Source organism: Zea mays, chromosome 10 (genome assembly GCF_902167145.1).
Source record: "Zea mays cultivar B73 chromosome 10, Zm-B73-REFERENCE-NAM-5.0, whole genome shotgun sequence".
Taxonomy (NCBI): Eukaryota; Viridiplantae; Streptophyta; class Magnoliopsida; order Poales; family Poaceae; genus Zea; species Zea mays.
The window spans coordinates 69,182,827-69,254,915 of record NC_050105.1 but is presented as its reverse complement, the minus strand read 5'-3'; the positions used below and the strand labels follow the sequence as shown (position 1 = coordinate 69,254,915).

At 44.3% G+C, this 72,089-nt stretch overlaps 1 protein-coding gene across 1 annotated transcript; it reads right to left on the bottom strand.

Annotated features, from left to right (window-relative positions):
- Positions 1 to 11,839: 11,839 nt before the first annotated feature.
- Positions 11,840 to 41,177, bottom strand: LOC111590268 (uncharacterized). Its single transcript, XM_023301177.1, has 8 exons — positions 40,928 to 41,177; positions 40,704 to 40,847; positions 38,588 to 38,704; positions 37,944 to 38,030; positions 37,803 to 37,844; positions 14,783 to 15,495; positions 14,570 to 14,688; positions 11,840 to 11,877 (listed from the first exon to the last, which is right to left on the bottom strand). Exons 1-8 carry the CDS (start codon positions 41,175 to 41,177, stop codon positions 11,865 to 11,867), a joined length of 1,485 nt encoding a protein of 494 aa, XP_023156945.1. The 3' UTR covers positions 11,840 to 11,864.
- Between the last annotated feature and the right edge of the window lie 30,912 nt (positions 41,178 to 72,089).

Below are 72,089 nucleotides of genomic sequence, written 5' to 3'. Positions count from 1 at the left end.
AGGGGTCCCTTTTATAGCCCCAAGGCAGCTAGGAGCCGTTGAGAGCATTCTAGGAAGGCTGATCTTGCCTTCTGTCGACTGGCGCACCGGACAGTCTGGTGCACACCGGACACTGTCCGGTGCCCGATTTCCTTCCAAAAATGGCGCAGTCGACCGTTGGTAGCCTGAGAGCCGTTGGCGCACCGGACATGTCCGGTGCCCCCTTCTAGCCGTTGGCTCGGCCATGTGTCCCGCGCAGATTGCGCGGCCGACCGTTGGCCCGGCCGACCGTTGGCTCACCGGACAGTCCGGTGCTCACCGGACAGTCCGGTGCACACCGGACAGTCCGGTGAATTATAGCCGTACATCGCCGGTGAATTCCCGAGAGCGGCCACTTCGCTCGAGCCAGTCTGGCGCACCGGACACTGTCCGGTGCACCACCGGACAGTCCGGTGCTCCCAGACTCAGCAGAGTCTTGGCTGCTCGAGCCAAGACATTTTCAATTGGTTTTTTCCTGTTTCCAGCACTTAGACACAATACATTAGTCCATAAAACAATGTACTAAGTCTGAGAAACATACCTTTATCCTTGATTTGTACTTTGTCCACCTTTTTACACTTAGGCACTTGTTGGGCACTAAATCACCAAAATACTTAGAAATGGCCCAAGGGCACATTTCCCTTTCACTTTTTCCAATGGATCGACGGTCCTGATAAATTTGACCCTCAATATCTTCTTTGCGCTAATTGATTGTGTGGAAGGACTAGTTATGAGCGTTTTAAGCTTTGGGTACCTCCTCCCCCGAATCCTCCACCAATGACAGATGCGGAGAAGGAGGTAGCAACAGAAAGACGAATGGACTCGTCACCTCGATGCGATTACGAAGATCGTGCTGTCATCGACGAGGACACTGTGATGCTTAGAGCTCAGCTCTGTCTGGGCACAAGTGTGTGGACCTACAATTTTTGTGATCTTAAACTTTCTGGTTTCCTTCTGCCTTCGGGCACATACCCTCCAATTACATTCTGACACCTCGCGCACAACTGCGTAACGACACTGTGCATTCGAGTGTCTCACCTTGAATGGCGTCTTGTGGTTCACAGAATATTCATGTAGCCATCGTCTCAGTGTAGGCAGGTCCTTGAAAAGTAAGCCTACCTTAATCTCAATGCTGTCGACGTTATCCAGAGCCTCTAGCAGTTCATCATCACGTCCTTCTGCGTATGCACCGGTGGAATGACTTAGACTGCTAAATTCATGTACAACAGGGTCATGCTTGAGACACAAACGTCTGATTAGTTCAATCTCTTCCTCGATCATTTCTTGAACGGGGTGGTCATCATCAGAATCTAAGGCCCGTGTAGCCTCATATGGCTCCTCCTCATCCTCAATCTAAACATCAACACTATTTGAGGTCCTACATATGTGGTCCATATTGTATGATAGGGGCACATGAAGATAAGCACCATTATCTAGTTGGGGAGATCCTGCATCGCCTCGAAGGAGGAAATACTACATTAAAAAGTCTAATCAAACGAATTAACAATGGATATGAACAACGTGTTAAATACACTTACTAGGATGACCCTGGATTGGATCCTGGGTCAATGGGATCTCCTGTGGGGGTACCACCGGACTAGAAGCCCCACAAACACACCACGAACAGGACGAGAAATTTGAAACTCGTTCGAGGCCGATTGAGCATCTGGCACAACAACCACTTCTTCCGGAAGCTCAGGTAAAGGGGTGTCACTACGAGATGCATTTGGCATTTGTGGAGATAACCCGACCAGAGTAGCGGAATGACTAAACGAAAACTTTCGAACAACCACATCCAAACATGGTGGAACAATCGTCTTCACAATTCTGACATATTTCACCCAGTCATCTTTTGAGCCAATGGATATCAACCATCGGACAACTGTCTCAGATGTAACATGGGACAACAAACCCTGAATTAATATTCTAGGGTCATTTAAATTGGAACTAATCTCCTCACAAGCCCGAGTGAAAATTTGGCCAAAAGAGGGTCTTTCATCGAACATCACGGCACCTTCTTCATACCATGAAAACTAACATTTCCATAAACATCTTCCTCCATGCTTCCTCCATGGTATAGTGTCACTAGGGTGTCCATCTATTGCAAACATGGATTACTAACTTAATATCTATTGCAAACACGGATTACTAACCCCTAAACCCTAAACCCTAAAATGCTAAAAAATACTAACTAACACCTAAACACTAACTAAACACTAACTAAACACTAACTAACAAACACCTAAACACTAACTATATACTAAACAATATAACTGAAAAAACTGAAAAAAATACCTAAGGAGAAGTAGCGGGTCGGGCGACGACATCGCGTGGGGCCGGGACGCGATGGCGCAAGGCGACGACGACACGTGGGGCCGGGGCGCGGCGACGACCCAGGCCGCGGCAGAGCCTGGCGACAGCAGCGAGTCCGGGTTGCTGCGGACCCGTGGGGCTGGGCGACGCGTGTGGGCGGCGACGTGTGTGGGCGAGCGACGGTGGCGAGTGTTGGTAGGGATGAAAACGGTTTCGGAATTTTTCGGAATTCCGGAAACCGATTTCGAAATTTTTCGATCGGATTCATCGGTAATGGTATTTTTCGAAAACGGAATCGGTTTTCGGAATTTTCTATCGGAATCGGTATCGGAATCGGCGTGGTGTTTTACCGACCGTTTCCATCGGTTACCGGTTTTTGTCGGAAATTACCAGATTTATGTCTCGGAAATTTCCGGAATTGTGTCTCGGAATTTTTTCGGAATTTTCCAGCATGTGATTTTTTCGCATCGCCTGTACATCTCTGGATAAGGATTACTTATTTTTATATTTTTTGGACGCTTTAAGATTTTTTTGGGGGTTAGATGGTGTTGGAAGGCTGTTGAGATTAACGATTTGGTCTCTCGAACGAATCCACCATTTTCTATGCACATGTTATGTATTAGTAATATATAATGATAGAGAGCCGACCGTCTGTCTTTTCCACACACTAGATTTTAGGGTTTTCCTGTGAGGCTGTCAAAAAACCCTTTATGTGAGGAAAAAATATTTCATGAGTAAGCATGCCATGTCAACTAAATCGAGTGGATATTGTGAATTGTGAACTTGTGATCTTTATGAACTTGTTATACTGTGAACTTGTTATATTGTGAACTTGTGATCTTTGTAAACTTTTTATATTATAAATTTTTGGTCCTTGTGAACTTATTATATTGTGAACTTGTTATATTTGTGATGTTTTGTCAATTTTGTTTTATTGTGAAGTTTGATATGTTTACCGATCGTATTTTAGATTTCGATCGTTACCGGTGTATTTTCCGCACCGAACTTTCGTTTCCGATGTTTCCAAAATACCGATTTCGTTTCCGTTTCCGGAGTTACCGTTTTCGATTTTGTTTCCGATAAAAAAATATGAAAACGGTAATGGTTTTAGTGTTTACCAACCGTTTCCGACCGTTTTCATCCGTAAGTGTTGGCATGGAAAGAAAGGAGAGAATGGAGAAGGAAACGACGCCCGCGGCTAAATCCTAGCTCGGCGCCAAGATCTATGGCGCCTAGCTAAGGAGCCACGCTAGCCCGATGGCGCCAAGATGTGTTGCCTCGACGCCATAGGTTATGGCGCCGAGCTTCGGGTCCAAATCAGGAATTATGTTTTTCAGGGGGTCTAGATGTGATTTTTTTGTCACAAAAATGGCTAAAAAACAAAAAAAAATTGGACAAGCTAAGCCGAGCTCGGCTATATCCATTTCTAGCCCTAAAATTGACATACATATGTAGAAGTCGATTCTGATATTCCGATAAATATATAAGAACATATATTTAGATGGATACGGTACAATCAGAATTTATGAGTGTACAAATTAATTCATCAACTCTGGGGACAGTAGTACTGAAATCCATCGCGAGCATTCCTTCCTACTGTTGAGAACTACGTCACCACGGATCACCAGATCCGCTCCCTTCCTTACCGTCAGCAGTAGAGGCGCGAGAAGTTGTAGAGGACCCGTCTACCTTCACATATGCACGATAGAGGAACACACGAGACACAGGATATAGGGTTGGGCCTTTGGCCTCTTTCTCTTCCATCTATTATGAAGGGGTGTACATGTTCCTTATATAGAGATGTGAGACCCCTCAGGGGCAAAGTCGGTATTTTCCCACATAACCCTAACTAGGGTTACTTAAACACTCCCCCTTTGGCGAATACCGCGACCAGCACATGCCTCTTTAAAACTCCAAAAACCCAGTGGGAAAATATGGAGAAAGAGTACATGGTGACGCAAATTGCATTTGCACTTTGTTGCCTCATTAAAAACCTTATGTGAGAAACTTCAGAAAAACTTACCAAGGAAAAAGAGTACAACAAATGTCATCAGGACAAATTTCGATCTTCTGGATCAGGATTCCATCGAATCTTCTACAAGGGCAAAATTTAGCAATGTGCTCCCCCTGATCCTTGCAAAATCGTATCAATATGGCACAGCACCTTCTTCTGGAAGTATACGCACATAGAGATTTAGCAAACGGATTGCATACTATTGCAAGGATTATATCAGGAACTTCACCTCTACTCACTTCTAGGATATACGAGGTAAGTGCACGTATCAACATAAACAAGCCACTTTTACTGATGGTGTTCGATCGACTGGATCTTTATATTTGATAGAAACTTCCATAAAGGTTCACATATTGATCATCAAGCTGATGCCTTCAGGCATAGAATATGACATTTATTGTCTCACGATTGTGATCAATATAAGCATTTGCTCCCCCTGACGATGACATCCGTCAAAGTCGTTATCCCTCATAACTCAAGCATATTCTCCAAGATATATGTCTCATTGTTCATCTAGAATAACGAGAATGGATGAGGTTGGGTGCTATCATTTTCTATCTTACACCACGATTTATACATAGTTGTGCAAAGCAAATAACATGTCCTTCTATAGGACTTTAGGGGATAATATAGTTGCAATAGTACATATTCTTAATATGACACATCGCTCCAGGCGTTCATCCATTGCAACATCTATGTGAGAGCACCTAGAGGGGGGGTGAATAGGTGATCCTGTTAAACTTGAAAACTTGAGCCACAAAACTTGGTTAATCATTAGCACAATAATTGCCAAGTGGCTAGAGAGGAATTCTCAACAAAACACAATAACCAACAAGGATCAATCACAGAGATGGCACGGTGGTTATCCCGTGGTTCGGCCAAGACCAACGCTTGCCTACTCCACGTTGTGGCGTCCCAACGGACGAGGGTTGCAATCAACCCCTCTCAAGCGGTCCAAAGACCCACTTGAATACCACGGTGTTTTGCTTACTTTTTCTCAATCCTGTTTGCGAGGAATCTCCACAACTTGGAGCCTCTCGCCCTTACACTTGAAGATCACAAAGAAACACGGAGCAAGGGAGGGATTAGCAACGCACTCAAGACAAGAAATCACAGCGACACCACGCACACAAGTCGCAACGAGAGCTCACAACACAACTCAATGAGTTCACCACTCAACTAGAGCTCTAATTGCTATCGCAAAGAATCAAAGGCGCGGAATCGATGTCTTGGTGCTTAGGAATGCTTAGGAGATGCTTGGTGTACTCCTCCATGCGCCTAGGGGTCCCTTTTATAGCCCCAAGGCAGCTACGAGCCATTGAGAGCAATCTAGGAAGGCTGATCTTGCCTTCTGTCGACTGGCGCACCGGACAATCCGGGGCACACCAGACACTGTCCGGTGCCCGATTTCCTTCCAAAAATGGCGCAGTCGACCGTTGGCAGCCTGAGAGCCGTTGGCGCACCGGACATGTCCGGTGCACACCGGACAGTCCGGTGCCCCCTTCTAGCCGTTGGCTCGGCCACGTGTCCCGCGCAGATCGTGCGGCCGACCGTTGGCCCTGCCGACCGTTGGCTCACCGGACAGTCCGGTGCACACCGGACAGTCCGGTGAATTATAGCCGTACGTCGACGATGAATTCCCGAGAGCGACGAGTTCGCCTGTGAACGACCCACCGGACAGTCCGGTGCACCACCGGACAGTCCGGTGAATTATAGTCGTACACCGCCGTCGAAGTCCCGAGAGCAGCCACTTTGCAGAGCCAGCCGGGTGCACCGGACACTGTCCGGTGCACCACTGGACAGTCCGATGCTCCAGACCGAGCATAGTCTTGGCTGCTCGAGCCAAGGCATTTTCAATTGGATTTTTCCTGTTTCCAACACTTAGACACAATACATTAGTCTCTAAAACAATGTACTAAGTCTGAGAAACATACCTTTATCCTTGATTTGTACTTTGTCCACCTTTTTACACTTAGGCACTTGTGTTGGACACTAAACCACCAAAATACTTAGAAATGGCCCAAGGGCACATTTCCCTTTCAATCTCCCCCTTTTTGGTGATTTATGCCAACACAACATAAAGCTAGTGGAACAAATACAAAATCAATTCAAATAAGAACTCAAATTGTTTTGATTCAAATTTGACATATATGGATCACTCTTTGCCACCACTTGGTTTGTTTTTGAAATCAAACTCAAATTTCTATCTCTAAGTCAAACACACATGTTAAGACATAAAGAGAGTCATTCCAAGAGAAATTGATTCAAGATTTCAAAAACTCCCCTTTTTCCCATAATCAATACATCTCCCCACAAGAAGCCAACTTTTGATAAGAGAGACAATAAAAGAGTTTTGACAAACCAAAAGCTCTATTCTACTATTTTCAAAATCTCTCAAGTGGTAGCTGATCCATTTATCGCTTTGGCCTTTATTTTCTCCCCCTTTGGCATCAAACACCAAAACGGGATCAATCTTGGCCCCTTAACCCCATTGCCTCACCAAAATCTTCAAATAAGAACACATAGGCAATAAGAGTATAAAGATGAACTTGGAAAAGTTACTCTTTTCATCGGAGTGCAGTGGAAGTCTTGCATGGTCCAAGTCCACCTTTTCCCTTTCAATCATCTTTTGAGACTAAAACAACCAAACTCAAGTACATGGTTAGTCTCAAAGGGTCAAGTTGTAGCACAGCTCCCCCTAAATATGTGCATCACTTGCAAAAAGGACTTGTGAGGTCCAGGGAGTGTTTGTACAACTTGAGCACCACAAAAAGCAACAAAATGTAGAATGAACATGATCAAAGGCATAAACACATGTATGCTATAATTCAATCCAAGTTCCGCGAATCTAAGATATTGAGCTCACTACGCAGCCTGCAAAAGGTCTTCTCATCTAGAGGCTTGGTAAAGATATCGGCTAGCTGGTTCTCGGTGCTAACATGAAACACTTCGATATCCCCCTTTTGCTGGTGGTCTCTCAAAAAGTGATGCCTGATGTCAATGTGCTTGGTGCGGTTGTGCTCAACAGGATTTTCCGCTATTCGGATAGCACTCTCATTGTCACATAGGAGTGGGACTTTGCTCAGATTGTAGCCAAAGTCCCGGAGGGTTTGCCTCATCCAAAGTAGTTGCGCGCAACACTGTCCTGCGGCAACGTACTCAGCCTCAGCGGTGGATAGGGCAACGGAGGTTTGTTTCTTAGAGTTCCATGACACTAGAGACCTTCCTAAGAATTGGCACGTCCCCGATGTACTCTTCCTATCGACCTTACATCCAGCATAGTCGGAATCTGAGTACCCAATCAAGTCAAAGTTAGACCCCTTTGGATACCAGATCCCGAAGCAAGGCGTAGCGACTAAATATCGAAGAATTCGCTTCACAGCCACTAAGTGACACTCCTTAGGATCGGATTGAAATCTAGCACACATGCATACGCTAAGCATAATATCCGGTCTACTAGCACATAAATAAAGCAAAGAACCTATCATGGACCGGTATGCTTTTTGATCAACGGACTTACCTCCTTTGTTGAGGTCGGTGTGTCCGTCAGTTCCCATCGGCGTCTTTGCGGGCTTGGCTTCCTTCATCCCAAACCACTTTAGCAAGTCTTGCGTGTACTTCGTTTGGGAGATGAAAGTGCCGTCCTTGAGTTGCTTCACTTGGAACCCAAGGAAGTAGTTCAACTCGCCCATCATCGACATCTCGAATTTCTGCGTCATAACCCTGCTAAACTCTTCACAAGACTTTTGATGTAGTACTCAAATTTTGTACCAAGAATAATAGAGAGATCTCCTCAATTCTATGTGCCTCATTTGCATCTTACAAAGAGCATACTCAAAATTTAAGGGATTTACCTAAACAAATGATTCTAAAATAAAATAAAGTGCATCATGTTGGAGTTATATGTTTGTGCATTAAATAAAAATAAAAAGGATAATAACAATAAGATAATAAATATTAGAAGTGGAATTAGAACCCTAAATTTGAAGGTAAGGTTTTATAAATAAGAAAGAGAGAAAGGTGATATAAATAATATATATAATTATATTTTTAAATGGGATTTTAGAATTCACAATATCATTTGAAACTAAATTCGGCACTAATTTGGATTCAAAATTTGAATTGGATTTGAAAATGGAGAAAAAGAAATGGAAAAGAAAAGAATAAAACCAAACTAACCCTACATGGGCCGCGGACACTCATTTCGGCCCAACTCTAGCTTCCGCGCTACCCAGTTCTGCCCGCTCGCCTCGGCCTCACGCTGACGATCGGGGCCCACACCGTCAGCCTGAACACCACACTCCTCCACTCGTTCGGCCCAAGTGCACCCACAGCGCCCGCGCGGCAGCTCTGAACTTGGCGCCGACAAGCGGGCCCAGCTCGTCAGTCATTGGCGCGCGCCCAGCCCACTCCGTGCGGCTGCTTCGCGGGGCCCGCAGGTCATCCCTATCCCTGCAACGAATCACGCAGAACTCGCCGCCGTCGCCGGGATCGTGGGCGCGCTTTGCTTGCTCCGGATCGTTACTCCAGAGGATAAAGGGGGAACCCCTGCGTCTCTGCCTTCTCATCCACGACTCCCTCCCACGCGAGCTCGACCCATACGCCACCGCCGCCGCGCGCAGTTAGCTAAGTCGGTCCCGCCGCCGTTGCGGCACGCCGTGGGGTCATCCGAGGCCTGTGGATCGGGTCTAGGGTGATCGTTGGACCACGTGCGAGCCATACGCGCGCTCGGACCAGAAAACCACTACTCGGCGCAACCGGAATTCCTCGTCGTACCTCGCCACCGCTGTAACTCCGCCCCGTGCCGTGGACTGGGTACCGTCGCGGCCAAATCCCTGGTGAGCCATCCCCTAACGCACTCACGCTAGCTGCAATTTCATTTTTTGCACATCACCGTAGGATAGCTTCACCGGATCGACGGATTGGGTGGTTCTCCGGTGAGCGCGCCGCCGTGGGGGGGAATGTCGATCTGCCGTGACGAGTTCTCGGGTTAGGGAGAAGCAGAGTGCGCCGTCTGATCTTATCGGACGGTCTAGATTTGAACCAGCGTGAGCCGTTGATCTCAGGATGATCGGTAGAGATTAGATATGGTGTAACGTTTCGACCGGGACGATTTCAGCCGTAGATTTGTGATCCAGTGATGAACGTTAAACCCTCGACTCATTAAATCCTTACCATCGGATCTAGATCGGGCGGCTCTGGGCGGGTACCGGTTCGGCCGAGATCCGATCTAATCCGTGCCCTTGGCAAGTGATCCAACGGCCAGAAAACATTCGTACCCCTTCGCAGGTCAATTTTTATAAAGAGACCCTCACCTCTCTGGAAATCAACCCGCAGTCCAGACCAGTGGCGCGCTGTGTCTTGGAGATCTTGCGGGTTAGCCCCTGAACTTACCAGTAATTGAGGCCCAGTCCAGAGAAGATTAAAATAGAGAAATGATATTAGAAATTCATTTTTAATATGAAAACAAACCTAGAAACTTGTAAAATTCATAGAAATCCCATTTTTGATCCAAATTGAACCATTCCAATTTCTAAAATTTTGTAATAATATTCTCTATCATTTAGTATCACTGTTTTGACATGAACTCAGTTAGAAAATTAATTTATCATCTAATCCTATTTTAATCACATTAAACCTTAGAAAATTCATAACTTGAAATCTATAACCCCAAATTTAGTGATTCCAGTTCCTATGATTTCATTTTAATGTGTAGATTTTTACTGTATATTTTATTCATCTGTTTGGTGTGATGTTGATTTTGGCTATACTATGTATGTATTGTGTTGATGCGAATAGACGAGCAAGCCACTGTGGAAACTGAGGTTCAACAAGTAGAAGTAGCTGAGCAGGAGCTCATTGAAGGCAAGTTGTGCCCTTGATCACTTACTTTTCCCAGCCATGTTCTTATTAATTTTAATGATCTGCATAGGTTAATTGTGATGGGATCCTTTATGTTACCCCAGTTTTGATTACCTCTATACCTTGTTTGTGGCGGAACCGCCCGAATTATTCCGACTTAAGTGCCTAAGTCCCGCCTAAGAGGCTAGACCACACTTAAATAGGAATAACCTGTCAGTCCCTCGGATCTAGTCCGATAGAGCCACTTATCCAGGATCGAATACCACTAGCTCACTCGAAGGTGAGGCACAGAGAAATACAATAAAACATAATACCACAAATTTAATAAGTATCATTAGTGATTACATTATTGGAGTTTCAGAAATAATAACCATAAATTTTAATGCAGCGGAAATAACTAACGGAGAAGAACCGAGTAACATGGCGAAGCCTGGCCACGCTACTCCTCCTGGTCCTCTCCTGCGGAAGCAGTAACCCACTCGACCGTCTATCCCGGTGGCAGGGATGGAGGCCAAGTCACACCATCAACCAATCAACCTAAGAAGTACCTGCAAAAATTATGCCACAAGCAAGGCTGAGTATACTAATACTCAGCTAGACTTACCCGGTGTGAGGAGTCTACTCCTCTACCTCTAGGCATGCAGTTGTTTGGCTGAGGGGTTTGGTTTGCCAAAAGCACTAGCTGAGTCTAAAATCAAGTTTTAGCTTTTCAAGTTTTAGTATGATCCTTTTTACTAGATGTGTACCTAGCTATTCATCCATGGTATCAATCATTTATCAATCAACATCTTTTGCCAGTCACCTCATTTCCACTTATTACTCAATGCAGTACAATGGATCAAGCAGTCTCATTAGCTGCGAGAAGCAGACGATTCGAATCGAGTTTTTATCCTTGCAAGGTAAACCTAAACACACGACATGTAGGGGCACTCCGTCCCCACACATATCAACCGTCCCCATCGATTCCCTGGCAACAGATCAGGGCTCACTGCCTTGGCGTACAATGCCTCACTGACCCCGACTGCCGTCGTGCAGTGACCGCACTTGTACCCACCATAACCGGAATGGGAGACCACGTCTCAGGTCGCGTGAGGGGATATGTCTGCGGGCAGGTTCAATCAGGTACTAGGCTTACCGATTTACCATATTTCTCGGCATATGTTTAGTACATTCAAACGCTTGACACAGGTATCCGCACGTTAATCCTTATTCCAATTTCATCTCGTAGACCACGCATCCCCATGGATCCGTGTCCACAGACCAATCATCAATATGATATGAAAGTGGGTACAACCAATTCCTGACCTCGCGCGAGTGCTAGAAAAATCACTCGACCTCTACCGAGATCCCTAATTAGTAAAGCAGCTACTCGACCTAGCATACTAGTATTCATCTCAAAGGTATCCTGAGTTCATGCAACTAAGGTTTCAGTCAACTCCTACACTTAAGTGCACAGTACAAGCCTACAAACATTAAGTGTAGTAAAATAGCATATATAAACGGTTATGCATAAAACCGGGGCTTGCCTTTAATTTGACACTTATATAGTGTTTGCTGGGGGAGGTACTCACTTGGCGAGCATCCACTGGTTAAGTCCATTCTTCAGGTCGTCCACCAACTGCATCTGGTGGTTGGCACCACATCACTTGCTCGATCATCATCTCTCGGTCCTATATGAGGTGCAAGATGCATATGTATGAATATAATGGAATAGCACAAGATACTTTAAGTACACGCTAGCGAATTAAACACTAAGTAGCGAGACATCACAAGCAACCACACCCACTAGCGTTAGCTAACTACATATCGTCAAGCGCACAACATTACACCACTAAAAAGACGACAAACATTTTGGATATTTACGCAACACAATACTACATCACAATTAAATAGAGAAAACATGACACATATATTATCTCAAGCTTAGCCATGGCAATTCTATGTGAATTTAGTGCCAACCAATCATTTTTAGCCAAAAGGGTGAACTAACAATTAAATGAGTGCTTGCAGATTTTTGGGACAGCAACACAGCAGCTACTTGTTTTAATCATAACTTTTCAAATATTAACCCAAAAATAGCAAACTAAGATTTTCTGGAAAGCTTAGAAGGTGCTCTACAACTTTGGTATTGTCATCACCGCACGATTAAACACTTAGCAAGGTCAAAAGGTGTTAACACAACAGCGCTGTCCAGATTTGGACAGATTCAGACTTGTGACTTTAAAATTTCATAACTGAAGATTCAGACATCCAAAAAAAGTGATCTTAGACTTTCTGGAAAGCTAATTAAATGTTCTACAAATTATTTATAAACATCGCTGGCTGGTTTAACATGTATCAAGGGTGAAATACACTATGAAGGCTGTGTTGTCCAGAACTGGACAGATTCAGTCTTCAGACTTTAAACATCCATAACTTAATCTTCAGACCACCAAAAATAGTGATCCAAGACTTTTTGGAAATCTTGGCAATTGCACTACATAACTTTTATAATCACCAAGAAGTGATTCTGTGCTTAACTGAATCAAACAACGCAGTTTTCAAAATCTGTTCTGACGGTGGACAGAACACAACAACCAAGTTGTAAAATTCATAACTCCTAAACCGTCAGGCCTTCAGTTATGAAATTTTAACACAAGCAAGATAAGAAAAGCCTCTACAACTTTCTTATAATGACCATGAACAGATTGTAACATTAAATTGAACAAACAATACAGTTTCTGAAATCTGTACAGAATTTGGACAGATTCAGTTACTGAATTTGTGAACAGCATAACTCCTAAACTGTCAGACCTATGACTGTCAAATTTTAACACCAGCAAGATAATAAGGTTATCTACCACTTTTCTATAGCACATATATACAGAAAACACAATTTAGTTCATCAAACATACAGCACACAGAAAACAGTACGTGCAGTCCAAAAAAAGCAATTACTAAATTTCAGCTCCTATACAATTCAAAAATTGCCTTGCTCTAGATACTTGAATTATTCTAACACTTTACCATTTGTTAGAGTTAAAATAATCAAATGAGGACTAACAAGTAGACTCACTAATTTTCATCCATGTTATTTCGCGCGCTAGAACTAACATACACATTTAATCAACGTATTCACCACAATCATCAATTTCGGCATATATGCATATCAACGCGCTTTTCACCCACTAGTTCGTATTTTAATTTACACACCACATGAGCACTATAGATTTTTACCCGCGATCATAACCATGTGCATTTAGACTACAACAAGTAATTTAAAGTGACTACAAGCTTAACTAAAGTCATCTAACGAGTCGGCTAGCTAGAGCAACGACACAGCCCGCTAGACAGCATACACGCCGGCTTGCCTATTATTATCATAATTCGTGACACGACATATATAACAATCACTTAACACAATCAACTCCTACCTGACATGAGTTGGCTAATGTCGTGACTATTTCCCAATTACTATCACACACCACCTTTCGCCATTTTTGGATGACCGGCACGACACACAGCTATTGTAATACATCTCAAGTTCATTCAACCCATTTTAGTCATTGCGACTCAAAACATGGGTGGGAGCAAATTAATTAGCTTCTCTTAAACATTTCTCAACTTAAAATGGATAACACACAAGTCACCTAAAACACCACATTTTAGGAGACCTAACATGTCGAGCATCAATTTTATAACATAAGTGACTCAACCTCTATCACGCCTGTCCGAATCTATTGGCTAACATTTCCGAAACAACATATCTATCCTTCATCTTCCTAATCATATTGCACAACATAAAATATTTCAATACGCATTCACCCCATAAATAACATCATCACGCAGGACTCCGACTTAACCGTAGAGGAAGCGATGACTACTTCAGCATGTCACCACCTCTCTACAGGCCAATTCAATATTAACTACATCGATCGAGTCTCATATCACGCAACACTTATAACTTATTATCTCAATACAACCATATCACGACATGTACTTGGGACACTTCGGTTCAACTTACGCAATCACTACTACATCGCAATTCGGCACACATGTTTGATAACACACCTTTCTAAATTAACCTATCTCATCTTCCAAACACCAATTATATATCACGTAAATTACATTTTTCACCTAATTTACCCTACACCAACGATGAATACATAACAAAAATTACTATAGACTAACTCTTTAGCCGAGTGCGCAAGTCACCAAACATGCTTTAGGATTTATCAAATTTTTGCCGCACTAACACATTATTTTACAACGAAGCATTCTAGCAAACAATTTATACATCCGCGACCAATCCCTACGACGCACAAAATAACTATCGCAGCCACATATATATCCGATCTAACACAAAATAACACATCGGCTCACCATATCAAACCTAAACGGTGTTTGCAAGAATGACGGTGATTCCGATTTGTGCATCGCTCCAAACATCCGACGAGCGTTGAATGATTGGCCTTCTTCTCGCAAAACGCAGGGTTCCTCTCCTCCACAAAACAAAAACTAAACAGCACATACGCAATTAATCATAGGAAAAAAATAACCCGATGCGGAATCGAACATAAATCGTCGTGGTCTCACCGGGGGTGAACGACGACGACAAAGGGGCTGCGCAAAAACAGCAACCCACGGTGAGCGTCGGTGGCGTGCTGTCCACAGGGCTTCACGAAACAGCGAGCCGGCAGCGCGCGGCTTGCTGCGCATTTTGACGAACAGCCGGCGGGCACCACGACGAACAGCGAGGAAGGGGGCTCGCGCAGGGGTGCTGTGCAGGGCTGTTGCTGCGTTCCCGGCGCTGCAACAAGGAGAGGAGCAGGGGGAGGAAGGGGAAGATTTGTAGGGGCGCCATGGACAGGGAGCTGCTGCTCGCCTGCAGCAAGGGCGCCGAGTTGGGGAGGCTGAGCGCAGGGAGGAAGAAGCTACTGCTAGGAGCACCTTCGCTAGGGGAGCTCGGCCATGGCTGCCCTGCGCAAGGGAGGCCAGGGAGGAGGGCGAAAAATCTGGGCGTCCATAGCAGGCAAGCTGGAGCTCGCGCCCATGGAAGAAGAAGGGCAGGGGCGTCGGCTGCCCTGCACGCGACGGGGAAGAAACCAGCAGAGAGCTCTGCGGCGAGCAGCAGCTAAAGGAAATGGAGGTCCGAGTGGGGGGGATTGCTGGCGAGCTCCTAGCAATGGGGACTGCTGGCGGCCGCAGAGCAGAAGGGGGCGCTGGTTGTGCTCCCTGCTGGGCGCCATGGCTGAGGAACTTTAGCACGCCGAGGAAGGAGGGGCAGAGAGCACGCAGGGTGGTGGAGGCTCACGCCATGGAAGGGACTCGGCGGCCATGGAGCTTCTGCTGGCGACCCAGGAGCTCCTGCGCTGGCTGCTGTTGCCGTGGGAGGATGCCTGCGCGAGGTAGAAGAAAACAGGGGGAGAAGAAAGTGGCGGCCATGGAAAAGTGAGGGGTGGGAGTGAAAGATTTCCAAGTGAGCACCCCTATTTATAGAAGATGGCTAGGGTTAGGGTTTCCTTAGTGGGCCAAATGGGCTGGGTTGGGCTGGCCCAAACACGTTATCGGGCTGCGCTAATTTATTTCCCGGAATAAAAATGTTCCTGCGAAATTTGTTTCTACAGAGAACAGAGCGAATTAGAGTTTCGACGAACGGACGATTGAGCGATTAAATCGGCCGAGAGTTTGATTTGAATTCGCTCGAAAATAATTCCCTACGCGTGATTTGAAAATAAATCGTCCTGAAATTCGATCGGCTTTGGATTTTTAGTCGGAGAAGGCGAATCGTGATATTTTAAAATTGCTGTTGATACGGGGTTTTGAGTTCGGTTCGGCCATGAGATATTTAGCCGAGTCGGATAAGAATTAATTTGAGGACGACATATTGAGCATTCCGTTTGAGAGTACGAACTCAGATTAAAATAGTCAGACATCGATCGAGGGTCGAGAAATTAGACTCGGGCTCAAATCAAATAACAGCCGTCGAGAGTTTGATTAAATGAGCTTCAGATGAGATTTATAATTCGAGATTGATTATCGAGTTTGCATTCGTGCCGAGAAACAAGAGTTTTAACAGGCTCCAAATTTGGCCTTCTGTGAAACTGATTAACTTCGAATTTGGTGAGATGTGAATGAGAAATTTGGATAATCAGACACATACGCGAGCAAGAAAATAGAAATTTTCACTGAGCATCCGAGATTAGGATAAACCTCCCGTCATAACACGAAACTGACACCTGGGGTGTCACATTGTTCACCCCTGAAATACTTTTGGGTAGTACTTGCTATTGCTTTATGTGGATTGGGTATGGAGATACACTACGCATGATTATCCTGTTATTATCTTGTTATTATTACTGTTCATGTTAAGATCATTAAATTAATGGGGACATGGAGCGACCACCCGGGAAAACAGTGCTACCACAAGGGTTTAATGGGACGCCCTTGGCTGATTAACTAGGAAAGCTAGTGGAGGTCTTCCTTACCCGAAAGGGGAAAGAGCAGTAGGGGAGTGGTCAGTGTAGGGAGGTCCTTGGGTTGATTTTGCTGCGATGGCGGTCAGGCAAGAACCCTGCACTGGAGCTTCCTATAAACTGTAGCGGGATTTCTGAAGCTAGTGGAACTTTGTAAAGGCCTCGTAGTGTTACCCTGCCTCGCCTCCTCTATAGAGGTGTATGGGATTGGCCGTCTCTTGGCAGATGGGTAACATGACTTGTGGGTAAAGATGCGCAACCTCTGCAGAGTGTAAAACTAGTATACTAGTCGTGCTCACGGTCATGAGCGGCTCGGACCCTCACATGATTAATTATGGAACTTAAATTTAATTTGACATTTGCATCGCATTTGGGATCATTTTACTATTACTGTTCTTTATTATTATTAAGGTTTGGTATTTACTTACACTTAGTAACTGCTAATAAAATTTTGACCAACTTATAAAAGCAATGCTCAGCCTCAACCTTTATTCCATTGATCAGCCTTACACTTCATGAACTCCCACCTTTGGTGAGTTCATGCCACATTATTCCCCACGACTTGTTGAGCTATGAACGTATGTGAGATCACTCTTGCTGTCTCACACCCCCCCACAGGAGAAGAACAGGTGGTCGAAGAGGAGTCGCCTAACACTGAGGCATTCGACTTGATCTAGGTGGCGTTTCTCAGTTGACATTTGCGCCGATGATCCTTAGTTCGTTTTATATTTACTCTTTTATTTTGTAATAAGACTTCCGCTATGTAATAAATACTCTGATTATTGTGACATTTATCTCTATACACTCTGTGATTATATATGTTGTCTTCTTTGGCGCATGTATGAGATGCACCCGGCTTTGTTCCTTAAAGCCGGGTGTTACAGAAGTGGTATCAGAGGAAATGTTGACTGTAGGACGAAACCTAGATAGAAATGGACAAAACCCTTCACTACTTACCTTACTCTGATTCATTCTATACTTATCCCATCTTGATCTTGTCTCACCTTTTGCTTTCCTACTCTGATTACTCTTACCTTCTCTACTCCGAGACGAGATGGATTTCACACCTGGGAATCCTACATCTATGATATTTTAAGAGATAGGGAACCTAAGACGAAATTAAAATTATTTTCTCTATTAAAAATGTTGGTTGATTGTTCTGATGATCAATGTCTGATTTGCTTCTTTGATTGATTGAAATAGTATAGACGGGCATCTTAGCATGTACCACCATAAGGTAATGTATTAGCTTTAGTGGATAACACACTAATCTACTTAGCTAATAAATCCCCCGTAGTAACATGCCTCGTAATTACTCGCCTTGTCTACAATTCCTCCTTTCTTACCCTATGTTTCTAACCCAGATAGGCTACCCCTATACTGTTAGAAGAGAACAGTATAGACTTGATCCTTGGTATGTCATGGCTAAGAAAGGCAAAGGCCGTTATAGCATGTGGTAGAGGTACCGTAGAACTCACTACCACTAAAGGAGAAAGATTTCAAGTTAATATTGCAGTAACCTCCTCATCCATGCGTGCAATGTTCTTTATACCTGAAAAGTTTGTTGGTGACAACATCCGTGTGGTTAGAGATTTTCCGGATGTCTTCCCAGAAGAATCATCTAGGACTGCCCCTATTTCTAAACGGCCATACATGATGTTCGTAGAAGAGCTAAAGGAACTTAAAAAAAGCAGTTAACGGAATTATAGGATGTTGGGTACATTCGTCCGAGTTCTTCACCTTGTGGAGCGCCAGTTCAATTCATACAGAAGAAAGATGGATCGCAAGGGATGTGCGTGGATTATAGATCCCTTAATGGTGTCACTATGAAGAACAAGTATCCATTACCCCGCATTGAGGATTTATTTGATCAGATGAGAGGAGCCAGGGTATTCTCGAAGATTGATCTCCGATCGAGATACCATCAAATGAAGATTAGGCCATCGGATATTCCCAAGTCGGATTTCTCGACTCGATATGGATTATATGAGTTCACCGTTATGACATTTGGACTAACTAATGCCCCAACCTATTTTATGGATCTGAAGAATAAGGTGTTCATGATTTGGACAGATTCGTCGTGGTTTTCATCGATGATATTCTTATCTATTCTAGGAATGAAAGTGATCATGAACAACATCTAAGGTTGGTGCTACAAGAGCTGCGAGATAATCAACTCTACGCTAAGTTCAGCAAGTGCGAGTTTTGGATTGACAAGGTGCCATTCCTTGGTCATATTATTTCTAATGGAGGAATAGCAGTGGATCCTGCTAAAGTGAAGGAGATAATGGAGTGGAGAGTGCCCACTACAGTTACTGAGATTCGGAGTTTCTTGGGACTCGCAGGATATTATCGAAGATTTATCGAAGGATTTTCTGAGATCGCTAAGCCTAAGACCTCACTTCTGGAGAAGGGAAGAGAGTTCAAGTGGGACGAGAAGTACCAAGATAGTTTTGATCAATTAAAGAAGAGATTGATGTCACCTCCAGTATTGGTTATGCCAGATCTACAGAAAGGGTTTGACATTTATTGTGATGCATGTGGCCAAGGACTTGGACGTGTGCTTATGCAAGAAGGACATGTGATCACCTATGCGTCTCGTCAGTTGCGGAAACATGAATTGAACTACCCCACGCATGACTTAGAACTGGCAGCCGTTGTGCATGCGTTTAAAATTTGGAGACATTATATCATGGGAACTAAGTGCCAAGTATACACGGATCATAAGAGTTTGAAGTATATATTCACTCAGAAGGATCTCAACCTTAGGCAACGCCGTTGGTTGGAGCTCATTAAGGATTATGATTTGGAGATTCACTATCACCCGGGCAAGGCAAATTTGGTTGCAGATGTCTTGAGTCGAAAGGAGCATGTTCATTCAGCTATTGTTGTCCAGCTACCCGATGAGATTGTTGAGGAATTCAGGAGACTTAACCTGGGGATAGTTGCTCACACTGAAGGAGTTATTATTGATGTGGAACCTACCTTGGAGCAAGAAATCCATAGAAGGACAGATTGGTGATGCTAAGATACAAGAGATTAAGGATCTGATTACTGAAGGTTGAGGTTCGGAATTCACGGAAGATGAGCAAGGCACCGTATGGTTCAAGGACAGGATATGTGTTCCTGATATTGAAAGCCTTCGTGAGACTATTTTAAAGGGAGCCTATGACTCGGATTATTCTATTCATCCTGGTAGTACCAAGATGTATCAGGATTTAAAGCAGAAATACTGGTGGTATGGATTGAAGAGAGATGTGGCTGCACATGTGGCTATGTGCGAGGTGTGTCAAAAAGTTAAAGCCGAACACCAAAGACCAATTGGACTATTATACCCGTTAAAGATACCCGAGTGAGAGTGGGAAGAGATTGGTATGGATTTTAATATTGGATTGCCTCGCACCTCGAAAGGATATGATTCTATATGGGTTATTGTGGAAAGACTGACCCAAGTGGCTCATTTCATTCCGGTCAAGACTACTTATAAGTGATCTCAATTGGCTGAGTTATATATGGCTCGGATTGTGTCTCTACACGGTGTACCGAAGAGGATCATTTTGGATAGAGGATCACAGTTTACCTCTAGATTTTGGAAAAGTTTTCATGAGAAAATGGATATGAAGTTGAAATTCAGTTTAGCCTATCACCCTCAGACTGATGGATAGACCGAAAGGACTAATCAAGTATTGGAGGACATATTGAGAGCTTGTAACCTTAAGCATGGTGGTAGTTGGGATAAGAGTCTACCGTATGCGGAGTTCTCTTACAATAATAGCTATCAGGCCAGTTTGAAGATGTCACCGTTTGAGGCCTTGTATGGCAGAAAGTGCAGGACCCCATTGTATTGGGATCAAACTGGTGAAAGGCAGTTGTTTGGACCTGAGATTATACAAGAAGCAGAGGACAAGTCCAACAGATCAGGGAGAATTTGAGAACTGCACAATCCAGGCAGAAAAGCTATGCTGATACCCGGAGAAGACTGCTTGAGTTTAAGGAGGGAGATTATGTCTATTTGAAGGTGTCACCACTCCGGGGTATGAGAAGATTTAAAGTCAAGGGAAAGTTGTCCCCTCGCTTTATTGGACCCTTCTTAATCTTAAAGCGAGTGGGAGAGGTTGCATACCAATTGGAGTTACCGGATCATCTTGCGGATGTTCATGATGTTTTTCATGTATCTCAGCTGAAGAAATGTCTCAGGGTACCTGAGGAACAATTACTAATGGAGGACCTTAGTGTTCAAGAGGATCTAACTTATACTGAGTACCCCATCAAGAGTTTGGATACTTTGACTCGAGTTACAAGGAATAAGGTTATAAAGATGTGCAAAGTTCAATGGAGTCACCACGGTGAAGATGAAGCAACTTGGGAAAGAGAAGAAGAGCTTCGTATAGATTTTCCCCACCTTTTCCCTAGATCTTCTTAAATCTCAAGGACGAGATTATTTTTAAGGGGGGTAGGATTTGTAGTACTCAAATTTTGTACCAAGAATAATAGAGAGATCTCCTCAATTCTATGTGCCTCATTTGCATCTTACAAAGAGCATACTCAAAATTTAAGGGATTTACCTAAACAAATGATTCTAAAATAAAATAAAGTGCATCATGTTGGAGTTATATGTTTGTGCATTAAATAAAAATAAAAAGGATAATAACAATAAGATAATAAATATTAGAAGTGGAATTAGAACCCTAAATTTGAAGGTAAGGTTTTATAAATAAGAAAGAGAGAAAGGTGATATAAATAATATATATAATTATATTTTTAAATGGGATTTTAGAATTCACAATATCATTTGAAACTAAATTCGGCACTAATTTGGATTCAAAATTTGAATTGGATTTGAAAATGGAGAAAAAGAAATGGAAAAGAAAAGAATAAAACCAAACTAACCCTACATGGGCCGCGGACACTCATTTCGGCCCAACTCTAGCTTCCGCGCTACCCAGTTCTGTCCGCTCGCCTCGGCCTCACGCTGACGATCGGGGCCCACACCGTCAGCCTGAACACCGCACTCCTCCACTCGTTCGGCCCAAGTGCACCCACACCGCCCGCGCGGCAGCTCTGAACTTGGCGCCGACAAGCGGGCCCAGCTCGTCAGTCACTGGCGCGCGCCCAGCCCACTCCGTGCGGCTGCTTCGCGGGGCCCGCAGGTCATCCCTATCCCTGCAACGAATCGCGCAGAACTCACCGCCGTCGCCGGGATCGTGGGCGCGCTTTCCTTGCTCCGGATCGTGACTCCAGAGGATAAAGGGGGAACCCCTGCGTCTCTGCCTTCTCATCCACAACTCCCTCCCACGCGAGCTCGACCCATACGCCACCGCCGCCGCGCACAGTTAGCTAAGCCGGTCCCGCCGCCGTTGCGGCACGCCGTGGGGTCATCCGAGGCCTGTGGATCGGGTCTAGGGTGATCGTTGGACCACGTGCGAGCCATACGCGCGCTCGGACTAGAAAACCACTACTCGGCGCAACCGGAATTCCTCGTCGTACCTCGCCACCGCTGTAACTCCGCCCCGTGCCGTGGACTGGGTACCATCACGGCCAAATCCCTAGTGAGCCATCCCCTATCGCACTCACGCTAGCTGCAATTTCATTTTTTGCACATCACCGTAGGATAGCTTCATCGGATCGACGGATTGGGTGGCTCTCCGGTGAGCGCGCCGCCGTGGGGGGGAATGTCGATCCGCCGTGACGAGTTCTCGGGTTAGGGAGAAGCAGAGTGCGCCGTCTGATCTTATCGGACGGTCTAGATTTGAACCAGCGTGAGCGGTTGATCTCAGGATGATCGGTAGAGATTAGATATGGTGTAACGTTTCGACCGGGACGATTTCAGCCGTAGATTTGTGATCCAGTGATGAACGTTAAACCCTCGACTCATTAAATCCTTACCATCGGATCTAGATCGGGCGGCTCTGGGCGGGTACCGGTTCGGCCGAGATCCGATCTAATCCATGCCCTTGGCAAGTGATCCAACGGCCAGAAAACATCCGTACCCCTTCGCGGGTCAATTTTTATAAAGAGACCCTCACCTCTCTGGAAATCAACCCACAGTCCAGACCAGTGGCGCGCTGTGTCTTGGAGATCTTGCGGGTTAGCCCCTGAACTTACCAGTAATTGAGGCCCAGTCCAGAGAAGATTAAAATAGAGAAATGATATTAGAAATTCATTTTTAATATGAAAACAAACCTAGAAACTTGTAAAATTCATAGAAATCCCATTTTTGATCCAAATTGAACCATTCCAATTTCTAAAATTTTGTAATAATATTCTCTATCATTTAGTATCACTGTTTTGACATGAACTCAGTTAGAAAATTAATTTATCATCTAATCCTATTTTAATCACATTAAACCTTAGAAAATTCATAACTTGAAATCTATAACCCCAAATTTAGTGATTCCAGTTCCTATGATTTCATTTTAATGTGTAGATTTTTACTGTATATTTTATTCATCTATTTGGTGTGATGTTGATTTTGGCTATATTATGTATGTATTGTGTTGATGCGAATAGACGAGCAAGCCACTGTGGAAACTGAGGTTCAACAAGTAGAAGTAGCTGAGCAGGAGCTCATTGAAGGCAAGTTGTGCCCTTGATCACTTACTTTTCCCAGCCATGTTCTTATTAATTTTAATGATCTGCATAAGTTAATTGTGATGGGATTCTTTATGTTACCCCAGTTTTGATTACCTCTATACCTTGTTCACCCCTGAAATACTTTTGGGTAGTACTTGCTATTGCTTTATGTGGATTGGGTATGGAGATACACTACGCATGATTATCCTGTTATTATCTTGTTATTATTACTGTTCATGTTAAGATCATTAAATTAATGGGAACATGGAGCGACCACCCGGGAAAACTGTGCTACCACAAGGGTTTAATGGGACGCCCTTGGCTGATTAACTAGGAAAGCTAGTGGAGGTCTTCCTTACCCGAAAGGGGCAAGGGCAGTAGGGGAGTGGTCAGTGTAGGGAGGTCCTTGGGTTGATTTTGCTGCGATGGCGGTCAGGCAAGAACCCTGCACTGGAGCTTCCTATAAACTGTAGCGGGATTTCTGAAGCTAGTGGAACTTTGTAAAGGCCTCGTAGTGTTACCCTGCCTCGCCTCCTCGGTAGAGGTGTATGGGATTGGCCGTCTCTTGGCAGATGGGTAACATGACTTGTAGGTAAAGATGCGCAACCTCTGCAGAGTGTAAAACTAGTATACTAGCCGTGCTCACGGTCATGAGCGGCTCGGACCCTCACATGATTAATTATGGAACTTAAATTTAATTTGACATTTGCATCGCATTTGGGATCATTTTACTATTACTGTTCTTTATTATTATTAAGGTTTGGTATTTACTTACACTTAGTAACTGCTAATAAAATTTTGACCAACTTATAAAAGCAATGCTCAGCCTCAACCTTTATTCCATTGATCAGCCTTACACTTCATGAACTCCCACCTTTGGTGAGTTCATGCCACATTATTCCCCACGACTTGTTGAGCTATGAACGTATGTGAGCTCACTCTTGCTGTCTAACACCCCCCCACAGGAGAAGAATAGGTGGTCGAAGAGGAGTCGCCTAACACTGAGGCATTCGACTTGATCTAGGTGGCGTTTCTCAGTTGACATTTGCGCCGACGATCCTTAGTTCGTTTTATATTTACTCTTTTATTTTGTAATAAGACTTCCGCTATGTAATAAATACTCTGATTATTGTGACATTTATCTCTATACACTCTATGATTATATATGTTGTCTTCTTTGACGCATGTATGAGATGCACCCGACTTTGTTCCTTAAAGCCGGGTGTTACATTTGATTAGTAGAACCAAATATTATGTCATCGACATAAATTTGGCACACAAAAAGATCACCATCGCAAGTCTTGGTAAAAAGAGTTGGATCGGCTTTCCCAACCTTGAAAGCATTAGCAATTAAAAAGTCTCTAAGGCATTCATACCATGCTCTTGGGGCTTGCTTAAGTCCATAGAGCGCCTTAGAGAGCTTACACACGTGGTCGGGGTACCGTTCATCCTCGAAGCCAGGGGGTTGCTCCACGTACACCTCCTCTTTGATCGGCCCATTGAGGAAAGCGCTCTTCACATCCATTTGGTACAACTTGAAAGAATGGTGAGCGGCATATGCTAGCAATATACGAATTGATTCTAGCCTAGCCACATGAGCAAAAGTCTCCTCAAAGTCCAAACCTGCGACTTGGGCATAACCTTTTGCCACAAGTCGAGCCTTGTTCCTCGTCACCACCCCGTGCTCGTCCTGTTTGTTGCGGAACACCCACTTGGTTCCCACAACATTTTGCTTGGGACGAGGCACCAGTGTCCAAACTTCATTGCGCTTGAAGTTGTTGAGTTCCTCCTGCATGGCCAACACCCAGTCCGGATCTAGCAAGGCTTCTTCTACCCTGAAAGGCTCAATAGAAGAGACAAAAGAGTAATGCTCACAAAAATTAACTAATCTTGAACGAGTAGTTACTCCCTTGCTAATATCACCCAATATTTGGTCGACGGGATGATCCCTTTGGATCGTCGCTCGAACTTGGGTTGGAGGTGCCTGAGGTGCTTCTTCCTCTTCAACTTGATCATCCTGTGCTCCCCCTTGATCATGCGCCTCCACTTGAGGTACATGTTCGTCATCTTGGGATGGGGGATGCACCATGGTTGAGGAAGACGGTTGATCTTGCTCCAATTGTTCCTTAGGCCGTACATCTCCAATCGCCATGGTGCGTATGGCGGCCGTTGGAACGTCTTCTTCATCTACATCATCAAGATCAACAACTTGCTCTCTTGGAGAGTCATTAGTCTCATCAAATACAATGTCACTAGAGACTTCAACCAAACCCGATGATTTGTTGAAGACTCTATACGCCTTTGTATTTGAGTCATAACCTAATAACAACCCTTCTACAGCTTTGGGAGCAAATTTAGAGGTTCTACCTTTCTTCACAAGAACATAACACTTGCTCCCAAATACACGAAAATAAGATACATTGGGTTTGTTACCAGTCAGCAGCTCATATGAAGTCTTCTTGAGGAGGCGGTGAAGGTAGACCCTGTTGATGGCGTGGCAAGCCGTGTTTACGGCTTCCGACCAAAAGCGCTCGGGGATCTTGAACTCTCCAAGCATAGTCCTTGCCATATCAATGAGCGTCCTGTTCTTCCTCTCTACTACACCATTTTGCTGAGGTGTGTAGGGAGCGGAGAACTCGTGCTTGATCCCCTCCTCCTCAAGGAACTCCTCCACTTGAAGATTCTTGAATTCGGACCCGTTGTTGCTCCTTATCTTCTTCACTTTGAGCTCAAACTCATTTTGAGCCCTCCTGAGGAAGCGTTTGAGGGTCCCTTGGGTTTCAGACTTATCCTGCAAAAAGAACACCCAAGTGAAGCGGGAAAAGTCATCAACAATAACTAGACCATACTTACTTCCTCCTATGCTCAGATAGGCGACGGGTCCGAAGAGGTCCATATGCAGCAGCTCCAGAGGTCTTGAAGTGGTCATCACATTCTTGCTGTGATGTGCTCCTCCCACCTGTTTCCCTGCTTGACAAGCTGCACAAGGTCTATCTTTTTCGAAATGAACATTGGTTAGACCTATCACGTGTTCTCCCTTTAGAAGCTTGTGGAGGTTCTTCATCCCCATATGTGCTAAGCGGCGATGCCACAACTAGCCCATGCAAGTCTTAGCCATTAAGCATGCATCTAGACCGGCCTCTTCTTTTGCAAAATCAACCAAATAAAGTTTGCCGTCTAGTACACCCTTAAAAGCTAGTGAACCATCACATCTTCTAAAGACAGACACATCTACATTTGTAAATAGACAATTATATCCCATATTACATAATTGACTAACAGATAGTAAATTATATCCAAGACTCTCAACTAAAAACACATTAGAGATAGAATGCTCATTTGATATTGCAATCTTGCCTAAACCTTTCACCTTGCCTTGGTTCCCATCACCGAATATGATTGAATCTTGGGAATCCTTATTCTTGACGTAGGAGGTGAACATCTTCTTCTCCCCCGTCATATGGTTTGTGCATCCGCTGTCGATAATCCAGCTTGAACCCCCGGATGCATAAACCTGCAAGGCAAATTTAGGCTTGGGTCTTAGGTACCCAACTCTTGTTGGGTCCTACAAGGTTAGTCACAATTTCCTTAGGGACCCAAATGCAAGCTTTATCACCCTTGCATTTTGCCCCTAATTTCCTAGCAACTATCTTCCTATCCTTTCTACAAATAGCAAAGGAAGCATTCAAAGCATGATAAATGGTAGAGGGACCATTCATAACTTTCCTAGGAACATTAGCAACATTTCTCCTAGGCATATTATGAACAACATTTTTCCTACCAACATTTCTATCATGCACATAGGAAGAACTAGAAGCAAACATGGTATGAGAATCAAAAGCATTATATGCATTATAACTCCTATAAGCATTTCTATATTGTCTCTTGTCATGATACATAAAGGCATGGTTCCTTTTAGCACTACTAGCCATAGGGGCCTTCCCTTTCTCCTTGGTGGAGATGGGAGCCTTATGGCTTGTTAAGTCCTTGGCTTCCCTCTTGAAGCCAAGTCCATCCTTGATTGAGGGGTGTCTACCAATCGTGTAGGCATCCCTTGCAAATTTTAGCTTATCGAAATCGCTTTTGCTAGTCTTAAGTTGGTCACTAAGACTAGCTATTTCATCATTTAATCTAGAAATTGAAACTAGGTGTTCACTACAAGCATCAATATCAAAATCCTTACACCTAGTGCAAATCATAACATGTTCTACACAAGAATTAGATTTATTTGCTACTTCTAATTTAGCATTTAAATCATTGTTAACACCTTGTAAAGTAGAAATGGTTTCATGACAAGTAGATAGTTTATAAGAAAGCATTTCATTTCTTTTAACTTCTAAAGCATAGGATTTTTGTGCCTCTACAAATTTATCATGTTCATCATACAACAAATCCTCTTGGTTTTCTAAAAGCCTATTCTTATCATTCAAGGCATCAATCAATTCATTAATTTTATCTACCTTGGTTCTATCTAGGCCCTTAAATAAACATGAATAATCTATTTCATCCTCATCACTAGATTCGTCCTCACTTGAAGAAGCATAAGTAGAGTTTCGAGTACATACCTTCTTTTCCCTTGCCATAAGGCATGTGTGACGCTCATTTGGGAAGAGGGATGACTTGTTGAAGGCGGTGGCGGCGAGTCCTTCATTGTCGGAGTCGGATGAGGAGCAATCCGAATCCCACTCCTTGCCAAGATGTGCCTCGCCCTTTGCATTCTTATAGTTCTTCTTCTTCTCCCTCTTGTTCCCTTGATCCTGATCACTATCATTGTCGGGACAGTTAGCAATAAAATGACCAATCTTACCGCATTTGAAGCATGAGCGCTTCCCCTTGGCTTTGGTCTTGCTTGGCTGTCCCTTGCGACCCTTAAGTGCCGTCTTGAATCTCTTGATGATGAGGGCCATCTCTTCATCATTAAGTCCGGCCGCCTCAATTTGTGCCACCTTGCTAGGTAGCGCCTCCTTGCTTCTTGTTGCCTTGAGAGCAAGGGGTTGAGGCTCGTTGATTGGACCATTCAATGCGTCGTCCTTTTGGGAAGAAGTAGACTCATCGCTGTCGTCGTAGTAGACGATCTCCTTGATGCGCCTCGTCTTCTTCTTCTTCCCTTCTTTCCGTCTATGGCCCGAGCCAAAGTCGGTAGGCTTGTCGTCCTTCGGCTCGTTGACGAAGGATTCCTTCTCTTTGTCATTGATCACGATTCCCTTCCCCTTAGGATCCATCTCTTCGGGCGGTTAGTCCCTTTGTGAAGAGAACGGCTCCGATACCAATTGAGAGCACCTAGAGGGGGGGTGAATAGGTGATCCTGTTAAACTTGAAAACTTGAGCCACAAAACTTGGTTAATCGTTAGCACAATAATTGCCAAGTGGCTAGAGAGGAATTCTCAACAAAACACAATAACCAACAAGGATCAATCACAGAGATGGCACGGTGGTTATCCCGTGGTTCGGCCAAGACCAACGCTTGCCTACTCCACGTTGTGGCGTCCCAACGGACGAGGGTTGCAATCAACCCCTCTCAAGCGGTCCAAAGACCCACTTGAATACCACGGTGTTTTGCTTACTTTTTCTCAATCCCGTTTGCGAGGAATCTCCACAACTTGGAGCCTCTCGCCCTTACACTTGAAGATCACAAAGAAACACAGAGCAAGGGAGGGATTAGCAACGCACTCAAGACAAGAAATCACAGCGACACCACGCACACAAGTCGCAACGAGAGCTCACAACACAACTCAATGAGTTCACCACTCAACTAGAGCTCTAATTGCTATCGCAAAGAATCAAAGGCGCGGAATCGATGTCTTGGTGCTTAGGAATGCTTAGGAGATGCTTGGTGTACTCCTCCATGCGCCTAGGGGTCCCTTTTATAGCCCCAAGGTAGCTAGGAGCCGTTGAGAGCAATCTAGGAAGGCTGATCTTGCCTTCTGTCGACTGGCGCACCGGACACTCCGGTGCACACCGGACACTGTCTGGTGCCCGATTTCCTTCCAAAAATGGCGCAGTCGACCGTTGGCAGCCTGAGAGCCGTTGGCGCACCGGACATGTCTGGTGCACACCGGACAGTCCGGTGCCCCCTTCTAGCCGTTGGCTCGGCCACGTGTCCCGCGCAGATCGTGCGGCCGACCGTTGGCCCTGCCGACCGTTGGCTCACCGGACAGTCCGGTGCACACCGGACAGTCCGGTGAATTATAGCCGTACGTCGACGATGAATTCCCGAGAGCGACGAGTTCGCCTGTGAACGACCCACCGGACAGTCCGGTGCACCACCGGACAGTCCAGTGAATTATAGCCGTACACCACCGTCGAAGTCCCGAGAGCAGCCACTTTGCAGAGCCAGCCGGGTGCACCGGACACAGTCCGGTGCACCACCGGACAGTCCGGTGCACCACCGGACAGTCCGGTGCTCCAGACCGAGCATAGTCTTGGCTGCTCGAGCCAAGGCATTTTCAATTGGATTTTTCCTGTTTCCAGCACTTAGACACAATACATTAGTCTCTAAAACAATGTACTAAGTCTGAGAAACATACCTTTATCCTTGATTTGTACTTTGTCCACCTTTTTACACTTAGGCACTTGTGTTGGACACTAAACCACCAAAATACTTAGAAATGGCCCAAGGGCACATTTCCCTTTCACTATGATGGTGTAACAAAAGTCCACCAAAGATTGTAATCCATCAGGGATTTTTCATCGATCAGATATATTGTTATAGTCTGTCATTCTGGCACAATGGGAATATTTTGCCAGTAACACCTAAACCTTATAGGTTTCTGCCATTGGGGCTTAGAGGATACCTTAATTCCACATCTAGTGGAAAATACCATGAGTAAAACTCGTGGAATGCACATGTGCTTATTCGTTGAACTTCAAATCCTTTGGTACCTCATCTTATACCTTTTCGTGTCTGTGTGGGTCTTTATCCCTTTATAGGGATTATCAAACTTTGTTGTTTAACACAGACTTTATTTCTTCTGGAAAGGTTCCATCAAGGAACTATAATCTCATCTAGGAGATATTCTCTCTACATAGGAGAGTGCTCATTCGTTAGGAATGTATTATTCGGTACGAGATTTATATGTTACATATTTATAATTCAAATATATGAGTCCTCCTATGATCTCATGACGGATCTTCAGAATCCTATTAACTGCATATTTTAATTCATGCCATTTGCCAAATATACTACATAGCGGAATAGTGTTTACTGAACACATATGTAGGATGGGTCTCTCACAAGACCACTTGAACCATCGCATTCACCACACATTATTTCAATAGTGCCCATAAATGTCCGAACTTCAAGCTCGTGACTTTTATTTTGTGATTATTGGTTCGGCCTCGATTGCATTTATCAATGACCCGATAAGAGAGCTTCAAGCACTCATGCCTAGGACTTTGTTTTGGATCCCTTTGCAATCTATAGAGGCAAGATAGGTGTCGACACATTTGTCTCCCACATTTAATAATGATCTTCGTCATTTCCTAAAAACAAAAGATTCATTGTTCCGTATTCGTAGCACAATGATATTGCGCGCATTGCTAGGAATTGCATCATCAAGATGAACCTCTTCGTGAGGCAACTCACGAGCAGGGCGAGTTCATCAGAGTAGAGTTATTACAGACCACGTGAATCTATAATCAGAACATATGCTTTGACTAAGACCAATGGATCATATTCACAGCGTCCTCGAGAATAGATCAAATGCCAATAAGTCAAATGTGGATACGATATTAATCCCGGGTATATCCACATCTACATCAGGTAGAAGCATTCAAACCAATATGATTACTCCTTAACGATTTCTGGCAAACTCCATATACACAGGAGTACACACCGAACGACAGGTTCAGTTTGGCTTTTTGTGCGTTTAATAGAATATTGAGGCATTACACTATATGGGCATTCCTCCCCCTAATGCCGAGATGTTCTTAAAAGCATACAGATAATATGTCCAACCACAATCATCCAGTTGTGGCCATTGTATGCTATTGTGGTGATTTATTTGGGAAATCTTACGCACATTACAGATAGAGGTTTTATGCAGTGAGCTTTGGACTTAGATTAATGTAGTGGCATGAATACTACAGATTTGTCCTTCAACATGAAGGATTAGTCTCAACATCCAGCGAGACACGCAACAACAAGTTGCTTCGTGGTTACAATTCTGCAAACTTATTGTTATTATTACCAAATGCAGAGTCAATCATTAAGATTTAGACTAACATGCACAACACTATTTTATCCATAAGGGTCATTTAGGGGCTCATGCATACCATTCGTCGTTTGGAGCCATTAGTTGACTTTAGATCAACAAGTAAAATGACCATCAGGGTCTAGCGCTCACAAGGACATTCACTGGTTGCATTGTGCTTTGAGGCACATAGGAAAATGTATGTCTTTTTATTGGTAGTAAAGTGCACAACATCAGGCCAATGCTGCCAAGCAGATATTTTTATCTGCAGAGATGTATAGTCGAGCTCATTTTTATCGCCGCCCACGGTTTACCCAATTACTCATACTGCTTTGAAATTGGGTATTGATTTATGCAATATTTTTAGGTATAATAATTTTGAGAGAGACCTTATAACAATAATGAATTATTTGTGGTGTTGCCAGCAGGGCAAACATTTCTCCTCATATTATGTACCAAATTGTTCTATATAGCATTTTTTTGATCTCTTCATTGCTCGGCAAAAAGAGAAGCTTTGGAATAGAACAGACAAGGCCAAGAATTCCTTTTATCCGGGAAAAATCACATGATTGCTAAGATTTTGACTAAGCAAATGGTGATAACTACTTGGCAAGAGCGAAATAAGACCGATATCCATCTAGGACCGGGCTTCAATAACAGATAGTACTACTCTCATACGAAGAAGTCATCAGGACTAGGGAGAATACATCTGGTCTCCATACGATCTTTATGTTTTATCACAAATTATCACCACTTACAATCTCGTGGTCAAGACTTATGGCTCTTCTGGTGCCAAGGACCAAGGACATATTAATGCCCAATTTAGCTTCAAGCTATGTGGTGACATGGGATTTCATGGCTATTTTTGTACTTCTGGTAGATTAGATATAGATTATGGTAAGCATGCCAAGGGGTGAAATCCAATGTAGTTCTACTACATAAACCCCAGATATATGTCCATTTAGGACCAACCTTTACCATTTGGCTTATAGTATATACCATACTAGTCAAAGAACTATCCAAAGTTAATTCAGCAACTATGAGTATTACAATTCTGAGAGATGTATGCAACATAAGCACAGAGGTCCTACAAGACGAGCAAAGTGGTTCGACGGGAACACACAATGGTTTTTCACACCAACATAGTGATTTTTTTCTCAGAGTAACCTTTCGATGTACTCGCAACTTCGTGTTGCTAGGGTACTAGCCATTATCTCAAGGTTTGCTTCATGTCGTTCAACAACAAAGAGAGCAATGTGTCAACATCTGGTTGAACAATTTATAATTGAGACTTATAGCCTTAAAACATTTGGTAAGGTCGTTTGCTTACTAATAGAATCCCAATGTGTGATATCTTCTATGCCAAAAAGGCTTTCATGCATTATATTATATATCTTCGGGTTACTTCGGGTAAAATTTTCTACATGAGGACAGAGCATAGAATTAACTTACCTATGTTTTATTGTATTTCAGTTTAATTTCCCAGATTTCCAAGCAATATAGAGCTTGATATAGTTGTTATGGCCACTTGGCAATATATAAATATATAATGCCACATAACATAGTCAAATAAAATATAGAGCCAAACAAAATTGTTTATGAAGGTTGCCCATAATGTGACTTTAGGGGCTTGAACAACCCACCACAATCCACGCGAGTACAAGCTCTAGCGTCTAGTGTCAACGCGTGTGCGACCATCAGGGCTACGACAACACAATAAGTTTTCGTAATAAGCGCAACAGGCACAATTATGGCTCGGTAATCGGGGTACACGATAAGTCCACGCAACGTGCGCAACAGGCACAATTGTGGCTCGATGATAACGACAGACGAACCGTGCCTACAGGGCATTTGAAAAGTATGTGACTCGGCGATGGCGGTCCAACTTAACAGGAGTGGTCCGATTAAGTGAGAGTGCGACATAGCAATCACATAACGCAGCCAAGTTCGTACGACACAAATACTGTGTCGTGTTGCCAGGGCGCAGCCAATGCTCAGACAATGTCATAACTCAGCTGATTAATAATGTAGCCAGATCGGCGCGCTCGAGTATCCATTATACAATTTAATCGCTCGGCGTGAGTTCAAAAGCTCAACACAATACAATTGTTCATAGTGATATGAAAATTGCGCAACATAGCCTTCACATGCATTTTAACCATTTATGCTAATTATCTACTACGGGAAATAAAAGCAGAAAAAACCAAAATTAATGTATGAACATAACACATCATGAGATGTACAAAAGTATTTTTCTATATTTAAGCATGCATTTTCTACTAATTATTTGCAACAGGAAATAAAGGTAGAGACAATTACATAAAGCATGCATACAATTTAAACTTGTATAAATTTAGCAAAAAAAATTATCCATATAAAATATAAGAAAAATTGCGTATAATAAATGAGGGTTTTGTTCACCTGTTGGACACATGCACCTTAAACTAGCCTATTTGACCAGATCGGAAATAAGGCATCACGTCCATGCGTGCATGCGGACATGCAAGATGGTGGGGCCCATTTTTTTAACTGTTGGCTCCTTTCTTCACGCAGAAAGACTAGGACGCACCACGATTGCAAATTCCTATCCGCACGCGCATTCCACGTGAAGGAACGGGGCTGAGAGACGCATGCGGCCAGGCGTGGTGGAGCCCACGTACAACGCAACCGTTTTTGTCTCTGTTCGTGCGCCTGAGAAACCGAGTCGTCTCTCCTCTCGGTTTGGTGGCAGGAGTAGTGGAGGGCTGGAGGCTGTGGAGCATGCGATGCAGCAGCAGGCTATAGGTCAGGCCACTGACGTGCGGCGCGGCGCGGTCCAGCGCATGCGTGGCTTCTGGCGCTGGCGCGACACTTCCAGTACGGCGCGTGCCCAGGCGCTGTCGTAGTCCCTCCGGTCAAGTACGGCTCCAGCCAGCCACGATTCTCGGCGTATGTGCGGCTCACGCGAGCCACCGACGCGGGCGCTTCCGGCGCGAGCGAGGCCCAGAGTGAACGTAGCACCATGACGGTGATGGCTAATTCATGGTGTACAGATCATAGCGCGTGTACACAAGCAGATCAAGAACAATAGATCTAATTGAAGCATACAACTCGATTGCGTAGAAGAGGATTCGAAGGCTGTCGCGTAGGACAGTTCAGCTAGGCCGGAGGACCTGCCGGCTTGACGGAGAGTTGATGCAGATCTGATCTCGCAGCAACGTCGAGATAGAGCGTGCTGATAACGTGTTGAGAACTACGTCACCACGGATCACCAGATCCGCTCTCTTCCTTCCCGTCAGCAGTAAAGGCGCGAGAAGTTGTAGAGGACTCGTCTCCCTTCACAGAAGCACGACAGAGGAACACACGAGACACAGGATATAGGGTTGGACCTTTGGTCTTTTTCTCTTCCATCTATTATGAAGGGGTGTACAGGTTCCTTATATAGAGATGTGAGACCACTCAGGAGTTGTCCACATAACCCTAACTAGGGTTACTTAACACCTACAAGCTGTCATGGCATCAACACTTTGATCCTGCATCTACGCGAACGCCATAGCACCAGCAGGCCCCTAAGGCCCTAACCATTTCAGGTCATCATCATGGGGTCGTAAAACTCTCATGGGCCTACCCTGGGCATCGGGCGGAGGCTCGGTCCAGGTCCAGGTCAAGGTCCAGGTAGTATGGCCCTGCATAGTAGAGTACCATTTCGAAAATCCTTCCTGTACTCCCGGATAGAGGTGTGAGTCTGAAACTTGCACAGGATTAGCAGCAAGTCAGGCTCACTTTCGCCGAGCACTCAGCGTCCAGCTTGACTAGCTTGCAAGCGTGAAGGATATCAATTTGGCCACGGAACCACCTTCTGTCTGTGACATCCTAACATCTGTTAACAGTTACAGACAGCAGCACCTTTGCTTGCTTGTTTCTCCGTTCAAGTGGGAGACTGACTGATGTGTGCCTGGTTTCTCTCTGCTCTGGACGACAGGTGACGACTCACTGTGCTCCGCTTGCAACTATGACGATAGCAAAGCTTGGTCACTGACTTTGTAGTTGTCGCGTGCTGCTACTGCTACTCTTGCGACGAGAGCAGAAAGCAAATGCCTTCCTCAGATGGAGATGAAAGCATCGCTCTCAGACAGGCATCCAGGCCGCGCCCGGCGCCCCCACCCCACACACACCCCCTTTGTCTAGAAACCGTCGCCATCAGATTTCGAGCACTGATTTAGAAGGAAAATGGCGCTGTTATTACACGTGACCCTAACACTTTTATCCTAGCACCACCGCTACCGGGCATGATCAGAGAATCTAGAGCCGGCATGTGGTTGTGTGCGTGAAGCTCGGATTTCCAATCTAATCGTGTCGGAACGGATGAGTTTCATTTCATACAATATGACCAGACATGGCAGTCTAGCATTCAGTCGAACAGGTGACACTGAATAACATATAATGCTTGACTGCGGTTAGGGTGCTTCGAAACAGCCCATCAGCTAAAGAACGTTTCTGTACTGCTCTGCTGGGTTTTTTTATCAATCCTTTCGTTAAAAAATCGATATAATTCTACAGAGTTTTTGCGTGTGATTATTGGTTGGGTGGATGAGTGTAAAGAAGATAAAGCACACAACCAAGTCAACACAATACAATTACAAAAACTTAAATGTGATAGAGATGCAAGCTCTCGTTGACGACTTTATTATTTTATCAAGGTGTCGGGAAGCGCACAAGTTTCTCTTCAATCCTTGTTGGAGCCTCATATAATATAAACCCACGCGAGGGCTAAGCTCCCGGCCGGATAACTCCGTGGATAGTCTCAAGCCTTCTCCACACAAAATTAATGCTCTAGTATGGCCTCTCGTAGATGCTCTCTGTCGTCTTCACTATTGAGTTTCTGGATGAAACGTCATGGGCCTTATTTTCTCTGGTACAAGATGGTGTCCACGCCACAAACATAGTTGGTATGATCTCACAAGGCTATAAGCCCCTCCCAATACAACCAATACAATGGCATGTGCAACCGCCAATGGTAAGAGGTGTATGTACATTACTTCTAATCACTTGTCCCAAACCTAGAACAAGCGCTAATGGAAGCAATCCAATTAACCTAAGCACTTTATAAAACACTTATGGTAATCACGGAGTGATTATATGAGCACATGGGTCTATAAAGATACTAGGAATGATTATCAACCCCACTTGCATTATTTATCTACTAGCATCGGATCCTCTAGTGCACGTTCACATCACCTAGCCATTAGAACTAGTTGTCATCCCTTCGAGTACGAGCATTTGATGCTTTCATCGGTGTTACACGAGACACATCTAGTGTGATGTAGCCCCTCTTGAGTTGTTATGCAACCTCTCAGAGTAATATGTCTGACCCAAAACATGTTGCGGACGTCCCTGACTATTATATTTGGTGCCCCATCTGGTGCGACATCCAGTGCACACATTGAAAGGTCCATTGTGGGTTTCACTAGTAGAAAAGAGCTCTAAGGTGGCGGCACGCAGAAATTTATACTGGCGGTTTCAGTTACAGCACGCCAGTGAAAAAAACAGGCAGGCCCGCCTTAACGAACCGGCAGTGTAAATATATATACACTGGCAGTTCACTTAACTGAACCGTCAGTAGAAAGGATGTATTTACACTGGCGGCTTTATTAAGTACACCGCCAGTGGAAATATCATATACACTGGCGGTTCACTTAACTGAACCATCAGTGGAAATGATGTATATACACTGGCGATTGTATTAAGTACACCGCCAGTGACAATATATATACACTGGCGGTTCACTTAATAAAACCATCAATACATTGCAAGAATACTCGGTACCAGAGAGGAATCAGTACCCCAATACATTGCATGATTACTCAGTGATCGGTACCCCAATACATTAAATGATTTTTTTCTCAATACTAGAGGTGATCAATACATTGCATGATTACACAATCTATATACCCAGCAATCTGAGATACACAATATATCACTAACTACTTCATTACATCTAACTACTTCATTACATACACTACATCAATGATACTCCAGCAATGATCCAATCTCTCAATAATGTCATTTCTTGACTTGCATTTACATTCAGCCAATCTGACACATCGTAATCAGCTTGGCCATGTGAACTACTCCCTGATCCTCCTATGTGGCCTCAGTCCAACAAATAGTTACGCAAAACAAAACAAGCAATTATAATCTTCACTTGCATGCTTCTTTCGTAAAATGGGAGTCCTCGTAGCACATGCCACCTTGATTTGAGTAGTCCAAAACCCCGTTCAACTACATTTCGTAGACTCGAGTGGTGGAAATTAAATTTTTCCTGCACACTCTCTACTCCTGTTTGATTAAAATCTTCTAAGTGATGTCTCTGATTCCGATATGGTGGCAAGTAACCTTCGCGAATTGAGTAACCAGCATCCACTAGATAATACCTCCCTGTACACAAACAAATAAACTCAGAAAAAGATTTACTAGATCGTAATGCATGAATACTATGTATGCAATGGCGCCAACATAACATGCATGCCACCATACCTGCTGGTGGGTGTGGATAGTTTGCTTCTCCCATACAACTCCTGAGCAGCACTGCCATGTCATGGAAAGAACCAGGCAACCCAGCACCTACAAAAGTGAACCGCATATCCATGTCCACTATAGCTAATACATTGTAGCTAGGCCACTCTTTTCTATTTATGTGTTCAAGCCTCGACTCATGACATACGTGAGCTGGAATGTGTGTGCCATCTAAGGCTCCTATGCACCCATCAAAGAAAGGGGCATAAGGTCTAAGCTTGTTATGCACTTTAGAAAATGTTGGATCCTTTGGACATATAATGGTTTGTGCAAAACCATATATAGTGCATCTGCCACCATAGCCATTTTTCTATGGATGGTATCCAAAGACCTTTCAAATATGTCTCTAATTTGTCGTGTTGCTTGTTGTGTCCCACATGCCCATAAGAACATCCCTAATGCTTCACATGACTCCACCTCTTGTGTTGCCCTTAACCCATGATACCTCACTAAAGTATCATGCAATTCTCTAAAAGAATCTGGAGTCATACGAAAATTGTCATGACACTTCCTGAAGTCCCTCATATTAAGTTCCACCCATTGCCGTCCTATCACGTGCGGCAATGGAGTATGAAGATTGATCATAGGAGCAAGAGTATACGAACGAGAAGTGAAAGCAGCTAGAACCGCCGCTGCACCATCTTGTTGGAATATGTTGGAGCTATCATCACTTGCCGTGTCGCTATGGCTGGAGTCTTCTACACTACTCATCTCAGAGTTGCCTACATTTAACAGAAATGCAATACTTAACTTGTATGTTATAAAACTAAAGTGCACAAGCACATAAATTAAACGGAACTACAATATGTCCGCAAACATCAAATAATACCAGAGTTATTACAACACACACATTCAAAACTAGACGGGAAAACTTAATAGTGTATCAAAGCATTATTACAACACCACACAAACAAGCTACTTATTAATATGATTCCATTGGAACCAAATCCAATGGAGGTGTCCCTCTTTACTTTTCAAATGAAGAAAAACCTCCTATTTATATCGTTTTTGCAAAGAATATTTGCCATGCAGTACAAATCAGAGTCTTATTCAAGTCCATCTTCCTTTAAGAGTCGCACAACTTCGTCAACTTCTTCTTGTCCACGACTAAGAGTTCTCTGGTTTCTGATGCTAATGGACTCAGAAATATTAGCAATGTGATCTTCCAAACTCATCTTTTTCTTAGGGGGGCTATCCACTGTGGCTTCCCTGATCCTTTTGGATGATGATCTAGTATTGGAGCAACCCACATCGTCATCAGGAGTATAGTGGCTGCCATAGCTTCACGGGGGTTCACGGACACCTCCAACACTAATCAAATTGCCCCGGTCGTGTGTGGCTCGACCAAATAAAGTGTAAAGCTCATCAAGAAAGGGTGGTGGTTTCCTCGACTGCCCTGAGGACTAGGATCCTGCATGTGAACATAGTGCAGATTTAGTATTGGTCCATAAAATAAAAAAACTTATAACCAATTCATGAACAATGTACCCCTTTCTGGGTCCCCCAGTACGAATCATCAGTCTCTATATCACCAGTCCTTGAGTCAAGGCCAAGCCCAGTATGGTTCTGCAAGTATTGCCAATGCTGGAAAGACCTTCAGAGCAAGTTCAATTTGTTTAGCAGTTTTTTGTTTTCATAATCAAGACCAGTCTGCTCTCTGAAGCTGCGATACACTTGTTGCCATCCATATTTAGTTAAGCCCATGCTATTGAAGTTATTAAGGTTCTTCTGAATGATGCATAGGTCAATGAATATTTAGTTGTCATCGAATCCCAGCTGGCACGGTCTGACGAACTCATCTGTGGGCAAGTTGCACATGCACGTAACTTTTTGGAATAGAGGACATGTAGTAAAAGAAATAAGAACTTGCCGTGGTCAAAGAAACGAGATAAGAACTTGCTATAGGTCAATAAATACAAAGGCGCATTTAACAATTTCTGAAAGAGAGGACATAAGAAACAAGATAAGTTATGCACAAAAGAACTTACCATGGAAGTTGTTTTGGCACGCTTCTAGCGTAGGTTGTATTGAACAGGTGCAGTTCTCTTGTCACACAAAGGTTTGTCCGAGGAACAAGAATCAGTGAATGAATGTGCCAGATTGGGCAACCTTATGCAGGAACTGTGCTGAAAAAGAAGAGTGATTTAATACATTAAAATGGAGGCACGAGGGCAGATAGCAACAGTAAAATGGAGGAACTAAGCAGTTGACCTAGATCCACTTCTTGGTGTCTAGCGCGCCGTGTGAAGAGTCGACGGCCGAGCCCGCCGCCTACTTCACTTCGGTTAGGACGATTGAGGGAGGGAGGATCCAGCAACGACAACGAAGGAGAGGCACGTCGGCGGCTAGAGCGACAATGGAGAGCAGGGACAGTACTAGGACGTCTGGAGCGGCGAAACCATTGAGGCGCATATAAGTAAAACAATTTCTACTGGCGGTTCTTTATAAGAACCGCCCGTAGAAATGGTTTACACAGGCGGTTCCTAAAGCCAGCCGCTAGTGTTAATTTAGCATTTTCACTGGCGGTTCCTTAAGCCAGCCGCTAGTATTATTTTTCACTGGCGGTTCTTTAAGAGAAACGCCAGTGGAAAGTATTTTTGGGTTCTAAAAATCATCAGATTTCATCAGGAAAGTATTAGTTAACAACAACTACTTTATTCATTAAAAAGGATTGTTTTCATCCTAGTACAAACTACTACTTTTCCTACCAGAATAAGCTACCATGCAGCAGCCGACGACGCTTGCTGGGAGGCATCTCATCGCATTGGATTGCCCAGCCATCATCATCGCCGTCATCGTCGCCACTACCATCGCTGTCCTCGTCACTGCTGCCGTAGTCACCGTTGCCGCTGTTGTTCTCGTCATCTTCATCGTCCGAGGAGACGATGCCCATCCAATGTCCAGACATCGGGTCGTCATCGTTGTCGAAGGACTCCACATCTGACGATTCTCCGTCGTGCGCCAGTCAGTGCTGGTGTCAGAGTCCAGCTCCCCGTCAACGAGGAGCTGGAGGTCGTCCCCGTCGGTGAGGTCGCCGTCGGATTCCGATGCAACCTCAAAGTCCCATCCATCTGCATCCCAGTGCAAAGGTGCATGTTTCTCATATGCTGGTATAGGATCCCACTCTGGGGTTGGTTCACGGCTAGAGGAATGGGAGACAAAAGAAGCAGAGGAATCACTCGGTGATGTCGCCATGGGTGGAAAGCTGAAGCAAGATAGTTTTCTGAGTTTGTAGGCGATGAATGGAAATGTGGTCGATGAGCATTTAAATATATTAAAATCGAGAACTGAATCGACATTTACGTGAACTTCGAGGAGCAAAGAGGCGTCAAAAGTCGCCGCTTCGTGTTCGGCGAGTTGCCGTTTCAATTCTACAGGGACAGTTGAAAAGACACAACAGTTCAACATGAAACGGTTTCCACAGGCGGCTGAGTAAAGAGAGCCGCCAGTGGAAAGAACATTTCCACTGGCGGTTCCTTAAGACAACCACTAGTGATAGTTTTTTCACTGACGGTTTCTGTTGGGACTTGTTCTCAAATGCTATGAGTTAAGAACAAGGCAACACAAAGTATTAAATGTTAATGTCCTTCGTCCTTAGAAGCATTATTTCCCTTAGGATATAACAATCTTCGGACGAAGGTCATGAAGGACGTACCTTCATCATCACGGTATACATTAATGAAAGACAAAGCATGTGAAACATGAAAGATAATATGAGTAATCATATAACATCATCCACATATCCTCATTATATAAACTTGGATAAATATAAAGACAATATTTTAATTACATTTGTACCTTCGGCTTGACGGAAGGTAAAAATCCGAGCGTTGCACACGAGCAAATACAAGATGGCGTGAACAGTACAGGGGTACTATTCATCTATTTATAGGCACAGGACGCAGCCTGTGAGAAATTACATTCGTGCCCTTTACAAATGATTATAATCATAATACAAGCTATCATGGGCTGATTGGTCATTTCATCTTTAAGTCGGTGCATCTGGAAATATACTCCAAAGCTCTCTGATTGATAGCTTCGGCTTTGTGTCCAACTTTCGAAGGTGTTTCTTCTTACGGGACCTTCAGCGACGAAGCAGACCCCCAACAGTTTCTTAAGCAACCCGCCTATGATCTTTGTATTATAAATACCCCCCTTTCTCCCCCGATAGGAAGCTAGCTCGCTGCCAACTTCCATTGGAGGCGATTTTGGAGGTCTAGATTACACAAAATCAAGGGGGGAGGTTTCATTTTGATCTTCATTTGTTTGGAGGAAGCTATATATAGGTTGCTAAGAAAGGTTGGTTTTATGGTTCTTTGTCAATTTTTGTTCATATTATTTTTCATTTTAGCCAAATTTTGGATCTATGCTTTTATACCATGCGGTCGGAGCAGTTTGCGAGGCGGGCGCGCTACGGAGCCTCGCCCGAGGTGTCTTGGGGCGAGTCAGAGATGTGTTCATCGTCCGAGGGAGGCCTCAGACGAGTCTAGAATCCAAGCAGGGCTACCATTCTTCCGAGGCGGGGCTCGGGTGATTCGTAGTAACACGGCTGGTCGTGCGGGGCCTCAGGCAAATCGTAGCAATCACGGCTGGCCATGCTGGGCCTTGGGCGAATCGTAGAAATCACGACTAGTCGTGCAGGGCCTCGAGCTTTGGAAAGGTTGGGAATATGTTTTCTTTGTGACATAGGTATTTCATGCGTGATTAGTGACGTGCTCTGGATATCCCTAATTATGGTCCCCGACATCACGGGTCGAGGATATTCATTCATTAGGTGATGGGTACGTATATGGAAGTTTTTTCTCCCACGGAGATGTAAATTGGGTATTAAGATTTTTTATATTAGTTGCTAGGAATTTATTACGTTCGGCTTATGTTAGGAAATGTTAATTGGGTATTAAGTTTCGTTCCTTGGTTGTTAGGAAATGTTAGCTTTTTTCTCTTGCCAATTTACATGTGTTCTTGTGTGTTTTCTATTACTTTTTACAGTTAGTGATGGAGATGACATCGTGGATGTATAACTTATCAAGGCTAGATCCGTCATACATAACCCGAGGTCCATAGGTTTATTGATGTCGCTACGGAACACGCTTGGAGAACAAAGACAAAGCACATATATTGTCCATGCATGGACTGCAAAAATGTTGTTGTGTTTTGAAAGGGAAACAGGGTTAACCTTTTCCCACAATTAATTTTGGTGGTTGAATGCCCAACACAAATATATGGACTAACTAGTTTGCTCTAGAATACATTTTTCACAGGTGCAAAAAGGTTCAACACAAACCAATAAATATTCAAGTTAGGGATCCAATTCAAAGGAGCAAATGAAACCAAGTGTGCTCTGGTCTGGCGCACCAGACTGTCCGGTGTGCTACCGGACAGTGTCCGGTGCACCAGGGCCATACAGGGTTGAACCAGCCACTCTCAGGTTTCAGCAGGCGCACTCCGCTATAATTCACCGGACTGTCCGGTGTGCCACCGGACTGTCCGGTGTGCCAGCGGAGCAACAGCTAACTCGCGCAACGGTCGACTGCAAAAGCCACTGACAAAGGAACAGTGCGTGCAGAGTCAGAGCCACAGAGTCAGAGGTGCATCGGACAGTAAACAGGACCTATCCGGTGTGGCACCGGACTGTCTGGTGCCGCAAGAGGACAAAGCCTCCAACGGTCGACCGGGCTCTAGACCCTAACGGTTGGGTGACATGGCGGCACACTGGACAGTGAATAGGACCTGTCCGGTGGCGCACCAGACTGTCCGGTGCGCCCATCGCCAGCAGACTTCCCCAACGGCTACTTGGTGGTTGAGGGCTATAAATACCCCCCAACCACCACAACTCCAAGCATCCAAGTTTTCTGAAGTTCTCATTCAATACAAGAGCTAGTGCATTCACTCCTAGACACAATTCAAAAGATCAAAGCCTCTCCAAGTCCCAAATTCATTCAAACCACCTAGTGACTTGAGAGAGTGTGTGTTCGTGTTCATTTGCTCTATTGTTGATTGGATCGTTTTCTTCCTTCCTCATTCTTGTTCCCAAGTGACTTGTAATCAAAGCAAGAGACACCTAAGTGTGTGGTGGTCCTTGCGGGGTCTAAGTGACCCGTTTGATTAAGGAGAAAGTTCACTCGATCTAAGTGACCGTTTGAGAGAGGGAAAGGGTTGAAAGAGACCCGGTCTTTGTGACCACCTCAATGGGGATTAGGTTCTTTGGAACTGAACCTTGGTAAAACAAATCACCGTGTTCATTCGCTTGATTTCCATTTGATTTGTTTCCCCCTCTCTCTCGGACTTGATTTAAGTTCTAACGCTAACCCAGGCTTGTAGTGTGTGTTTAAAGTTGTAAATTTCAGATTATGCCTATTCACCCCCTCTAGGTGACTTTCAATTGGTATCAGAGCCCGGTGCTTCATTAGAGTCTAACAACTCAAAGTGATGTCGGGAGATCACGCCAAGAGGAGATCGTTACCGGTGATAAGCCCACAAGCTCGGGGAGAACCCTCTCAAGGGAGTCCGGCCACAAGCATAAGGAGGAATCCTCCTCCTCCAACAAGACGCATCAGAAGGGTGACAAGAAGAAGATGAAGAAAGTGGTTGTTGGGGGGCCTGCTTCTCCACCAAACGTCCTCTAAGCAAAAACACATTCGGCAAGACGATATGCAAGCAGATACGACATGAAGATATATGTGAAAGGGAAATGTGCCCTTGGGCCATTTCTAGTATATTTTGGTGATTAAGTGTCCAACACATATTGTGTGAGTTATTATATGCAAAATGATGAATGAAGTGCAAATCAACAAGAAGGTATGTTTCTAGACTTAGTACATTGATTTGGGTACTAATGTTGTGTGTCTAAGTGCAAGAACAAGAAAAATTAGATTGGAAAAGTGTTGGCTGTGTACAGCCAACTGCTGCTCAGTCTGGGTGCACCGTACTGTCCGGTGGTGCACCGGACAGTGTCCGGTGCGCCAGACGGGTCCAAGGTGAATAGGCCGCTCTCGGGACTCGACGGCGGTGTACGACTATAATTCACCGGACTGTCCGGTGGTGCACCGGACTGTCCGATGGGTCCTCCACGGCGAAGTCGTCGCTCTCGGGAAAAGTTCAATGGCGTACGACTAAAATTCACCAGACTATCTGCTGAGGCACCGAACTGTCCGGTGAGCCAACGGTCAACTTCGCAACGGTCGGCAGCGTGATCTACGGGCGACATGTAGCTCGCACCAACGGTCGGAAGGGGCACCAGACTGTCCGGTGCGCCAACCGATGCCAGAGTTGCAACGGTTGGCTGCACCAGATTAGGAAGGAGATCCGCACCGGACATGCTACAGTGCCTGTCCGGTGGTGCACCGGACTGTCCGGTGCGCCACCCGACAGAAGGCAAGATTAGCCTTCCAAGATTGCCTCGAACGACTCCTAGCTGCCTTGGGGCTATAAAAGGGACCCCTAGGCGCATGGACGAGATAACCAAGCATTCTTTGATCATTCCTAAGCACCAAGACTCCATTCTCGCGCATTTGATTCTTTGAGATAGTGACTTGAGCTCCAATTGAGTAGAGAACTCCTTGAGTTGTGTTTTGAGCTCAAGTTGTGGCTTGTGTGCGTGATTGTGCTCTTGTTTTGAGTCTTGTGTGTGTTGCTCTTCCTTTGCTTACTTTCGTGCTTCTTTGTGATCATCAATTGTAAGGGCGAGAGGCTCCAAGTTGTGGAGATTCCTCGCAAATGGGAGAAAGTATAAGAAAGAAGAACACCGTGGTATTCAAGTTGATCATTGGATCACTTGAAAGGGGTTGAGTGCAACCCTCGTCCATTGGGACGCCACAACGTGGAAGTAGGCAAGTGTTATACTTGGCAGAACCACGGGATAACTCGCGTGTCTCTTGTGATTGCTTTTCTGTGTGATTATTGTGTCTCACAAGAACTTGATCTATAGCCACTTGGTTTTATCATTCTAACACTTAACCAAGTTTTGTGGCTATTAGTTGTTGAATTTTACAGGATCACCTATTCACCCCCCCCCCTCTAGGTGCTTTCAATTGGTATCGGAGCCGTTCTCTTCACGAAAGGGACTAATCGCCCTAAGAGATGGATCCTAAGGGAAAGGGGATGGTGGTCAATGACAAGGAAAACGAGTCCTTCCTCAGTGTGCCGAAAGACTACAAGCCCACTGACTCTGGCTGAAGTCATAAGAAGGACGAGAAGAAGAAGAGGCGAATCAAGAAGATCGTCTACTACGATAGCGACGAGTCTTCCTCTTCCCCAAGAGACGACGACTACAACGAGAAAAAGAAACCGGTTAACTCAAATTTTACATTTGATTATTCTCGTATTCCGTATAATTCCAATGCCCATTTGCTTTCTATTCCTCTCGGTAAACCTCCACACTTTGATGGAGAGGACTATGCTTTTTGGAGTCACAAAATGCGTAGTCACCTTTTTTCTCTCCATCCTAGTATTTGGGAGATAGTTGAGAATGGAATGCAATTTAATAATACGGATACCCCTATATTCATTAACGAACAATTTCATAAAAATGCACAAGCTACCACTGTGTTGTTAGAATCGTTGTGCAGGGATGAATATAACAAGGTGAGCGGCTTGGACAACGCCAAGCAAATATGGGACACCCTCAAGATCTCGCATGAGGGGAACAACGCGACCATGATCACCAAGATGGAGTTGGTGGAAGGCGAGCTAGGAAGGTTTGCCATGATTAGGGGAGAGGAGCCAACGCAAACGTACAACAGGCTCAATACCCTGGTCAACAAGATCAGGAGCTATGAAAGCACGAGATGGACGGACCACGACGTCGTCCGACTTATGCTCAGGTCTTTTACTATCATTGACCCTCATCTTGTGAACTTAATCCATGAGAATCATAGGTACACAAAGATGACTCCCGAGGAGATTCTTAGGAAGTTTGTAAGCGAGCGGATGATGGTGAAGGAAGCGCGATACGTTGATGATGCTCCTAATGGGCCTCTACCCGTCTACGAGCCTCAAACCGTTGCTCGCAAAGCAACAAGCAGCAGGGAGGCGCTACCTAGCAAGGTGGCACAAGTTGAGGCACTCGGGCTAAACGAGGATGAGATGACCCTAATCATAAAGCGCTTCAAGACCGCATTGAAAGGACACAAGGAGTACCCTAACAAGAACAAAGCAAAGGGAAAGCGCTCCTGCTTCAAGTGCGGTAAGACTGATCATTTTATAGCAAATTGTCCCTATAACTCTAGTGACCAGGAACAAGGAAAGGGCAGGAAGAAAGAGAAGAAAAAGAGCTATAGGAAGGCAAAGGGCGAGGCACACATCAGAAAGGAGTGGGACTCGAACTGCTCATCTTCTGATTCCGACGATGAAGGACTCGCTGCCTCAGCCTTCAACAAGTCCTCTCTCTTCCCCAACGAGCGCCACACCTGCCTCATGGCAAAGGAGAAAAAGGTAAGCGCTCGAGATATCCCTAAGTATACCACTTCAAGTGATGATGACTCTAGTGATGATGAAGTAGATTACACAAGTTTATTCAAAGGTTTAGATAGAACTAAAGTAGATAAAATCAATGAATTGATGGATGCTTTGAATGAAAAGAATAGATTGTTAGAAAAGCAAGAAGATATTTTATATGAAGAGCATGACAAGTTTATAAGTGTGCAAAAATCTCTTGCTTTAGAAGTTAAAAGAAATGAAATACTTTCTTCTGAATTATCTGCTTGTCATGAAACTGTGTCTAGCTTAAAGAGTATTAATGATGATTTAAATGCTAAGCTAGAAGTAGTTAATAAAGCTAGTTCTTGTGTAGAACATGTTGTCATTTGTAATAGGTGCAATGATTTTGATGTTGATGCATGTGTTGAGCACCTTACTTCTATTACACAATTAAATGGTGAAGTGGCAAGTCTTAATGCCCAACTTAAGACTTGTAAAAATGACTTTGATAAGTTAAAATTTGCAAGTGATGCCTACACGGTTGGTAGACACCCCTCAATTAAGGATGGGCTTGGCTTTTGGAAGGAAGCCAAGAACTTAACAAGCCAAAGGGCTCTCATTCCCGCCAAGGAGAAAGGGAAGGCCCCTATGGCAAATAGTGCTCAAAGGAATCATGCTTTCATCTATAGTGATAGAAAAGTTTCTAGAAATGCTCATAGGAGTTATGCTTATGATTCAAATGCTATGATTGCTTCAAGTTCTTCTGTTGTGCATGGTAGAAATATGCCTAAGAAAAATGTTGTTCATGTCCCTAGGAAAGTATGTAATGAACCTTCTACAATTTACCATGCTTGCAATACTTCTTTTGCAATTTGTTGTAAGAATAAAATAGTGATTGCTAGGAACTTGGGGGCCAAGTGCAAGGGAGACAAGACATGCATTTGGGTCCCAAAGACTAGTGTAACTAACCTTGTAGGACCCAACAAGAGTTGGGTACCTAAAACCCAAGCCTAATTTGCCTTGCAAGTTTATGCATCCAGGGGCTCAAGCTGGATTATCGATAGCGGATGCACAAACCACATGACGGGGGAGAAGAAGATGTTCACCTCCTACGTCAAGAACAAGGATTCCCATGATACGATTATCTTTGGAGATGGGAACCAAGGCGAAGTCAAAGGCTTGGGCAAGATAGCCATTACAAATGAGCACTCTATCTCTAATGTATTTTTAGTAGAGTCGCTAGGCTACAATCTTTTGTCTGTTAGTCAATTGTGCCACATGGGCTACAATTGTCTATTTACAAATGTTGATGTGTCTGTCTTTAGAAGGAGTGATGATTCACTAGCATTTAAGGGTGTATTAGACGACAAACTCTACTTAGTTGATTTTTCAAAAGAGGAGGCCGATCTAGATGCATGCTTAATAGCTAAGACTAGCATGGGCTGGCTGTGGCATCGCCGTCTAGCACATGTTGGGATGAAGAACCTCCACAAACTTCTAAAGGGAGAACATGTGTTAGGACTAACAAATGTGTGTTTTGAAAAAGATAGACCTTCTGCAGCTTGCCAGGTAGGAAAGCAAGTGGGGAGCACTCATCACAACAAGAATGTGATGACAACATCAAGACCTCTGGACCTACTACATATGGACCTCTTCGGACCGGTTGCTTACCTTAGCATCGGGGGAAGTAAGTATGGTCATATTATTGTTGATGATTTTTCCCGCTTCACTTGGGTATTCTTTTTGTAGGATAAATCAGAAACCCAAAGGACCCTCAAGCGCTTTCTAAGACGGGCTCAAAAAGAATTTGAGCTCAAAGTGAAAAAGATAAGGAGCGACAACGGGTCCGAGTTCAAGAATCTTCAAGTGGAGGAGTACCTTGAGGAGGAAGGAATCAAGCACGAGTTCTCCGCTCCCTACACACCACAACAAAACGGTGTGGTAGAGAGGAAGAACAGGACGCTCATAGACATGGCGAGGACGATGCTTGGAGAATTCAAGACGCCCGAGCGGTTTTGATCGGAAGCTATGAACACAGCTTGCCATGCCATAAACCGGCTCTACCTTCATCGCCTCCTCAAGAAGACTTCGTATGAACTTCTGACTGGTAACAAACCCAACGTTTCGTACTTTCGTGTATTTGGGAGTAAATGTTATATTCTAGTGAAGAAAGGTAGAAATTCTAAATTTGCTCCCAAAGCTGTAGAAGGGTTTTTGCTAGGTTATGACTCAAATACAAAGGCGTATAGAGTCTTCAACAAATCATTGGGTTTGGTTGAAGTCTCTAGCGATGTTGTATTTGATGAAACTAATGGCTCTCCAAGAGAGCAAGTTGATCTTGATGATGTAGATGAGGATGATGTTCCAACGGACGCAATTCGCACCATGGCGATTGGAGATGTGAGACCACAGGAACAACAAGAGCAAGATCAACCCTCTTCCTCAACGATGGTGCATCCCCCAACTCAAAGTGATGAACAGGTTCATCAAGAAGAGGCGTGTGATCAAGGGGGGGCACAAGAAGACCAAGTTGTGGAGGAAGAAGTACCACTGGTCCCTCCAACTCAAGTCTGAGCGACAATTCAAAGGAATCACCCCGTCGATCAGATTCTGGGTGACATAAGCAAGGGAGTAACTACTCGCTCACGATTAGCTAATTTTTGTGAGCATTACTCGTTTGTCTCTTCTATTGAGCCTTTCAGGGTAGAAGAGGCCTTGCAAGATCCGGACTGGGTGTTGGCCATGCAGGAAGAGCTCAACAACTTCAAGCGAAATGAAGTTTGGACCCTGGTGCCACGTCCCAAGCAAAACGTTGTGGGAACCAAGTGGGTGTTCCGCAACAAGCAAGATGAGCACGGGGTGGTGACACGAAACAAGGCTCGACTTGTGGCAAAAGGTTATGCCCAAGTCGCAGGTTTAGATTTCAAGGAGACTTTTGCTCCTGTGGCTAGGTTAGAGTCTATTCGCATTCTATTAGCCTATGCCGCTCACCACTCTTTCAGGCTGTTCCAAATGGATGTGAAGAGCGCTTTCCTCAACAGGCCAATCAAGGAGGAGGTGTACGTGGAGCAAGCCCCTGTCTTTGAGGATGAACGGTACCCCGACCATGTGTGTAAGCTCTTTAAGGCGCTCTATGGACTTAAGCAAGCCCCAAGAGCATGGTATGAATGCCTTAGAGATTTTCTAACTGCTAATGCTTTCAAGGTTGGCAAAGCCGATCCAACTCTTTTCACTAAGACTTGTGATGGTGACCTATTTGTGTGCCAAATTTATGTCGATGACATAATATTTGGTTCTACTAACCAAAAGCCTTGTGAGGAGTTTAGTAGAGTGATGACACAGAAATTTGAGATGTCGATGATGGGCGAGTTGAACTACTTCCTTGGATTCCAAGTGAAGCAACTCAAGGATGGCACCTTCATCTCACAAATGAAGTACACGCAAGACCTTCTCAAGCGGTTTGGGATGAAGGACGCCAAGCCCGCAAAGACGTTGATGGGAATCGACGGACATGTCGACCTCAACAAAGGAGGTAAGTCCGTTGATCAAAAGGCATACCGGTCTATGATAGGGTCTTTACTTTATTTATGTGCTAGTAGACCGGATATTATGCTAAGCGTATGCATGTGTGCTAGATTTCAATCCGATTTAAGGGAGAGTCACCTTGTGGCCGTTAAGCGAATTCTTAGATATTTAGTTGCTACGCCTTGCTTCGGGATCTGATATCTAAAGGGGTCTACCTTTGACTTAATTGGATACTCAGACTCCGATTATGCTGGATGCAAGGTTGATAGGAAGAGTACATCAGTGACGTGCCAATTCCTAGGAAGGTCCCTGGTGTCTTGGAGTTCAAAGAAACAAACCTCCATTGCCCTATCCACCGCTGAGGCCGAGTATGTTGCCGCAGGACAGTGTTGTGCGCAACTACTTTGGATGAGGCAAACCCTCTGGGACTTTGACTACAATATAAGCAAAGTCCCACTCCTATGTGACAATGAGAGTGCAATCTGCATGGCGGATAATCCTGTTGAACACAGCCACACTAAGCACATAGACATCTGGCATCACTTTTTGAGAGACCACCAGCAAAAGGGAGATATCGAAGTGTTTTATGTTAGCACCGAGAACCAGCTAGCCGATATCTTTACCAAGCCTTTAGATGAGAAAACCTTTTGCAGGCTGCGTAGTGAGCTTAATGTCTTAGATTCACGTAACTTGGATTGATTTATAACATACATGTGTTTTATGCCTTTGATCAAGTCACTTTATGCATTTATGAGATTTATTGTTTATTGATGGTGCTCAAGTTGTGCAAGGGATCCCCAGACCTCACAAGTCCATGTGTGAGTAATGCACATATTTAGGGGGAGAAGTGCTACAACCTGATCCTTTGAGACTAACAATTGTGTTGAGTTTACTTAAGGTAGCCTCAAAGGTGAATTGAAAGGGAAATGTGAACTTGGACCATGCAAAGACTTCCACTGCACTCCGGTATTAACTCCAAGTTCATATCTATGCTCTTATTGCCTTTTTGCTCTTAATTGACAATTTTGGTGAGGCAATGGGGTTAAAAGGCCAAGAATCATCCTGTTTTGGTGCTTAATGCCAAAGGGGGAGAAATTAAGACCAAAGCAAATGGATCAGCTACCACTTGAGAATTTTGAAAATAGTAGAGTTAGAACTTTTGATTTGTCAAAATACTCTTATTGTGAAAATTTGGTCTCTTGTGGGGAGAAGGTTTGATTATGGGAAAAAGGGGGAGTCTTTGGCTCTTAATCATTTTTACTCTCAGATTATCTCTCTTTGTGCCCAAACAAATGTGTTTGACTTAGAGATAGGAAAATGAATTTGATTTGCAAAAACAAACCAAGTGGTGGCAAAGAACGATCCAAATATGTCAAATCTTGTCAAAGACTATTTTTGTTCTCAATTGCATTGATATTGCACTTCCATCTGTTGCTTTTTGATGTGTTGGCATAAATCACCAAAAAGGGGGAGATTGAAAGGGAAATGTGCCCTTGGGCCATTTCTAGTATATTTTGGTGATTAAGTGTCCAACACATATTGTGTGAGTTATTATATGCAAAATGATGAATGAAGTGCAAATCAACAAGAAGGTATGTTTCTAGACTAAGTACATTGATTTGGGTACTAATGTTGTGTGTCTAAGTGCAAGAACAGGAAAAATTAGATTGGAAAAGTGTTGGCTGTGTACAGCCAACTGCTGCTCAGTCTGGGTGCACCGGACTGTCAGGTGGTGCACCGGACAGTGTCCGATGCGCCAGACGGGTCCAAGGTGAACAGGCCGCTCTCGGGACTCGACGGCGGTGTACGGCTATAATTCACCGGACTGTCCGGTGGTGCACCGGACTGTCCGATGGGTCCTCCGCGGCGAAGTCGTCGCTCTCGGGAAAAGTTCAAAGGCGTACGGCTAAAATTCACCGGACTGTCCGGTGAGCCAACAGTCAACTTCGCAACGGTCGGCAGCGTGATCTACGGGCGACACGTAGCTCGCACCAACGGTCGGAAGGGGCACCGGACTGTTCGGTGCGCACCGGACAGTGTCCGGTGCGCCAACCGACGCCAGAGTTGCAACGGTCGGCTGTGCCAAATTAGGAAGGAGATCCACACCAGACATGCTACAGTGTCTGTCCGGTGGTGCACCGGACTGTCCAGTGCGCCACCCGACAGAAGGCAAGATTAGCCTTACAAGATTGCCTCCAACGGCTCCTAGCTGCCTTGGGGCTATAAAAGGGACCCCTAGGCGCATGGAGGAGATAACCAAGCATTCTTTGATCATTCCTAAGCACCAAGACTCCATCCTCGCGCATTCGATTCTTTGAGATAGTGACTTGAGCTCCAATTGAGTAGAGAACTCCTTGAGTTGTGTTTTGAGCTCAAGTTCTGGCTTGTGTGCGTGATTGTGCTCTGGTTTTGAGTCTTGTGTGTGTTGCTCTTCCCTCCCTTACTTCCGTGCTTCTTTGTGATCATCAATTGTAAGGGCGAGAGGCTCCAAGTTGTGGAGATTCCTCGCAAATGGGAGAAAGTATAAGAAAGAAGAACACCATGGTATTCGAGTTAATCATTGGATCACTTGAAAGGGGTTGAGTGCAACCCTCGTCCATTGGGACACCACAACGTGGAAGTAGGCAAGTGTTATACTTGGCCGAACCACGGGATAACTCGCGTGTCTCTTGTGATTGCTTTTCTGTGTGATTATTGTGTCTCACAAGAACTTGATCTATAACCACTTAATTTTATCATTCTAACAATAAACCAAGTTTTGTGGCTATTAGTTGTTGAATTTTACAGGATCACCTATTCACCCCCCTCTAGGTGCTTTCAATATGTCGAAGCTACAATTGAAAGAGCTTCGGCATGATGACATGCCTAAGACGAAAGATGGCACCGACTTAAAGAGGAAAAGACCACATAGTCCCTGATAATTTGTATTATGATTATAATTAGTTATCAAGGACACGGATGTAATTTTGTCCGGGCTGCGTCCTGTGCCTATAAATAGAAGAACAATACCCCTGTACTGTTCACGCTGACTTGTAATCACTCACGCGTCACTCTTGGTTTTTCACCTTCTGTCAAGTCGAAGGTACAAATGTAATTTAAATATCATTGATGTTTGTTCATGATTAAGTAATAAGAATATGAATAGTCTAATGATTTGAAATGATTATTCATTTTCCCTTCATATTCCATATGTCTCTATTTTTATTCTTATATATTGAAATGATGAAGGTACGTCCTTCATGACTTTCCTCCGAAGATCATTATATCCTAAGGGAGATAATGTTATGAAGGACGAAGGTCTTTAACCATTAATATTTGTGTTGCCTTGTTCTTGATTTATAGCTTTTTGAGAACAAGTGACCAACAGTGGTCTACTACGAGACCGACTCTTCGTCACCCTCCACTTCATCAAGCTCTGACTCGTCCGTCGCTTCTAAGCGCCATGAGCGCAAGAAGTATAGTAAGATGCCACTTCATTATCCCCGTATTTCTAAGCGTGCTCCTTTACTTTCCGTTCCCTTAGGAAAACCACCATATTTTGATGGTGAAGATTATTGTATGTGGAGTGATAAAATGAGGCATCACCTAACCTCACTCCACGAAAGTATTTGGGATATAGTTGAATTTGGAGCGCAGGTACCATAGGTAGTGGATAAGGACTATGACTCGGACGAGGCCACCCAAATACGACACTTTAACTCCCAAGCCATGTCTATACTCCTCGCCTCCTTGTGTCGAGAGGAGTATAACAAGGTGCAAGGGTTAAAGAGCGCCAAGGAAATTTGGGACGTGCTCAAGACCGCACACGAAGGGGACGAGGTGACCAAGATCACCAAGCGCGAGACAATCGAGGGGGAGCTTGGTCGATTCGTCCTCAACAAAGGAGAAGAGCCACAAGCAATGTACAACCGGCTAAAGACAATGGTGAACCAAGTGCGCAACCTCAGGAGCACCAAATGGGATGACCATGAGATGGTCAAGGTTATTCTTAGATCCCTCGTATTTTGTAATCCTACTCAAGTTCAATTAATACATGGGGATCCTAGATATAAACTAATGTCTCCTGAGGAGGTTATTGGTAAGTTTGTGAGCTTTGAACTAATGATCAAAGACTCCAAACACATCATCAACTTGGAGTAAGGCGCCACCTCCACACCCGAGGTGCAACCCGTCGCATTCAAGGCGACGGAAGAAGAGAAGAGGGAGTCTACACCAAGTAGGATTCCAATTGATGCCTCCAAGCTCGACAACGAGGAAATGACGCTCATCATCAAGAGCTTCCGCCAAATCCTGAAGCATAGGAGGGGGAAGGACTACAAACCCCGCTCCAAAAGGGTGTGCTACAAATGTGGTAAGCCCGGTCATTTCATTGCTAAATGTCCAATGTCTAGTGAAAGTGATAGGGATGACGACAAGAAGGGGAAGAAAAAGGAAAAGAAGAGGTACTACAAGACGAAGGGTGGCGATGCCCACGTGTGTCAGGAATGGGACTCCGACGAGAGCTCCACCGACTCCTCCTCCGACGAGTACGCCGCCAACATCGCCGTCAACAAGGGCCTCCTCTTCCCTAACATCGGCCACAAATGTTTCATGGCTTAGGACGGTAAGAAGAAGAAGGTACAATCTAGAGCCACCCCCAAATGTACAACGTCTAGTGATGAGGGTAGCTCTAGTGAAGATGAAGATGATTTGCTTACTCTTTTTGCCAACCTCAGCATGGAACAAAAGAAAAAATTAAATGAATTAATAGAAGCTATTCATGAGAAGGATGATCTCTTGGAAAGCCAAGAGGACTTCCTTATTAAAGAAAACAAAAAACATGTTAAATTGAAAATTGCTTATGCTCAGGAAGTAGCAAAATGTGAAAACCTAACAAAAGAGCTTAGCATTTGTCATGACTCTATTTCAAGCCTTAGAACTCAGAATGCTAGTTTAATTTCCAAGGTTAAAGAGTTAAATGTTTGCAATGATTCTATTTCCAGTATTAGAGATGAGAATGCTATTTTAATTGCTAAGATAGATGAATTAAATGTTTGTGTTGGGGACTTGTTCTCAAACGCTATGAGTTAAGAACAAGGCAACACAGAGAATGTTAAGCGTTAAAGTCTTTCGTCCTTCGGAGCATTATATCCCTTTGAGAGATAATGATTTTCGGACGAAGGTTGTGAAGGACGTACCTTCGTCAAAGCAACATATAAACAAGGAAAGAAACATATGGGATATAAAAGACAATACCAACAGTTATTTATTATCATCAAATCATTTCTATTTTATTATTGAGGAAAAATAAAAATAATAACAAGTTACAAAAGTACCTTCGGCTTGAAAGAAGGTAAAAGTACAAGCGTGACGCAAAAGCAAATGCCCAGTCCGCGTGAACAGTATGAGAGTACTGTTCATCTATTTATAGGCACGGGACGTAGCCCATGTAAAATTACACCCAGGCCCTTTACATTTGCTAATGACACCGTAGTAATTCATCGGGGTCTAGATAGCCTTTTCCCCTTTAAGTCGGTTTCCTTTTTTCTGTCATGATGCCGAAGCTCCCTTGCGCACAGCTTCGGCTCTGTTCCATCCTTCGTTTTCCTTGTGCTTCTTCACACTGTGATTTTAACTCAAGTCCGAAGGGTCCAAGTCCGAAGGGTCCAAGTCCGAAGGTACCTGCTCATGTATTATACCCCAGAAACATTGTTAAATCACGTTTTTGAGGACCTTCGGAAGCCGAAGGCCCCCAACAGTAGCCCCTCGCAATATTAATTTGTTAGAATGATAAATTCAGATTGCGATATGGACAAAGGCCTTAAGCCGAAGGTCCTAAAAAACACCTTCTCTTTGCTAGAATAGCAACAGTCAATGACAAGCGGGGCCCTCCCACTTGCAACGTACTGGGCGTATAAATAAGAGCGCACCGCGAGTACTTTTGGCACGCTTTCTTGCCATCTGCTCTTGCTTTCCCAATTTTTAGCTCTTGCACACCAACGCTTGCCTGGCTTTTTAGATTTTTTAGCTTCGGCCTTAAGAGCACGTTTTCAACATTTCTGAAGATGTCTCAAGATAACAAAGTTGTCGCTGAAACAAAGCTGAGCCTTTCTGAAGAGAAGAATCTTGGGTTTCTTGAATCGATAGCAAAGACGAATACAGAGAAGATCACTAGGGAGATTTTAGAAGGTTTATCTGAAGACACTTGTGAAAGTGACAGTTATGATATGGAAAGTGGAGGTGAAGACTCAGAAGATCGACCGTGGCGACCCAGTCACACAGTCTTCGGAAAATCGAGTATTAAACAAAGTCATCTCGATAACATGAGGGGAAGATATTTTCGAGACATGTCTACAGTGAGGGCCGATGACGGAGAGAGGACTGTACCTACTCCTGAAGAGAATGAAGTTGTGATCTTCCGAAGCTTTTTTAAAGCTGGGCTTCGGTTCCCCTTAAGCAAATTTGTGATTGAGGTTTTAAAGATCTATCAGATTTACCTTCATCAAATTACTCCCGAAGCAATTATAAGAATGGGAATCTTTGTCTGGGCCGTGAGGAGCCAGGGCTTGGAGCCAGATGCAAAAAGTTTCTGCAGTATGCACGAACTGCTATATGAGACGAAACCTTGGGGCAAAGAGCAATATCATAACAATTTTGGCTGCTATAGCTTCGTCGCTCGCTCTGGCTGGAGCTGCCCCGTGCCAACCTTACGGAAAAGATGGCCTGGGGACTGGATGAAGGAATGGTTTTACGTGAAAAACGATTTAAAGGCACGAGAAGACATTAAAGATATTATCATGCGTCCTATCTGGCAGCGCTTCGGCCTTCGGAAACCGAAGGTGGAAATTGATGAAGCAGCCGAAGTATGCTAAAAGGCCTTCGACATAGTCTGTTCTTTCATCGGGACGAGGGATTTAGTCCAGGAGCACATAGCCTTCAGAGTGTGGCCGCTTGTAGAGCAATGGGAAATGCCAAAGGAAACTATCAGCAAGTCTGGCGAAGGTGGACTGGTTAGGTTGAAATACACCTTCAGATACGAGGGTAAGTTTATTGAACCTGATGATGATTGGCTGAAGTGCATCGAAGCTACAAGCGATGAATTGCTTGGACCATATTCAAAGGCAGAAGATAACACGCTATCTGCGACCTTCGGAGTCCAGAAAAAGAAGAGGCTCAACAGAATTTTCGATGCTATTGGGTTCATGTATCCTGACTACCGCTACCCGCTACGGGGGCAAAAAAGAAAAGGTGCAACTTCTGGTAAGGATGATGCTTCAGCTGCTCCAAGCAAGCCTGCGCCGAAGAGGAAAAAGGTGAAGGTCCTTACTCACCGACCGCGCTTTATTGAACCGGCCATAGTGCCCGAGTTTGTCGGTGAGACCTCTTTGGCTACTGAAGCCAAAGAACCTGCACTTGCGCAGAAAACTGAAGAGCTGACCGCAACGCCGAAGGCTGAAAAAATTGGAGAGCCGAGCGCTGAAGGGACAAAAACATCAGAAATTTTAAGTCCTTCGGCAGAAGTTGAAGTGCCAAAAACCCAGAAAGGTCCAGCAATGACCCCCAAAAGAAAAAGGATGGTTAATGTTTTAGATGTACTAGAGACAATAAAGTCTTCAAGCTCTACTCTGAAGAAAATTGCCGAAGCTCCAAAAGCGCAAATTGAGACAACAGCCTCTGAAGCCGAAGCTACAAAGCACCAGGCTGAGACTGAAGCTGGGCCTTCAGAGCCCACCAAGGAGAAATCCTTGGAAACCAGAGAAAAAGAAACAGAAGCGGTAGAGCAAATCTTGGCTGAAAAAACTGCCACTGCCACCCCCGAAGCATTTTCCGAAGCTCTCAATTATATTTTACGACATGCTTCGGGGAAAAAGTTTACTAAAAAGAAAAGCGAGAAGCTCAGTTCTATGCCCAAAAATTGAAATATCCGAAGGGGGCATTGATTTTCAACGGCAGCGGAGAAGAAGACTTCTTGTATTGTCTCCCAGACAGCAAGGAGATTTCTGTCTGCCGGGAGATGAGCAAAAGCTTCGGATTCCCGACACTAGAGGACGGGCTCTCGGTACTATCAAAAGATGAATTAGCCGACAGCTTAGCATACAATAGCTTAAAGGTGAGAAAATGAATTTTACTGAAAAGCGAAATTTTTCCATCTGATTATACTTAATACCGTATTCCTTTTTCAGGGCCTTATTCTTAGCAACGCCCTCAGGGCACAAAAAAGCGCTGAAGACGAGGGATGTACCATGGCCTTAAACAACCTTCGTTCCGAAGTAATCGAGCTAAGGAACGAAGGTCTTGAGAAAGATAAAATATTAAACTCATTGCTAAATAAAATAAAAGAAGACGAAACTACTTCCAAAGCCCAGGCTGAAGCCCAGAAGTGCGAAATTGAAGATCTTCAGAAATAGCTGGCTGAAGCGAAGTTAAAGTGTACAATTGCCGATGCTGACCGAGACACCAGTAACTATTGGAAAAACTATTGGGAGAAGACAGTTGTAGAACTTCGGTCTTCAAAGGAGAAATGCTACGAAAAATCCATAGAATGTGTGCAAAAAATAAAATCTAGCTTCGCCAATGTTGGCGCATTCTCTAGCGAGGATAATTTCGTAAGGGGCGATCCTGAAGGCCCAATTGACTGGATCAGCAACGAAGCTGTAGCGTTTGATGAAGTTTTGAGTGGTCGTGGGGATGTCTGCATCTTCTCAGGTGCCAGGGGAATCGCGGCTATTTTGGAGAAATCAGGCTGTGATCACGTGAAAGCTTTGACTCAAACCGAAGCTGCCTTATCTATTGAAGATGCAAAAGACCCCTCAGCCGAAGCAAGCTTAGTTGGCGGGAAATTCTTCACTGACATCTAGCAAAATGGCGGCCGAGATATGGCGCACGAGATAATAAAAAAGAGTGAAAAAGATTCTCATGATGCAAAAGAAGCGACGAAGGCAGCTGAGAAAGCTGCGGAACTTGAAAGGCGGATATGTATTGCTTAATTGCTTTTGACTTTGTGTTTTATTTCTGTGACTTTGAACTTATTTATGTTTTGTATCGCAACTGAGTTATCTCCTCCCCCGGAGCTTTTAGAGCCAACAGCTGACCCAGAAGCAAAGAGAGAGAGGAAGAAATCACTAAAATGGCCGAAGCTATTTTGGATAAAGCTATTTCTCAACTGTTAAACGAAGCTGCGGAAGTAGTTTTAAAAGAAGAATAGCTGCTATTTTAAAAACATTTGGAATGTAATATTTGCTGGACAAAGTGTGTAGTATTTTTATACTTTTGAATATAATATATGAGTTGCTTGTAACTCAATTCTTTACGACGCATGAAACTTTACATACATACCGTTTTTGAGCCTTCGGCGAAAAAACACCTTCCCTTCTTTTCATGCTTCGTGAAGGATATCCATATTTCGTAAAAACATCCAATCTCCGTAAAAACATTATGCTTCGTAAGCAATAGATCTCCTTTTCATATTAGAGTTGACAAAGCAGTACTTCTTCAAAACTTATTTTGTGCCTTGGCACTGCTTCTTCGAAACAATCTCCGAAGATCAACATTGTATCCCCTTCTTGTGCCATTGATGCAATATGATGTATGATGTTATGCCATGCAAATGATGTAATGATGTTATGCTATGCAACATGATATCTGTGCCGAAGATACACACACATTCCCACAGTAGAGCACACAATCTTTTTCGGCTTCACCGCTTATTTTTCGGTGTATCAGCGCTGACTTTTCGCTGTAAGCCTCCCTTAGGAGCTTCTTCGCCTTTTACTTCAGTGGTATTCGCGTTGACTTTTCGCGCTTCGCCTTATACTTCGGCGGAATCAGCGTTTATTTTTCGCTGTAAGCTCTGCATTCCCTTTGGAACGACTTTTGAGCAGAAAACTTACACTACGCTCCCTTAGAAACGACTTTTTGTAGCTTCGGCAAACTTATGCTGCGTTCCGTAGAACGACTTTTTGTAGCTTCGGATATACTTCATGTAGCCACGAGCTCTTAAGAACGAGTTTTCATGCTTCGGCAACTTTTTGGATTCCATAAGTCTATGGAGGAGATATTTTTTACTATGGCAAAAACGAAGCTATTACAAGAAATTGAAAACGACAAGAAAAACTTAAGATTTCAATGATTGTCCCTTATTAAAATGAAAAATGATAACGAATGCAAGAACTATTTTAGAAGTAGGATATCTTCTAGTAAATGTGCTTCGACTCTGGCACAGTACTGTTGACTATGCGAGCTTCAGACTCCTCTCTGAAGTCTCGTTGCTGATGAGTGTGCTGGCTCCCTTCTGGCTGCTGGCCTCGTTGTATTGGTGGTGGAGGTGGAAGCTGTTGCCAAGATGCCTGAGATTGGCTTGCCGAAGCAACAGAAGCTGCAGAATGGTTACCCACATACTCTGGAATGTACGGTGAGTGGTACGAAGCAGTGTGCATAACTTGCTTCGGCTGACTCTATTGGGCTGCATCTTCTGCTATCTCTTTCTGTTTCTGGATGGTGACATGGCACATCCTGGTAGTATGGCCCTTGTCCTCACCGCAGAATAGGCAATAAATTTTCTTGGGCTGATCCCCAAACCTTCCTCCGAAGCCCCTGGCGCCTCTGCCCCTTGGAGCTGGGGGCCGCGGAAAGCTCTGTTGCTGCCCCGAAGCCTGGGAGGAATATTGCGGCCTCTGTTGCTGGCCTCCTCTGTTGTCATTTTTAGTGGAATGAATTGATCTGACGTGCCTAGGATGGACTCTCCCTCCGAAGCCCCTGGTCATTTCGGAGAATTTGTAAGCTTCCTCCCTTCTCTGTCAAAAGTCATTATCAGCTCGGATGTATTCATCCATCTTCTGAAGCAATTTTTCCAAGGTCTGAGGGGGTTTCCTGGCGAAGTATTGGGCCGAAGGTCCTAGCTGAAGCCCCTTGATCATGGCCTCAATGACAATCTCATTGGGCACTGTTGGCGCTTTTGCCCTCAAATGCAAGAACCTTCGAACATACGCCTGAAGGTATTCCTCGTGATCCTGCGTGCAGTGGAACAAAGCTTGAGCAGTAACCAGCTTCGTCTGAAACCCTTGAAAACTAGTGATCAGCATGTCCTTCAGCTTCTGCCATGATGTGATTATTCCTGGCCGAAGAGAGGAATACCAGGTTTGTGCAACATTTTTGACTGCCATGACAAAGGATTTCGCCATGACTGCAGTGTTGCCACCATATGAAGATATGGTTGCTTCGTAGCTCATCAGAAATTGCTTCGGATCTGAGTGTCCGTCATACATGGGGAGCTGAGGTGGTTTGTAGGATGGGGGCCAAGGTGTAGCCTGCAGTTCTGCTCACAGAGGAGAAGCATCATACCAGTCATCTTCATTGACGAAGCCCTCTTGGTGAAGCTCTCTGTGCTGGGGTCTTCGGTTTTGCTCATCCTGAGCAAGATGACGAACTTCTTCAGAGGCTTCGTCTATCTGCCTTTGCAGGTCAGCTAGCCGAGCCATCTTTTCCTTCTTCCATTGCACTTGCTGATGAAGCATCTCCATATTCCTGATTTCTTGGTCCAAGTCGTCCTCCTGAGGCGTTGGACTGATGACCTTCCTTTTCTTGCTTCGGGCCTCCCGAAGAGAAAGGGTCTCCTGGTTCGGGTCTAGCGGTTGCAGAGCGGCAGCCCCTGTTGCTGAAGCTTTCTTTGGCGGCATAACGAAGGTCGATGCTTGCCGAAAGTGGTCGGAAAGGGTTCACCGGAGGTGGGCGCCAATGTTGGGGACATGTTCTCAAACGCTATGAGTTAAGAACAAGGCAACACAGAGAATGTTAAGTGTTAAAGTCCTTCGTCCTTCGGAGCATTATATCCCTTTGAGAGATAATGATTTTCGGACGAAGGTTGTGAAGGACGTACCTTTGTCAAAGCAACATATAAACGAGAAAAGAAACATATGGGATATAAAAGACAATACCAACAGTTATTTATTATCATCAAATCATTTCTATTTTATTATTGAGGAAAAATAAAAATAATATCAAGTTACAAAAGTACCTTCGGCTTGAAAGAAGGTAAAAGTACAAGCGTGACGCAAAAGCAAATGCCCAGTCCGCGTGAACAGTACGGGAGTACTGTTCATCTATTTATAGGCACAGGACGCAGCCCATGTAAAATTACACCCAGGCCCTTCACATTTGCTAATGACTCCATAGTAATTCATCGGGGTCTAGGTAGCCTTTTCCCCTTTAAGTCGGTTTCCTTTTTTCTGTCATCATGCCGAAGCTCCCTTGCGCACAACTTCGGCTCTGTTCCATCCTTCGTTTTCCTTGTGCTTCTTCACACTGTGATTTTGACTCAAGTCCGAAGGGTCCAAGTCCGAAGGTACCTGCTCATGTATTATACTCCAGAAACATTGTTAAATCACGTTTTTGAGGACCTTCGGAAGCCGAAGGCCCCCAACAGTTTGCAAACCCACTACATCCACTGTTGATCATGTTTTATTTGCACTAGATGTAGAGATGTTAATATAGAAGCTATGGATGATCGCCTTGTCATAATTAAACAACAAAATGATCACATAGCTAAATTAGCTGCAAAAATCAATGAGCATGAACTTGAAAAGGAAAAGTTTATATTTTCTAGAAGCATGCTCTATAATGGGAGACGCCCTAGCATTAAGGATGGCATTGGTTTCCAACAGGGAAGCAATGTCAAGCTTAATGCCCCCGAAAGATTGTCTAATTTTGTAAAGGGCAAAGCTCCCATGGTTCAGGATAATGAGGGTTATATTTTATATCCTGCTAATTATCCTGAGCACAAAATTAGGAAGATTCATGCTAGGAAACCTCATAATGTTTCTCATCATGCTTTCATGTATAAAAATGAGGCTTCTAGCTCTAGGCATACCACTCATATTAAATTGCATAGAAAGAAAATTCCTGCTGCATCAAATGAGCACAATGTCTCTTTTAAGACTTTTGATGCTTCATATGTTTTAACTAAAAAATCAAGCAAAGTAGTTGCCAAATATGTTGGGGGCAAACACAAGAGTTCAAATACTTGTGTTTGGGTACCCAAGGTGCTTGTTTCTAATGTGAAAGGACCCAGGACCGTTTGGGTACCTAAGAACAAGGCCTAAAATTGTTTTGTAGGTTTATGCATCTAGTGGTTCAAGTTAGATAATCGATAGCAGATGCACAAACCACATGACAGGGGAGGAAAGGATGGTCTCCTCCTATGAGAAAAACGAAGATCCCCAACGAGCTATCACATTCAGGGATGAAAATCAAGATTTGGTCAAAGGTTTGGGTAAAATTGCTATATCACCTGACCATTCTATTTCCAACGTTTTTCTTGTAGACTCTTTAGATTACAATTTGCTTTATGTTTCTCAATTATGTAAAATGGGCTACAACTATCTTTTTGCAGATGTAGGTGTTACTGTCTTTAGAAGAAGTGACAATTCAATAGCATTTAAGGGAGTGTTGGAGGGTCAGCTATATTTAGTTGATTTTAACGAAAACACAACCGAACTCAACACTTGTTTAATTGCTAAGACCAATATGGGTTGGCTCTGGCATCGCCGACTAGCCCATGTTGGAATGAAGAATCTTCACAAGCTTCTAAAGGGAGAACACATTTTGGGACTAACAAATGTTCATTTTGAGAAAGACAGGGTTTGTAGCGCATGTCAAGCAGGAAAGCAAGTTGGCGCTCATCATCCACACAAGAACATCATGACGACTGACAGGCCGCTCGAGCTACTCCACATGGATTTATTCGGCCCGATAGCTTACTGTTGGGGCGAAGGAGAAGAAGCCACCCTTCGCTCGAAGCCTTCGTCGTACTCGCTGCACCAACGGTGACAAGACAACGGGCAGACTTACCCTTCGTCTCACACGCCGCCGGACGAAGACCTATGACGAGGTCGTCCCATCCTGCGACCTCGTCCAGAATGGAGGCCCGCGTGCGATCTGGCCCATTGTAATAGGCCCTGCGTGGCCGTTGCGCGTTACGGGCCTAATTTGTAAAGGCCTCCCTGTAATTACAGTCTGTAACCCCGCTTTATGGGAATATTCCGGGGATAACCTAGGTGTCTGAGGGCACATGCGTCCTTAACACGGGACGCTGGGCACTCAGATACCTATAAATACCCCCGCACAGTGCCCTTGAGAGGCTAGATTAATAGAGCTATTGCCATCTCGTGCAAAAACCCTGTTTATGTTGCTACACTCCCCTGTTGGATCAACTTGCACCAGTGAGCAAGTTCCAACATTTGGCGCCCACCGTTCGTGCTACGAAAAAACCACCCGCGATGGCACCCAAGAAAGCTAGCTCGAAGGCTGACGAGGCTGCGAAGGCAGCACTGCTGGCCGCAAAAAAGGGCAAGGCCCTCGCACTCACCAACTCCACCCACCAAGAGGCCACTGAAGACGACGTTCTCCGCACCTGCGAAGACGACGTTCTCCGCACCTGCGAAGACGACGCTCTCCGCACCTGCGGCCCTGAAGGGCAGCCGCAACCTCCCCCAGGCTTCGCTCCACCAGAGGGCACGGACTTCACCGAGGACGGCGAAGTCATTGGTGTCTCCGCAGAAGAACAGCTACAGCTGCGCGCCCTGCGCATCAAGAACCGCAATCTCCAGAAGCAAAAAGAGATACTCGAGGCCAAGCGCCAACTTGTGTCTGCACAAGCCAAGGTGCGGCAAATGATACGAGACGAAGAGCAGAAGGCCCAGGAGCTCGAGCAAGAGATCGCGTTAATGCAGCGCGAAGGCCACTTCGGCCTGCAACAAGGGCCACCCCTGCAACAGCGCGCACAAGTCGAAGACCTGCACTTTCCCCACCGCGACCACGCCATCCCACACGCCGCGACATTCCAAGGTGTCAACTACCTCGACGAGCGAAGTCCCCTGGCGCCACACCTGCAAGTGACACCCTGGCCGGCCAACTTCCGGGCAGGGACCTATCCCAAGTACAACGGCAGCACTGACCCAGCACAGTACATCATGAGTTATCAGGTCGCCATTGCATCTTCCGGAGGGGACGACGCCACGATGGCCAAGTCTTTCATCATCGCCCTCGAGGGCCCAGCTCTCACCTGGTTCAGCAGGTTGCCCCCGCTGTCCATTGACTCCTGGAGAAGCCTCCGGGATAAATTCCTGCTCAACTTCCAAGGGTACCGCCCATACACCGACGCCTTGGCCAAACTCTCACTCTGCAAGCAGCTGGAAAAGGAGACTCTGCGGGAGTACTACCACAAGTTTCTGACACTCAAGTCACAGCTACCCTCGGTCGATGACCAAATCGCTATCCACTACGCCATCAGTGGCCTTCGGGCCGGCGTCCTCTACAGCCACTGCATCAGGGATCCACCCAAAAACCTCCAGGAGTTGTACCAACTATTTGAAAAATATGCCAAATCTGAAGAACTCCACTAGCGCAAAATTGAGTCTCAGAGGAAACCCAAAGATGCTCTGTCACACCCGGGTTTTGGGGCACCAAAACCCGGGCGCGAACATAATCACCAGGTGTGCTAGGACCAAGTCTCACACAAATGATGAATCATGGTACAGGATCGAATGTCACATCTTTACTAAATATCAAGAGTTCTATACAAAATAAATAAATAATTACATTATAAGGAGACAACGGTCCAGCAACCCAAAGTTGACTGGGAGACGACGGCCTAGACCACTCACGAACTCATCACATCATCCTCCATGCGCCTCATCCTATGGTACCTGTTCTTGACCTGTGGGGGGTGTGAGACAGCAAGAGTGAGCTCACATACGTTCATCGCTCAACAAGTTGTCGGGAATAATGTGCATGAACTCGCCAAAGGTGGGAGCTCACGTGAAGTGTAAGGCTTACCAAAGAGGATGGTTAGAGCTAAGCATTGCTTTTAAAGTTGGTCAAAATTTTATTAGCAGTTACTAAGTATAAATAAATACCAACCCAATTAAATAGTAGAACAAAAGTAACAACATCACCTGCGATGCAATGCATATGACAATTTGAATTTAGTTCCATAAATTAATCATGTGAGGGTCCGAGCTGCTCATGACCGTGAGCATGGCTAGTATACCAGTTTTACACTCTACAGAGGTTGCGCATCTTTACCCACAAGTCATGTTACCCATCTGCCAAGGGATCACGACTTCCCATACACCTCTACCGAGGAGGCGAGGCAGGGTAACACTACGAGGCCTTTACAAAGTTCCACTAGCTTCAGAAAACCCGCTACAGTTTATAGGAAGCTCCAATGCAGGGTTCTTGCCTGACCGCCATCGCAGCAAAATCAACCAAGGACCTCCCTACACTGACCACTCCCCTACTGCCCTTGCCCCTTTCGGGTAAGGTAGTCCTCCACTAGCTTTCCTAATTAATCAGCCAAGGGCGTCCATAAACCCTTGTGGTAGCACTGTTTTCCTAGGTGGTCGCTCCATGTTCCAATTAACATAATGATCTTATCATGAACAGTAAATAACAACGAATAACAAAAGTATAATCATGAATAATGTATCTTCATACCCAAAACCACATAAAGCACTAGCAAGTACTACCCAAAAAGTTCAGTGGTAAACAAGGTATAAAGATAATCAAACTAGGGTAACCTATTGGGTCCCATCAAAATTAACCTATGCAGATCATTATGATTAATTAGAACATGAGTGGGTAAAAAGAAGTGATCAAGGGCACAACTTGCCTGGCACTTGAGATTCCATGTACCAACTTGCTCTTCAGATGACACGTGTCCTCACTGCTAAACGTATCAATACAGACAAACATGGTATAGGCAAAAATTAACATTACACCAAACATAAGAATAAACTATGTGATAATAATCTACGCGCCATAACGAGATCGTAGAAACAAGAACCACTAAATTCGGAGCTACGGTTATTAAGTTATGAATTTTCGAAATTATTTAGCACCTAGAATAGATTAATTCAATTGAGCAAATTTTAATTCAAGTTTCATGGTTAAACAAAGGTACGAGGTGATAAACAACATTAATACAAATTATTGCAACTGAAATGACTCAATTTGGAGTTAAAATGAATTAACTATGAATTATGCAAGTTTATGGAATTATTTTCATACTAAAAACCTATTTCTTTATTAATTCCTGAATATCCTAAGTGTTCTGGACTGGGCACAATATTTCTTAAAAGATCAGGGGCCTAAATCACAATTTTCTCAAGACTCAGTATTCCCACAATGTGGACTGCAGGTTTATACCGAGAAAGGTTGGGGGCTCTTTTGAAAGAAGTACACGACGAAGGGGGTACAGAGAGATTCGGGCCATCCGATCCAGCATCGATGGGCCAGATTAGATCGGGCATTAACCCGAAGCGGTATTCAACGGCAAGCATTAGATCTCCAAGCAGCGACCCAGATTTAATTAACTGAGAATCAATCGTGACCCTCGGATCGCGATCAAACGTCCACCCGCCCGAGTCGCGAAGGGGTATCCAGGCCAAATCTCGCCCGCCCGCCCCGATCCGACGGCACACGGGTTTTCTTCCCCCACCTGGCCGACCAAGGCGGCGCCGCCCGCAACAGCAGCGGAAGCACGCCGGTGTTCATCGACCCCCCGCACAGGCGTTTCAATCGGACATCGGATAGGTGCAGCGCGGTGCAGAAAAAAAAAACGAATGCCATGGAGGCGGTCATACCGGTGCTCAAGACGGCGGCGAGGCCCGACCACGAAGCACGGCGCAAGCGCGGTCGCATATGAACGACGATTAGAAATTCCCCAACAACCAGCTGGTCTCTGATCCTAGCGCCGCAACAAGTATGCCCCTGGGCACCCAGCGAAGCCCTAGGATCCATCTTTATGCTTCGAATGGCCATAGGTGCTTGAATCGATAGCGACGACGCGCTCGGTATCTCCTCTCTATGCGCACACGACGGTCACGAAGCGGCACATGGTGGGCAGCAAGAAGGGCGCACGGCTCGGCATTTATACCCGACGGTGGAGTCCGACCCCGAGAGCTCCGGCTGAGGATGCCCCAGTCTGGCGGCGGATATCACGCGGCGGTCGTTGCAACGGCGCGCGACGAGCGGTGGTCTGGTAGGATTTTGGGAGGACGAAGACGGACCTGTCCGTGGGGTCCCACACGTCAGCGACATATGCCCAGGCTAACACATGGAGCCCATACGATAGAGGCCCAGGACTGGGAACACACGCATATTGGTGAGGGGATTTGAGCAGTGGGCCCCGCAACATCAGCGAGAGAGGGAATACGCAGGCGCGGGGGAGTGACTGACGGCAGTGGCCCACATGTCGGCACTTTTATCTTCGTGGGTCGAGTGGTGAGAGGAATGGGCTGAGGGGGAGGGAATTCAGCCCAGAATCCAGTTTGTCCATTTTCTTTTTTTTTCTTTTTAATCCTAAGTTTGATTCTGAATTTCAAGCATATATTTGATGCATCAAACAGAAATCCCAGCATGACAATGCAAGTGTAAATTTTATATTTATTTATATTGATTCCTTCATCCATGCCAAAAAAACATATAATTCAACAAGGCATGATTTATGTAAAATATCTCACCATATTATTTAGTTGGCAAAATAGTTCAAATACATAGCCAAAATTTATATTAACTTTTTATTTAACTTTAGGAAAATATTTCAATTGATAACTTATTAGAAATACGCTTTTAAATTGTAAGTCTTTAGTAATTTTTTTTCAAATACCAAAAATAGGATTTTAGGGTGTTACAAATTCTACCCCCCTTAATAGAAATCTCGTCCTCGAGATTTGTAAGGAAGAGGTTGCAATAAGTTTGGTTTGTAGTCTATGTTTTAAGTTTTCAAGTGGTTTTAATTCCCATTTTTTTTTTAAGTTTTATAATACAAATTATAAAGTGATTAGGGAAGCTTGGGTATGTATATCCACTTTATTGTGTATGGTAAAAGATGTCTTTAAAGCATAGAGAGGTTTGGGTAAGAAAGAGTACGGTAAAGAAAGACTCCATCCCGGATTGTGGATCTTGATTCCTTTGAAGATTTGGCTTGAATCTTATCCTTCCTTGATTGATGAGGTCGATCATCTTCGATCTTCGTTCTTGAAGTTGTTATCCGAATTAGGGACATGTAGTTAGGATAACTTGTAGGTAAGGATAGAGGGTTAACAGGTTGGTGGCATAAGATAAGTGTATTATGGCAACATCTAGGATGGGATGGATAGTCACCATGAATATGCTGGTAAGTTACTTGTTCATGGGTGGTTTGGTCTGATGTACTAATTTAAGTTAAAACATGGCCAGCAGGGTCTAATCTATTTCACTAGTATTAACTAGTCCGTTAAGTAACTCACTTTAGATTAGATCATATTAGGTTAGATGGGATCTAGATTAGATTGGTATGACTAGTTTGACTAGATATGATCTAATTAATTTGCATTAGATCATGGTTGTTAAACTAGGGTGGATAAGTATGCTTATTAGGATAAGACATATCCATAAAGATAAGATAGAATCTTTTGAGGCCAGTTAGATCTATTAGGATAGGGATAAAATCTTTTATAGATAAGATGAGTCTACTAAGGTAATAGAGTATCTTTTAAGATAAGATGGATCTTTAATGAAGGATAATCTAGGTTGTCTAGTTATTTTTATAAGCATTTTTTTGCAATATATATATGCAGATGTAATTGTGGATAATACTCCACAACTCATCACACTCAATCAAAGATCTAAATCAGACAAGTATCATAAGAACAAACACTCAAGCATATAGAAAAAAATAGTTTTGTTTTTGTTCCTAAGATTAGGTCTCCTAGTCCTAAAGTCACTTTAAGTACAAGATTTCAAAGTGTGAAATCCACATTTGTCTTTAGAAGGATAAAGTAAGAACGATCAGAGTAAAGCGGAAATAGATGAGAAAGGATTAAGCTAAGTTTAGAAAAGAATCAGAGTAGCAAAGGTAAGTAGATAATGGTTGTCCAGTTCTATCTAGGTTTCGTCCTACAGTCAACATTGCTCTGATACCACTTCTGTCACACCCGGGTTTTGGGGCACCAAAACCCGGGCGCGAACATAATCACCAAGTGTGCTAGGACCAAGTCTCACACAAATGATGAATCATGGTACAAGATCGAATGTCACATCTTTACTAAATATCAGGAGTTCTATACAAAATAAATAAATAATTACATTATAAGGAGACAACGGTCCAGCAACCCAAAGTTGACTGGGAGACGACGGCCTAGACCACTCACGAACTCATCACAACATCCTCCATGCGCCTCATCCTGTGGTACCTGTTCTTGACCTGTGGGGGGTGTGAGACAGCAAAAGTGAGCTCACATACGTTCATCACTCAACAAGTTGTGGGGAATAATGTGCATGAACTCGCCAAAGGTGGGAGCTCACGTGAAGTGTAAGGCTTACCAAAGAGGATGGTTAGAGCTGAGCATTGCTTTTAAAGTTGGTCAAAATTTTATTAGCAGTTACTAATTATAAATAAATACCAACCCAATTAAATAGTAGAACAAAAGTAACAACATCACCTGCGATGCAATGCATATGACAATTTGAATTTAGTTCCATAAATTAATCATGTGAGGGTCCGAGCTGCTCATGACCGTGAGCACGGCTAGTATACCAGTTTTACACTCTGCAGAGGTTGCGCATCTTTACCCACAAGTCATGTTACCCATCTGCCAAGGGATCGCGACTTCCCATACACCTCTACCAAGGAGGCGAGGCAGGGTAACACTACGAGGCCTTTACAAAGTTCCACTAGCTTCAGAAAACCCGCTACAGTTTATAGGAAGCTCCAATGCAGGGTTCTTGCCTGACCGCCATCGCAGCAAAATCAACCAAGGACCTCCCTACACTGACCACTCCGCTACTGCCCTTGCCCCTTTCGAGTAAGGTAGTCCTCCACTAGCTTTCCTAATTAATCAGCCAAGGGCGTCCATAAACCCTTGTGGTAGCACTGTTTTCCCGGGTGGTCGCTCCATGTTCCAATTAACATAATGATATTATCATGAACAGTAAATAACAACGGATAACAAAAGTATAATCATGAATAATGTATCTTCATACCCAAAACCACATAAAGCACTAGCAAGTACTACCCAAAAAGTTCAGTGGTAAACAAGGTATAAAGATAATCAAACTAGGGTAACCTATTGGGTCCCATCAAAATTAACCTATGCAGATCATTATGATTAATTAGAACATGAGTGGGTAAAAAGAAGTGATCAAGGG

What these genes read in the sequence shown, in the direction of transcription:
- LOC111590268 (XM_023301177.1), bottom strand. Translation starts at nt 41,177, where the DNA reads ATGGCGACATCACCGAGTGATTCCTCTGCTTCTTTTGTCTCCCATTCC. An exon ending in CTGGCGCACGACGGAGAATC is followed by an intron (nt 40,848 to 40,927) that starts GTCAGATGTGGA and finishes CGGACGATGAAG; the next exon opens with ATGACGAGAACAACAGCGGC. An exon ending in CTATCCACACCCACCAGCAG is followed by an intron (nt 37,845 to 37,943) that starts GTATGGTGGCAT and finishes GTTTGTGTACAG; the next exon opens with GGAGGTATTATCTAGTGGAT.